Source organism: Monodelphis domestica, chromosome 2 (genome assembly GCF_027887165.1).
Source record: "Monodelphis domestica isolate mMonDom1 chromosome 2, mMonDom1.pri, whole genome shotgun sequence".
NCBI lineage: Eukaryota > Metazoa > Chordata > Mammalia > Didelphimorphia > Didelphidae > Monodelphis > Monodelphis domestica.
Genome location: NC_077228.1, coordinates 520393110 through 520465198, shown reverse-complemented (window position 1 = coordinate 520465198; position 72089 = coordinate 520393110). Strand labels below are relative to the sequence as shown.

The 72089-nt window shown below is 40.6% G+C and overlaps 1 pseudogene; it reads right to left on the bottom strand.

The window, feature by feature from the left end:
• Nucleotides 1–29550: 29550 nt before the first annotated feature.
• On the bottom strand, nucleotides 29551–33928 carry LOC100014008 (junctophilin-1-like; annotated as a pseudogene).
• Nucleotides 33929–72089: the final 38161 nt, after the last annotated feature.

The following is a 72089-nucleotide window of genomic DNA, read 5'->3' as shown; positions in this document are numbered from 1 at the left end:
TTCCAAGTATCTCTATTGTTATTGATCAGGAAATAGCTAAATCAGATCTTCTAAAGAATGGTCTAATTAGGGTGGAGGAGTTTTGAAATTCACACCTATCAGAAATGTCAACCCATTTCTATAAAGCATCTCCAAATAGGTAGAACATTGGTTTAGGCCCTGTTGAGGTTTTTCAGACAGAAATCCCTGATGGTCATCTGCTAGCTCACAGTCTGGTTAGGGACTCATACATAGGAAGAGAGAAATCACAAAATGGGGCCCCCAAATAAGTAATAGAGGCAGGATGTGTGGGGAGTGTTATGCTATACTGAGTCAAATAAATATTGCCCCAACTATAGGCTATGTCCCTAATAGGAGCTCTTTTTAAAGAAAAAAAGGATTTGTATACATACTAAAAAATCACTTTCCCAAAGGACCACAAAAATATATTTATTCTAAAAGTGTTTTAAAATTTTTTTAATATTCTGAGTCAAATAAAAAACTTTCTTCCATTTCTCTTTCTTTTCCTTCCTTCCTTCCTTCCTTCCTTCCTTCCTTCCTTCCTTCCTTCCTTCCTTCCTTCCTTCCTTCCTTCCTTCCTTCCTTCCTTCCTTCCTTCCTTCCTTCCTTCCTTCCTTCCTTCCTTCCTTCCTTCCTTCCTTCCTTCCTTCCTCTCTCTGTCTCTGTCTCTCTCCTTTCTTTCTTCCTTCTTCTTTGTGACATTTGTTATTTTGTTCTCTTATGTGGCATGGTTATAGCCTACAAGGAGATTTTGTGCCAGCTAGATCTGGGGAAAGTGCAGCTTGTGCTTGAACTAATTCAGAATCTACTCAGCAGATGTGAAATAAAATTTAAATCCCATAAAAATAATCGCCGAGCTCTCTGTTCTCTCCTCCCCCAAGCACCTCTCTCCATATTCTTTGTGGTTTGGGCTCTAGTTCTTGTTGGTGTGACATTCTTGTTCTAAAAACAGCCGGATAACACCTCAGGCAGATTTACAACCTGATGACACTGACTTTGCTATGAATCTATCCAACTTCCACTCTTCCAGAAGCCTGGGGTCCTCCATGGCCAAAACTTTCCTCATAAAAGGAGAAGACAAGGCCAGAAACTTTGGTGATGACAGGCTCAGCTCAGGAGGAGCCAGGAGTATCCTAAACCCTCATCTAGGTATCATCTGGGTTTCTGAGCTCCTCCACCTTGGCTTTCTACCATCTGGGCTTCCTGGATTGCCAGTTTGTGCAGGCTCCTGTTATCTCTGAAGTCCAACCTCTGACTGATGGGTAAAATGTTCCATTCCCCAGCTTCCCCTGTTCCAGCAGCATCATAAAAACTAATTGGGTTGGCTCCTCCATATGCTGATTTTTGGAGAGCTTTTTCCAAATTACCAGATGAAATCCAGGAAATGTCTCCTTGGGATTTTGGCCTGTCTTGGGACTGTCAGCATGTTTTCAGTTGGTTGGACAGGCCTTCTTTGTGCTCTGTGATGATCAATTCCTCCATAGAGGTTTTGCCTGCAAGGGAGGGCAGACCCCGAGCTATAGATGTATTAGGTGGCTACCTCCATATATGGCCATCTATGCCTCATATATTTTAGGGGCCAGAAAGATACAATCTACTCATTCAATGCTTTCCCTGCCCTGCCATCTGCCTTGGCCCTTTCCTTATTTCTCTCACTGTTACAGAATCATGGAATGTCAGGCCTGGAAAGAATCTAAAGTTATAAATCAAGTATAGATTAAGAGCTGGAAGGACCCTTAGAGCCATCTAGTCCAAAACTGTCATTTTCAGATGAAAAACTGAGGCCCAGACAGGTTTAATGATTTTCCCAGAGCTAAACAGGGGTGAAGAAGAAAAACAAAGGATTTGAATTTAGGTTCTTTGATTCCAAGTCCAGGACGTCTTCCATTGTGGCATGAGGTCTCTTTCATCAACAAACATTCTTCAAGGGCTTACTCCACAAAAATGAACCAGTCCCTGCCCTCATGGAGTTTGCCTTCTATTGACTCAGCTTCCTCATTGCCCATAGAATTGTAGAGGAAGAGCAGTTGAAACCACTTTATTGCTGCTCAGAAGAGATGGAGCATAGAGGCTAAGAGAGGCAGGGGGCCCCATTGCCCCTGGCCCAGGACAGTGCACAAGATGGAGAATCACGAGAGTTGGTTTTCACATTCTGGTTGAAGGTGCAGAGCCCCTCAGTGCTCAAACCTTTACTCTGAGTTTTAGACAGAGAGATGGCAGGGGCCAAGAGGAGCCTTTCCTGCCATCTCTAAGAGCTATAGACAGGACCAAGGTGTGAGGAATGAGGGGCCAAAACTTAGAGAATTTAACTCTAATTATGTTATTCTGGCAAGAGTTGGGGGGTGGTAGAGTAATGCTCAGTTTGAGGGTTTAGGAGCTCTGGGAAACATGCCTGAAGAAGGCAGGGAAAGCGAGAGTCCATCATTTCACAGAAATCAAAGACTAGAGATAGAAGGACTTGCCCAAGGTCATGTAACTGCTTCATGGGTACAGTCAAGACTAATACTCGGGCATCCTGTTTCTGAATTTTGGGGTTCTTCTGAATTAGAAAAGAAGTGGGCGGCATCATGTCTGTGCCTCTCTAATTAAAAATGTAACTTCGTGTTAATTAGCCTTCTCCCATTAACATATAGAGATGAACTCAACAGTGGAGCTAGTTAATAGATGTACCCCTTAGACAAGTGGGTATCTGGTAGTGAGGGATGGTTAATGAAATAGTACAACAGTCAAGGCCAGTATAGGGGAACTTCAGCTATAGAACGGGTAATGAAGGGTTGATCTAGCCATTGCCTGCCCCCAACAAACAGATGCCTTGGCTGCCCTGTTCTTTTGCATTCTACTTTCTCTGCAGTGGCTTGAATGCATGATACACTGGGGAAAGGATTACACTTGATGAGGTAGATGTAGAAGGGGGACCCTAATCTGAACCCCATAAGTGATTCCATAAAGGCACTCTTCCCTCTTCACCCAGAATAGACTCCCAAAATATCTCTCGTCCAAGGGATGTTGGTTTGCTTCAAATTAGAAATCACACTCTGCTTACTACTTCTGTTTATCACCTTGAATTGGCTAAGGAATAGAAATAAAAGAGCAGACTCATGTTACCAGGATTGTGATTTCCTGGGAGAAGAAATCATTTCTTGGCCCCTTCATTAAAGGCTGGACACCTCTTCTGCTTTTGTCCAGATAGTCCTTCCTGAAACTTTCTATCACCATGACTAATATGAAGTGGAAGAATGGTCAGTGGTCATTAATTTATCTTATATAACAATGGGAATAAATAGAAAAGATGGGGAAGAATGGAAGATGCAGGGGGAAAGCAACAGTTTTGAGTGCACTTTGAATGGGAGCAGCCAGTTGCCATTGGAATTGGGCTTTTCTAATTTAACTTTTTCTGTTCACAGAGAAGAGTTGAGATGTAAAAACTCTGGAGATTGGGGCGACTAATGGCAGGTGCCTTCAGAACCACAAGGGAAGGAAATTATCTAGAATTTCCAACTCTTTTGAGCAGCAATAAAGTGGTATTAACTGCTCTTCCTCTAGAATTCTATGTGCAGTGAGGAAGTTGATCCAATAGAATGTAAACTCCTTGAGGGCAGGGATTGTTTCATTTTTGTCTTCATATTTTTGGTGGCTGAGTGTCTAGGGTGGGCCATTTTACCTAGATTTTAACCACTTTCCTGGTCATAGTTGCTCTTGGGTTCACATCTATTTTATCATTGACTAGGGTAGTTGCCACTGTGCCAGGAGTGGTCACTTCTTTTGGAGTCATTGAGAAGCACTGGTGGCATGTCTTTGGCAGTGCTTGCACCACGATCTGAGAGACACACAGAATACAAATTAGACACATCCAGCAAAGTCAGCTTCAGGAATGGTGCCCCTTGGAATGGAGAGAAGCACAAGCTAGGGATCCTACAAAGGCATCAACTCTTGGAGAGCAGCAGAGTTATATCTAAGGGGAACTACATGAAGATGCCAAGAAGATAGAAAAGGACTCTTAGTAAGTAGGAGTTATGAGTTAACTTTTTACTCTCTATCTATATGTCTCATACTAATTTACTCTACATTTAAGCCCACTCCTTGCAGGGACCTTGTATACACAAGAAAAGACTGTGTCTCTGGTTGAGGGGTATTTTTTTGGGAAACATTGTTATATTTCCTTAGTAAATACTTTTTTCTTTAAATTTTTATTTAGTCAATTTAGAACATTCATTCCTTGGTTACAAGAATTGTATTCTATTCCTCCCTCCCTTATCCCCACCCTTCCTGTAGTCCATGTGCAATTCCATTGGGTATTACATGTGTCCTTGATCAAAACCTATTTCTGTTTTGTTGGTGTTTGCATCAGGATGTTCATTTAGAGTCTACATCCCCAACCATATCCCCTCAAATCCATGTAATCAAGCATTTGTTTTTCTTCTATGTTTCTGCTTCCACAGATTTTCCTCTGAATGTGGATAGTATTTTTTCTCATAGTTCCCTCCAAGTTGTTCAGGAACACTGCATTGCCACTAATGGAGAAGTTCATTAAATTCAATTGTGCCACAGTGTATCTGCCTCTGTGTACAATGTTCTCCTGGTTCTGCTCCTCTCACTCTGCATCACTTCCTGGAGGTTGTTCCAGTTCACATGGAATCCCTCCACTTTATTATTCCTTTGAGTACAATAGTATTCCATCACCAACAGATACCACAATTTGTTCAGCCATTCCCCAATTGAAGGGCATCCCCTCATTTTCCAATTTTTTGCCACCACAAAGAGCGTAGCTATGAATATTCTTGTACATGTATTTTTCCTTATTATCTCTTTGGGGTACAAACCCAGCAGTGCTATGGCCAGATCAAAGGGCAGGCAGTCTTTTAGTGCCCTTTGGGCATAGTTTCAGATTTCCCTCCAGAATGGTTGGATCAATTCACAACTCCACCAGCAATGAATTAATGTCCCGACTTTGCCACACCCCCTCCAGCATTCATTACTTTCCTTTGCTGTCATGTTAGCCAATCTGCTAGGTGTGAGGTGATACCTCAGAGTTGTTTAGATTTGCATCTTTCTGATTATAAGAGATGTAGAACACTTTTTCATGTGCTTATTAATAATATTGATTTCTTTAACTGAAAATTGACTATTCATGTCCCTTGCCCATTTATCAATTGGAGTATGGCTTGATTTTTTGTATAATTGGTTTAGCTCTTTATAAATCTGAGTAATTAGATCTTTGTCAGAGATTTTTGTTATGAAGATTGTTTCCCAATTTGTTGCTTCCCTTCTAATGTTGGTTACATTGGTTTTGTTTGTAAAAAAACCTTTTTAATTTGATGTAATCAAAATTATTTATTTTACATTTTGTGGCTCTTTCTAAGTCTTGTTTGGTTTTAAAATCTTTACTTTCCCAAAGGTCTGACATGTATACTATAATAATGAATAGAATTTTTGAGAGTTACAAATAACATTTTCCCCATATATTAATATATATATGTATGTATATAATTTGATCTAATTGTAGCCCTTAAAGAAGAGAGTTTGAATAAAAAAAACATTTTCCCCTTTTCCCTCTCTTTCTTATTTACCTTTGCATGTTTCCCTTGATCTTTGTATTTGGATATCAAACTTTCAACTTAGTTCTGGTCTTTTCTTTACAAATACTTGAAAATCTTCTATTTTGTTAAATGCCCATACTTTCCCCTGGAAGTATATAGTCAGTTTTGATGGATAGGTGATCCTGGATTGAAGACCCAATTCTCTTGCCTTTCTGAATACCATGTTCCAGGCCTTGCGGTCCTTTTGTGTGGAAGTTGCCAGGTCTTGTGTGATCCTGATTAGTCCTCCTTGGTATCTGAATTGTCTCTTTTTGGCTTCTTGTAGAATTTTCTCCTTAGCTTGAAAGCTCTGGAATTTGGCAATTACATTCCTGGGGGTTGTCTTTTGAGGATTTAGTGTAGAGGGTGTTCTATGAACTCTTTCGATGTCTATTTTGTCCCCTTGTTCAAGAACATCAGGGCAGTTTTCTTGGATGATTTCTTGTAGTATGATGTCAAGATTTCTGTTTATTTCTGGCTTTTCAGGTAGATCAATAATTTTCAAATTGTCTTGTTGTGACCTGTTTTCCTGATGTCACCTTGTCGGTGAGATATTTTATGTTTTCTTCTATTTTGTCAGTCTTTTGACTTTGCTTTATTAGTTCTTGCTGTTTTGCAAGATCATTGTCTTCCGGTTGTCTAATTTTTGTCTTTAAGGACTGATTTTCAACTATAATCTTTTGATTTTTTCTTTTCAGTTTGGTCTGTCCTGCTTTTCGTGACTTCCAGCTGTTTCTCCAATTGGGAGTTCTTATCCTTCAGACTGTTATTTTCTTTTTTAACTATTTCCCATTTTTTTTTTGCCAGAAGGCTTCCATATTTTTGATAAGCTCCAATTTAAATTCTTCAAGAGCTTGTGGACAATTTCCATTTTAGGGGGGAAGGTTTTGGATTTATTTGAGTTTCCTCCTGTATTTTCTCTGTAGCCTGGGTTTTTCCTCTGTAAAAATTTTCCAGGGTTAATGCCTTTTTCGGTGGAGGGAGGTTGCAGCTCCTGGGAGCAATTTGCCATCACTGTGGAGGTTTTCCCTTCCCTTTTTAGTCAGATATCTGAATGAAATGGGCAGCCTCTCTATGTATGGAGTTAAGGAGCAAGGATTTTGCCTGAGGCAAGCTCTTGAATCTCTGCAGCCTCCACTGTTTGCTGCCCTTCTCTGTGCTACCTTCCTGGAAGCACCCATGATCTGCGCTCTCCAGCCCACCGGGGTTTCAGGTGTAGTTGCTCTCAGGGGTATGTCTTTGGTGGTCTTAGTCAGATCCCAAGGACCTAGAGGTGCCCTGCACTCATTCTCTGATTCTGGCACGTGCCGGCTCTGACTCTGGTGTGGGGGAGGGTAGATCAGCTCAACCCCCTTATAGTGTGGAAATGCCCAAATCCCACCTACCTTCAATGCTGCGCCCTACTGTAGAGTCCTTTTGTTCTTATGAATTTGGTTTTTTTTTTTTATCTTTTGAGGTAGTCTATATCAGTGGGTACTGAGGAGAGAAAGCATCCCACATCTAGACTGCTGCCATGCTTACCAGGAAGTCAGTAAATACTTTCTTAAAAATTCATCCTGGCTGATAATCAATGATAAGCACACTGGGAGAGGGTTCAGGAGTTACAGAACCAAGGCAACAATGAATACTCTGATCCCCACTGCCTAAAGGCCAGATATATTACATTTTGCCCCTCCCTCAGTGTTCTCCATGCCTTTAAGGGGGTTTGATATGTTTAACCCCTTTGCAATTGACTTTTGACCCCACCAATAGCATTATCCCAATTTTAGGAATCTCTTGCACCCCAGTTATATTTTTATTATTTTTCATTTTTTAAAACTCTTACCTTTTGTCTTAGAATCAATACAAATATCAGTTCTAGGGCCAAAGAGTGGTAAGGGCTAGGCAGCTGAAGTTGTGATTTGCCCAGGGTCACACATCTAGGAAGTATCTGAGATCACATTTGAACCTAGATCCTCCTGACTCCAGGCCTGGCTCTCTTTTCTCTGAGCCACCTACCTGTTCTGAGATTATTTTTTACAGAGGGATGTTTATTTCAAAGGTATATTATAAAGACATTTTATTTTTTTATCAATTACATGTAACAACAAATTTCTACATCAGTTTTCTGAAGTTATATGACCCAAATTGTCACCCTCCCTCCCTTCCCCCCTTCTAGAGCTGGCAAGAAATTAGTATAAGGTATAGCAAGAGCAAACATATAAACATCACCCTTCCACAACTAGTCAGGCAGAATCCCTCCCCCACCCCCCTCTCTCCTTACCTTCTATCTTAGAACTGATGCTGGGACTTCCGGTTAAGATGGCGGCTTAGAGAAAGCTCAAGTTCAGATCTCCGGAAAAACCTTCCCGACCGATCTCAAACTATAAGCTCCTAAGGCGCCGAAATTCAAAACGATCAACAGCACAGACCCTGGGAACCCTCCTCCTGGACCTGGACCCGGTTCAAAAGGTACGGCTCCCCTCAAAAGCCAGAACCCGAGATCCCTCGGACCTCAGGGGTAGGAGCGCAGAGTCCAAGGCTCCCGGAAGCCGCAGCCCTGCCGGCTGGGCTCAGAGAGCAGAACCCTCAGGGCCTTCTACAGTCCCGGTGAAAGTTACTGCCTGGGGCTTCCGCTGCAGAGAGCTGGTCGAAACAACAGCAACCCGCAGGGCGGGCAAGACAGCCTCACGGGCTGGATCCTGCTATCCAAGTCTCAGTGAAAGTCCTTGCTCTCGGAGCTTGGGTTAGCTGCAGCCCATCCCCCCGCAGGCCAACGAAACAGCCTCACGGCCAGCGATTCTGAAGGCAACTTCCTGAAAGCAACGTGGTCCGACCCTTCCATTCCAGTTCCAGTGAGGCATATTCAGTTTAACCCAGGGAAAGTCATAGAACCATCTGCCCAGGACTAAAGCCTCTGAACACCAGACAGAGACAAGAAAAGCCAATCCTCCACATTCAGAGATGGAAAACTCCACAGAAGCACAGAAGCCCCAAAATACCAAGAAAAATAAGAAGAAAGGGGTGACTTTGGACACATTCTATGGAGCCAAAATACAAAATACAGAGCAGATAGAAGAAAATATAAAAGAAAATGCTCCAAAACCTTCCAAAGGAAATGGAAACTCTCCACAAACCTATGAAGAATTTGAATCAGAAATGACCAAAAAGATGGAAGCCTTCTGGGAGGAAAAGTTGGAAATAATGCAAAAGAAATTCACGCATCTACAAAACCAGTTTGACCAAACTGTAAAAGAAAACCAGGCTTTAAAGGCCAGAATCAGGCAGCTGGAAGACAACGATCGTGTAAAAGAGCAAGAATCAATAAAGCAAAGCCAAAATACCAAGAAATTAGAAGAGAACATAAAATATCTCACCGACAAGGTGATAGATCTGGAAAATAGGGGGAGAAGGGATAATTTAAGAATAATTGGACTCCCAGAAAAGCCAGAAATAAACACCAAACTGGACATGGTGATACAAGATATAATCAAAGAAAATTGCCCAGAGATTCTAGAGCAAGGGGGCAATACAGCCACTGACAGAGCTCACAGAACACCTTCTACACTAAACCCCCAAAAGACAACTCCCAGGAATGTAATTGCCAAATTCCAAAGCTATCAAACAAAAGAAAAAATCCTACAGGAAGCCAGAAAAAGACAATTTAGATATAAAGGAATGCCAATCAGGGTCACACAAGACCTTGCAAGTTCTACTCTGAATGATCGTAAGGCATGGAACATGATCTTCAGAAAGGCAAGAGAGCTGGGTCTCCAACCAAGAATCAGCTACCCAGCAAAACTGACTATATACTTCCAAGGGAAAGTATGGGCATTCAACAAAATAGAAGACTTCCAACTTTTTGCAAAGAAAAGACCAGAGCTCTGTGGAAAGTTTGATACCGAAAATCAAAGAGCAAGGAATACCTGAAAAGGTAAATATTCAGGAAAGGGGAAAATGTTATCTTCTTCTTTTACTCAAACTCTCTTCTATAAGGACTACATTTATATCAACCTATGTATACTAATATGTGGGGAAAATGTAATGTATAAATAGGGGGTAAAGAAAGACCAAATAGAATAATCATTCTCACACAAAGATTCATATGGGAAGGGGAGGGGAAGAAAACTCCTATAAGAAGGAGAGGAAGAGAGGGGGGGGGGATTTACTTAAACCTCAATCTCAGGGAAATCAACTCTGAGAGGGAAAAACATCCAGATCCATTGGGATCTTGAATTCTATCTTACCCAACAAGGGTAAGGAGAAGGGAAAACCAAGGGGGGTAGGGGGAGAGGGAGAACAAAAAGGGAGGGAAAGAGAGGGGGGAAGGGGAGGGAACAAAAAGGGAGGGACTAAAAAGGGAAACATCAAGGGAGGGGACAAGGGGGACCGTTTCAAAGTAAATCACTGGACTAAAAGGTAGAGCCGAAGAAGAATAGGTTAGAATTAGGGAAGGCAATCAAAATGCCAGGGAGTCCACAAATGACAATCATAACTTTGAACGTGAATGGGATGAACTCACCCATAAAACGTAGACGAATAGCAGAATGGATTAGAATCCAAAACCCTACCATATGTTGTCTTCAAGAAACACACATGAGGCGGGTTGACACCCACAAGGTCAGAATTAAAGGATGGAGTAAGACCTTCTGGGATTCAACTGATAGAAAGAAGGCAGGAGTGGTAATCATGATATCCGATAAAGCCAATGCAAAAATAGACCTGATCAAAAGGGATAGGGAAGGTAATTATATTTTGTTAAAAGGGACTATAGACAATGAGGAAATATCATTAATCAATATGTATGCACCAAATAATATAGCACCCAAATTTCTAATGGAGAAACTAGGAGAATTGAAGGAAGAAATAGACAATAAAACCATACTAGTGGGAGACTTAAACCAACCATTATCAAATTTAGATAAATCAAATCAAAAAATAAATAAGAAAGAGGTAAAAGAAGTGAATGAAATCTTAGAAAAATTAGAATTAATAGACATATGGAGAAAAATAAATAGGGATAAAGAGGAATACACCTTCTTCTCAGCACCACATGGCACATTCACAAAAATTGACCATACATTAGGTCACAGAAACATAGCACACAAATGCAGAAAAGCAGAAATAATGAATGCAGCCTTCTCAGATCACAAGGCAATAAAAATAATGATTAGTAATGGTACATGGAAAACCAAATCTAAAACCAATTGGAAATTAAACAATATGATACTCCAAAACTGTTTAGTTAAAGAAGAAATCATAGAAACAATTAATAATTTCATCGAGGAAAATGACAATGGCGAAACATCCTTTCAAACCTTTTGGGATGCAGCCAAAGCAGTAATCAGAGGTAAATTCATATCCCTGAATGCTTATATTAACAAACAAGGGAGAGCAGAGATCAATCAATTGGAAATGCAAATGAAAAAACTGGAAAGCGATCAAATTAAAAACCCCCAACAGAAAACCAAATTAGAAATCCTAAAAATTAAGGGAGAAATTAATAAAATCGAAAGTGATAGAACTATTGATTTAATAAATGAGACAAGAAGCTGGTACTTTGAAAAAACAAACAAAATAGACAAGGTACTGGTCAATCTAATTAAAAAAAGGAAGGAAGAAAAGCAAATTCACAGCATTAAAGATGAAAAGGGGGACAGCACCTCTGATGAAGAGGAAATTAAGGCAATCATTAGAAATTACTTTGCCCAATTATATGGCAATAAATACACCAATTTAGGAGAAATGGATGAATATATACAAAAATACAAACTGCCTAGACTAACAGAAGAGGAAATAGAATTCCTAAATAATCCCATATCAGAAATTGAAATCCAACAAGCCATCAAAGAACTTCCTAAGAAAAAATCCCCAGGGCCTGATGGATTCACCTGTGAATTCTATCAAACATTCAGAGAACAGTTAATCCCAATACTACACAAACTATTTGACATAATAAGCAAAGAGGGAGTTCTACCAAACTCCTTTTACGACACAAACATGGTACTGATTCCAAAACCAGGCAGGTCAAAAACAGAGAAAGAAAACTATAGGCCAATCTCCCTAATGAATATAGATGCAAAAATCTTAAATAGGATACTAGCAAAAAGACTCCAGCAAGTGATCAGAAGGATCATTCACCATGATCAAGTAGGATTCATACCAGGGATGCAGGGCTGGTTCAACATTAGGAAAACCATCCACATAATTGACCACATCAACAAGCAAACTAGCAAGAACCACATGATTATCTCAATAGATGCAGAAAAAGCCTTTGATAAAATACAACACCCATTCCTATTAAAAACACTAGAAAGCATAGGAATAGAAGGGTCATTCCTAAAAATAATAAACAGTATATATCTAAAACCAACAGCTAATATCATCTGCAATGGGGATAAACTAGATGCATTCCCAATAAGATCAGGAGTGAAACAAGGATGCCCATTATCACCTCTACTATTTGACATTGTACTAGAAACACTAGCAGTATCAATTAGAGAAGATAAAGGAATTGAAGGCATCAAAATAGGCAAGGAGGAGACCAAGTTATCACTCTTTGCGGATGACATGATGGTCTACTTAAAGAATCCTAGAGATTCAACCAAAAAGCTAATTGAAATAATCAACAACTTTAGCAAAGTTGCAGGATACAAAATAAACCCACATAAATCATCAGCTTTTCTGTATATCTCCAACACAGCTCAGCAGCAAGAACTAGAAAGAGAAATCCCATTCAAAATCACCTTAGACAAAATAAAATACCTAGGAATCTATCTCCCAAGACAAACACAGGAACTATATGAACACAACTACAAAACACTCGCCACACAACTAAAACTAGACTTGAACAAATGGAAAAACATTAACTGCTCATGGATAGGACGAGCCAATATAATAAAAATGACCATCCTACCCAAACTTATTTATCTATTTAGTGCCATACCCATTGAACTACCAAAATACTTCTTCACTGATTTAGAAAAAACTATAACAAAGTTCATTTGGAAGAACAAAAGATCAAGGATATCCAGGGAAATAATGAAAAAAAACACACATGATGGGGGCCTTGCAGTCCCTGACCTAAAACTATATTACAAAGCAGCAGTCATCAAAACAATTTGGTACTGGCTAAGAAATAGAAAGGAAGATCAGTGGAATAGACTGGGGGAAAGCGACCTCAGCAAGACAGTATACGATAAACCCAAAGATCCCAGCTTTTGGGACAAAAATCCACTATTCGATAAAAACTGCTGGGAAAATTGGAAGACAGTGTGGGAGAGACTAGGAATAGATCAACACCTCACACCCTACACCAAGATAAATTCAAAATGGGTGAGTGACTTAAACATAAAGAAGGAAACCATAAGTAAATTGGGTAAACATAGAATAGTATACATGTCAGACCTTTGGGAGGGGAAAGGCTTTAAAACCAAGCAAGATATAGAAAGAATCACAAAATGTAAAATAAATAATTTTGACTACATCAAACTAAAAAGCTTTTGTACAAACAAAACCAATGTAACTAAAATCAGAAAGGAAACAACAAATTGGGAAAAAATCTTCATAGAAACCTCTGACAAAGGTTTAATTACTCATATTTATAATGAGCTAAATCAATTGTACAAAAAATCAAGCCATTCTCCAATTGATAAATGGGCAAGGGAAATGGATAGGCAGTTCTCAGATAAAGAAATCAAAACTATTAACAAGCACATGAAGAAGTGTTCTACATCTCTTATAATCAGAGAGATGCAAATCAAAACAACTCTGAGGTATCACCTCACACCTAGCAGATTGGCTAACATAACAGCAAAGGAAAGTAATGAATGCTGGAGGGGATGTGGCAAAATAGGGACATTAATTCATTGCTGGTGGAGCTGTGAAATGATCCAACCATTCTGGAGGGCAATTTGGAACTATGCCCAAAGAGCGACAAAAGAATATCTACCCTTTGACCCAGCCATAGCACTGCTGGGTCTGTACCCCAAAGAGATAATGGACACAAAGACTTGTACAAAAATATTCATAGCTGCGCTCTTTGTGGTGGCCCAAAACTGGAAAACGAGGGGATGCCCATCAATTGGGGAATGGCTGAACAAACTGTGGTATATGTTGGTGATGGAGTACTATTGTGCTAAAAGGAATAATAAAGTGGAGGAGTTCCATGGAGACTGGAACAACCTCCAGGAAGTGATGCAGAGCGAGAGGAGCAGAACCAGGAGAACATTGTACACAGAGACTAATACACTGTGGTATAATCGAACGTAATGGACTTCTCCATTAGGGGCGGTGTAATGTCCCTGAACAACTTGCAGGGATCCAGGAGAAAAAACACCATTCATAAGCAAAGGATAAACTATGGGAGTGGAAACACCGAGAAAAAGCAACTGCCTGAATACAGAGGTTGAGGGGACATGATAGAGGATGGACTCTAAATGAACACTCTAATGCAAATGTTATCAACAAAGCAATGGGTTCAAATCAAGAAAACATCTAATGCCCAGTGGACTTACGTGTTGGCTATGGGGGGTGGGGGGGGGAGGAAAAGAAAATGATCTATGTCTTTAACGAATAATGCTTGGAAATGATCAAATAAAATATATTTAAAAAAAAAAAAAAGAACTGATGCTGGGTATTTTTTCCTATACAGAAGAGTGGTAAGAGCTAGGCAATGGGGTTTAAGTGACTTGTCCAAGGTCACACAGCTAGGAAGTGTCTGAGGCCAGATTTTAACCCAGGACCTCCTGTCTCTGGGTCTGGCTCTCAATCTACTGAGCCACCTAGTTGCCCACTAATTGCCTCTTATAGCATATCAATTTATGAGGAAATGAGATAATTGGGTACAGAGTTTAAATGGATTTCTGTATAGCATAGTCCTACAAGTTCCAAGTCCCAAACCCTCCTTAGGCTTCAATATTGGGCACCCAAGGTTCTTAGACCCTTCTTGTTGGGCTGGTAGCAAAATCTTTTCTGGAATCCTGCCTCCACATCGCCATGACTTGAGTTCTATATGTGAAGTCTCCATTGCTTGCACCTGGAGCTAGAAAGGACAAATAAAACAGACTGAAACCCCAAATCCATTTTTCAGGACCACAGGGCTTGAAAAGGCAGAGGAAGTCTCTGATGCCCCCAGTTTAGTTCATGGAGTGTGGATTAGGGGAGAACAGGATCTCTCCTTCCACTTGCAATGCTACTAGAAATGGAGAGACGATCTCAGTTTGGTTGTTTTAAAGATGCAGTCTGCTCTGGCTATGTAGCCAGTGGAAAAACACTGCTTTCATCCATTTTCCCTCTGGGAGAATGAAAAACATGTTCTCCCAGAAGCAGGTCTCTGCCCTCTCCCATATGGGCGCCTCCATCTTAGGTGATCTGGATATAAGTAAAGCCTCATTGCACTAACAATGTCCGTCCCCTCAAGATTGCCTCTAGAGCCCAGAGGACAGTAGAAGAATCACTCTCTGGGGACCTGCCAATGAAATAGGAATTGGGTAAGTGACCTTCAAGGCCCTGTAGAGCAGGAATGAGGTAATGCAATTTCCCTCTTTCTTTTGAGAGGTGGAGGCATTGTGGGCATGACCCCAGAAATGATGCTTCAGTCTTCCTTTCATCATGCTGACAGTAATGAGCATGAAGAGGTCAGGTGGGCATGTTCTTTCCCAGTAGCATTTCTATCTCTAGGATGTCAGAGTCCAGATGAAGGAATCAGAAAAGCAAAATGGGAAAATCTGAGCAAAGGGGAAAACCTCTCTCTCCCTTTCTCCACTCCACACCGTACTTCTGACTGTGTTTGTTTGTGGCAACTTAATTCTACTTTCCCAATAGTTGACCAGTTTAACACTTTCATGAAGGAAATAGAACACAGTACTGACAGGGGAAAATGCAGAGGCAAAAATGGATCCTGTAGAGATGCTATGTGTTGACTTATTGAATCATCAAAGTCCACCTTGTGGTTTATTGTTTTGTTTATTGTTTGGGACAGTTTATCTTTTAAGTTCTTCACTCCCTCCAGTCTGTAGTGGCACCGGGGATATAGTTTTAAACTAGTTTTTTTTGTGTTTTTTTAAACAAAAAGAATTAACTCTTTCTTTAGCCATAGCCAAGAATACTGCTTTCCCCCATGTGGTTATATAACTCTGTAAATCATTCCCTCCCTCTCTCCTTCCCTTCATCCCTCCCTTCCTTCCTCTTCCCTTCCTGCATTCCTTTGTTCCTTTGTTCTTTTATTCATTTGTTCCTTTCTTCCTCTTCCCTTCCTTCCTTCCTTCTTTCCATCTATCCCTCCCTCTTTACTTTCATAAATGGAAGATGGCATGCTTTGATCTGCAGCTAGATTCCAACAATTCCTTCTTTGGCTATGGATAGCATTTTTCATCAATTGGAGGTTTGGGGAATTTGCTTTGCCAATAATGGTCTAGTTCTACAGCTAATTCTGTTACTGTCAACACTGTTCTTGTTCTGCTCATTTCATTTTGCATCAGTTCACATGCCTTTCAAGGTTTTTCTGAGCTCATGCTGTTCATCATTTCTTATGGTGACGGTATTGTCTGTGATAGATGCAGTCTTTTAGATAATATGATCAGTGTCAATGGGGAGAAGGTAGGGCCAGGAAGGAGAGGGACAAAGAACCTTTTCCCTTACAAGAGTAATTCTCTTTCAGGGACTTAGCTCAAACTAGACCTCTTCACTTCTGAACTTGGAGTTCTCTACAACGACATCACATATTGCTGTTGGACTGAGCTCACTGCTGGACTAATTGCTCATTTTATATGTAGTCTAAGAGATCTAGTTAGATATTCTTTTAAAACCCCCTACCTTCTGTTTTAGAATTGATACTAAATATAGGTTCCAAGGCAAAAGAGTGGTAAGGTCTAGTAAACTGGGTTAAGTGACCTATCCACGATCACACAGCTAGGAAGTATCTGAGTCCACTGTCTAGATTTTGTAATCTAAACACAAATTGTTTCCTATGAAACTTTAAATTGATTAGGGCTTGTCCATATACTGTGATGAGGTTAAAGAAAAAATTTTAATACTCCATTTATTCTATAAATTGACTAATTGCTTAATTGGGGGTAGAGATGGGATTCCATCATTCTGCATGTATTAATTTTCTTTGGACACAGCCGACACTTTTTAACCAGCATCCCAATAACCCTTCTTCCTTTTCATCTCCCGGATTCCCAGATGAACAAACCACATCTACTTAAAACAGTTAAACGGGGCAGCTGGGTAGCTCAGTGGACGGAGAGCCAGGCCTATAGACAGGAGATCCTAGGTTCAAATCTGGCCTCAGACACTTCCTAGTTGTGTGACCCTGGGCAAGTCATTTGACCCCATTGCCTAGCTCTTACCACTCTTCTGCCTTGGAATCAATATACAGTATTGATTCTAAGACTGAAGGTAAGGGTTTAAAAAAAAAGAAAAAAACAGTTAAACAAAACTGACTAAGAGATGTGTGACTAAGGATAAGCGGAAGGGAATAAACATTTAAATAGAACCTACTACATGTCAGGAGATTTAAGTGGAAAAGTTGATGCACAGAGACAGTCCCACTCTCTCGGCGTTGGAAGCCTGGATCCAGTGGCATGAAGTCGTTACACCTGGAGACTTCCTCAGCTGCATTGGATGGCCGTGTTGTCTTTTGTGCTCCAACATGCCCTAAGCACTCCACAGTGCTTTGCTGAGTCGCCCTCTCAGCCCTTGAACCTTCTTATTGGTTTTTTCCATCTGTTTGGCCGAAGCAGTCTTCACATGCTGGGTGAGCAAAGCCCTAGTTCACCAGGGGTTGGTGACACCCCGATGGCTACCCTCACAAGGTTTGGCCGGCCTGTCGAAGCCGTTGCCCGGGGTGTAGCCGCTGCCACATGCTAGCAGCTACTGTGAGCCACAAGTGAGAGCTGGGTGTCAGGTGGGGGTCAGAGGCTGGAGAGCTGCCCTAGGAGGGCACGATAAGCTCTCCATACCAGAGATACTAACCCTCCCTGAACACTCCATACACCCCAGAATCCACAGTGTTGGCCTGGCTATCAAGATCAGTTTGCTCAAACAGCTGCCAGACTTGCCTGTGGGCATCAGCGAGAGGCTCATGAAGATCCGTTTACCTCAGCAAAGACCGGTATGCCACAATCATCAGCGCATATGCCCCAACACTGACCAGCACAGAGGAGACCATCGAGCAGTTCTACTCAGACCTGAGTGCCGTCCTGCACTCAGTGCCCACCAATGACAAGCTGATACTACTGGGAGACTTCAACGCCCGCATTGGCCAGGACCATGAAAGATGGAAATGAGTGCTCGGCAAACATGGCGTGGGCAAAATGAACAACAATGGCCTACTGCTACTCAGCAAATGCTCAGAATTCGCACTCACCATCATGAACACTGTGTTCAGAATGGCGAACAAATATAAAACAACGTGGATGCACCCATGATCAAAACAGTGGCATCTCCTTGACTACATCATTGTATACCGGTGAGACATCCAAGATGTACAGATCACCAGAGCCATGAGAGGAGCTGAATGCTGGACAGACCACTGATTGGTTAGAGCGACTCTTCAAATGCGCATTGCGCCTCGCCATCCAAAACGCGCCCAGACAGTTCACGCATCTTACAACGTGAGTCGTCTTAGAGATCCATCTTATTTGCAAACATTCCAGTCCTGCCTGGATGACAAGCTGTCTGCCAAGGGACCACTCACTGGAAGCTCAACCGAGAAATGGAACCAGTTCAGAGATGCAGTGAAGGAAACATCAAAGGCAGTCCTAGGTCCCAAACAACGCAACCACCAGGACTGGTTCGATGAGAACAACACTGCTATTGAAAACCTATTGAGCAAAAAGAACAAAGCCTTTATGGAGTGGCAAAATAACCTAAACTCTGCTCCTAAAAAGAACAGATTCAAGTCTCTCCAAGCCACGGCTCAGTGTGAGATCAGGAAAATGCAAGACTGATGGTGGGGAAAAAAGGCAGAAAAAATCCAGGGTTTTGCTGATATGAAAAACTACAAACAATTTTTCAGGGACGCATTGTGGGTGATCCTCAGCAAGCTCTGTTGCCCAGCAAAATTCGTCAAACTGATCCAGCTCTTTCATGTTGACATGACAGGGGAAGTCCTATCTGATGGAGAGACTTCTGATCACTTCAACATCTCCAACGGCATGAAACAAGGCTGTGTCCTTGCTCCGGTGCTATTCAACCTATACTTCACCCAAGTATTACGACATGCTGTGATGGATCTAGACCTGGGCATCTACATCAAATACCGACTGGATGGCTCACTATTCGACCTTCGCTGCCTGACTGCAAAAACAAAGACAACAGAGAGACTCATCCTGGAAGCTCTCTTTGCAGATGACTGTGCTCTCATGGCCCACCAAGAAAATCATCTCCAAACCATTGTGGACAGGTTCTCTACTGCAACAAAACTGTTTGGCCTGACTATCAGCCTCAGCAAAACAGAGGTGCTGTTCCAACCTGCACTAGGGAGGCCAACAAACCAGCCATGCATTACAATTGATGGCACGCAGCTTTCTAACGTCAACACTTTCAAGTACCTGGGCAGCACCATCGCCAACGACGGGTCCCTAGACCACAAGATTAATGCCAGGATCCAAAAGGCCAGCCAGGCACTCGGGCGGCTGCGCTCTAAAGTCCTCTAACACACCGGTGTAAGCACTGCGACGAAGCTCAAAGTGTACAACGCAGTGGTCCTCAGCTCGCTCCTGTACAGTTGTGAGACATGGACACTGTACCGGAAGCACATGAAACAGCTGGAGCTATTCCACCAACGCTCCCTGTGGTCAATCATGAGGATCCGATGGCAGGACCAAATCACCAACCAGGAAGTCCTCGACAGAGCCAACTCCACCAGCATCGAAGTCCTGGTCCTCAAAACCCAGCTACGATGGTCTGGACACGTCATCCGCATGGACCCACAGCGAATACCAAGATAGGTATTCTATGGTGAACTGTCAGCTGGACTCAGGAAACAAGGCCAACCAAAGAAAAGATTCAAGGATCAGCTAAAGTCCAACTTGAAGTGGGCTGGCATGACACCAAAGCAATTAGAACTCGCTGCCTCTGTCAGAAGCAGCTGGTGAACCCACATTAACCATGCTGCCACCACCTTTGAAGATGAGCGACGTTGACGTCTTGCTGCTGCGTGTGAACGCCAACACCAGGCCACAACCGCACTTCCCGTAACAACTGGTGTCCCATGCCCCATGTGCCACAGACTCTGTGCCTCAGCCTTTGGACTCCAAAGCCACATGAGGGTACACCGTAGATGAAACTGCACAAAGACAATTGTCATTCTTGGTCATGGAGAGACTACTTCTACTACATGTCAGGCATTTCCCAAATATCATCTCATTTGATCCTCACAACTCTGTGAGGTAGATGCTATTGTTATCATTTTACAGTTTACGAAACTGAGGTAAAAGTAAGTGATTTGCCCCAGGTCACACAGTTAGTAAGCATCTTTGGATCCATTTCTGACATTTTCAGACTAATTGGTCAATTTTCTATAATAATAATAATAATTAGCCTGATTCTAGATGTTTTTAACATCTGCTGTATACTTTTTTGAAGCATGGGAAGGCAAAGCTACCTTCATTAGCCTCCCTCCTCCCTCACAAATGTTTCCTTATGGTCTTGCCTTCTTGCTTTTCTATTTAATTTCCAATATGATTTTATCTAGTTCAGTCAAAGATGACCCATGACTGACATCCTTACTGTTAATGGAGCAGAGACCAAGCAGCCACAGGACTTGTCAGATGAGACCCTTCCAAGGAGCCAAATCATACCAGGGGTTCTGCCTTGAAGGGAAGGGAGACGGGGAGGAAGAGGAGAGGAGATTTGAATCTGACAAGGAAGAATCTGAATACCGTGAGCCACTCAAAAAATTTTTCAAAAAAGAGGGAGTGCAATTATAGAAGGCCTCACACTGCAAGGTCAGGGATCAAGGAGGATCCAAAGAGAGAGAATCAAGGAATCTAGTCACAATGTATGACAGTCACTAGATAGAAGCTCCAGTGGGGTTTAGGAATAGGGATTCTGGTATTGTGGAGGAGGGGTAATTTGCACAATATCTCCTCAACTGAGGGCTGTCTTATATGAGGAGCTTTTTTATGTGTCTCCTGCTCACCCTGAGTGCTCAATAATCCTTTCTATTAGCAACAGTAGGGCCTGGATTAATAATGAATTATATCGATAAATTAATTTGGGGAATGTTGTTATTTCTAGCCTGTCAGAGTTTCTTAACCAGGGACCTATGAACTTAATTAAAAAAAATTTTTTTGAATAGGGGCAGCTAGGTGGTTCAGTGGATAGAGAGCAAATTATGGAGAAGGGAGGTCCTGGGCTCAGATTTGGCCTTAGATACTTCTTAGCTGTATGACCCTGGGCAAGTCACTTAACCCCAGACGCCCACCCCTTACCGTTCTTCTGCTTACTTAGTATCATACTTTGTATCAAGTTAAAGATAGAAGGTAAAGGCTTTGAAGATATTTTTGATCAATATACTTGAGTATATAGGTTTCTTATATAAACCTGTGTGTTTTATTATTTAATTAAAAACCATTCTGAAAAGACTGGCTCCATAGGTTTCACTAGACTACCAAAGAGATGTAACAACAAAACAAAAAGCAAAGAATCTCTGATCTAAGTTGTTGATAGTGAGGAACAAATTCCTCAGTCACTATATAGTAAACAGTTTGTGTGCCAGGTGCTGTCCTAGGTGCTGGAGGCATAAGTCAAAACCAAACCAATCCCGATTCTCAAGGAGCCGGGTTCTAGTAGGTGACACAACACACACACACACATATAAATCTACGTAAGGTGAATATATACAAAATAAATATATAATACATATAAATACAAAATATATACAATAATATAAAATACAAAATATATATGATATGTATAAAATTACAAAATAAATACATGATCTCTCTATAAATACACAACATAGAAAAATTATATACAAAAGAAATATAAAACAAGCTAAGTTTGGGAGGAACACTACAAGCAGTAAGAGATATCAGGAAAAGCCTCGTGGAGAAGTGGTACTTGAACTGAATCTTGCAGGAAAGCAGCAATTTAAATCTTCTCTGATTTCTGACTATCAGAAGCATTGTGACATAATTCATAGATTCAGAGTCAAGTTTTAAATCCTGAGTCTGATATTTGTTAGTTATGAGATCCTGGAAAATAACTAAATCTTTCTGAGTTTTAGTTTTCTCAGCTGCAAAATGGGCATGATGATAACGCTTTTAGTATCTAGCTTGGTGAGGCAGAGGTATTTGTGTTTGTGTTTGTGTGTGTGTGTCTATGTGCTGTGGGTCTCAAATAGACAATAAACTTTAAACACTTTGTTAATTCTAAAGCCCTAGAATAATTAAAGTCATATGCTTATGCATATAGGTTTATTTCCCAAGTATCTAATAATTTTGTGGTAGTTGTAAAAAGGATTTCTTTTTAAATAATTTTTCCATGGGTCTTTATTGGTTTTATTTAAGAATATGAATTTGACTTGTATCTTGCAGACAGGGAAACATTAAAGATGACTTTGAGGTTTGACAACCTAGATGACTGGAAGGTCAATCATGTTCTCAATACAAAGAAGGAAATCTGGAGGAGAGATGCACTTAGAAAGAAAGATGATGAGTTCTATTTTGGACATGTTGAGTTTGAGAAGCCTGTAGGGCATAGGGATGGAGAAATTCAATTGGCAGCTAGTGGCATGGGCCTAGGGTTCAGGAAAGAAATGAGGACTGAATCTGGAGATCTGGGAGTTGATAATTGAATACGCAGGAGACAATGAAATCACCAAGAGAATATAAGTACTTCATTTGAGATTGTGCTAGTTAAGTTTTAAATGTGAGTAATTTATGTCTTTGCAAATAATCATCCTTCATATAAATTCTCTAATTTATTTGCAGAAAGCTATGTGTAATACTCTATGATGATATTCTCAATTTATTTTGATATTTATGGTGACCTATCTGATCTATTTAATGTCTAATTCTGATCATTTATATTTTCTTTCTGATTAAAAAAAGTTTGTTTATAAACAATTCTATTGGGACAGCTGGGTGGCTTAGTGGATAGAGAGCCAGACCTGGAGATAGGAGATCCTGGGTTCAAATGTATGTATTGAATAAGAGACATCCCTCTTAATTCCAGTGCCTCCTCTCTATTATTTTTATAATCTTGCTTTGTATAAATTTGTTTGTATCTTGTTTGGTCTATTAGACTGTAAGCTCCTTGAGGGAAGGGACTATCTTTTGCCTCTTTTTGAATTCCCAGTGCTAAGTACAATGCTTAGCACATAGAAAGTGAGTGATAAATATATATTGATTAATTGATTGATTCCATAAGGTCACAGAAGGAGTATGTCCTGGGGTTGGGATTTGAATCCAGACCCTCTGACTTTAAATTCATTACTTTTCCTGGTTACCACACCAGGCTGCTTTCCTTGGGCAGTTGGCCTCTTATAAGTAAAAAATGGGTTGAAGTATGAATGATGGGAATTTTTCATGCAGAAAAAAAATCATAGATTATTTCTGTTTTCTATTTTTGTAAGAGTTCTGTGTAAACTTGCAAAGAATGTGCTTTCTGAAATTTCTCCATTCAAGTCTCTCTACATACTCATAATTTTCAGGATATTCAATAGACTGTTCATAAGGGAGCAGCTAAGTGGCTTGGTGGATTAAAAGCCAGGCCTGGAGATGTGAGGTCCTGGGTTCAAATCTGGCCTCAGACTTCCTGGCTGTGTGACTCTGGGCAAGTCACTTAACCCCCATTGCCTACCTCTTACTGCTTTTCTACCTTGGAACCAATATGCAGTATTGATTCTAAGATGGAAAGTAAGGGTTTAAAAAAACCAAACAATTCATGGTTGTGATTTATTTGTTCATTACAAAATCTGGATTTGCCATATTTTGATAAAGGAGTATTAAAGTCTCTTGTTGATTATTACTAAAATTTCAATCTATTCCTGCTTATAATGCTAGTAACTTTCTTTTGATATATTTAACTGCTGCATTATTTATTGTACACACATTTAATCATGGTCAAATGTTCATCATTCTTTTGGATATAATAGAATATGCTTCATTTAATCAAATTATTTACTAAATCCTGTCTTTTCTACCTCCACCTCTCTTGATCCTTCTCTCTATCTACACAGTTGCCACTCTAGTTCAGGTCCTCCTTCTTTCTCACCTGGATCTTGTCATAGACGTCTAATTGGTCTTCTTTTCTCAAGTCTCTCACTTTTCTAATCCATCCTCCACAAATCTACTAAAATGATCTTCCTAAAACGTAGGTCTAACTATGGCCCTCACCTACTCAACAAATCTCAGTGGCTCCCTACTACTCTAGGATGAAATATAAACTCCATTTGACTTTTAAAATATTTTGCAACTGGCTCTCACTTGGCCATCAAATATCACTGTGCATGAATTCCCTTCTTGTACTCTATGGTACAATCAGATTGGTCTTCTTACCATTACTCATACATGGCACTTCAATTTCTGTCTTTGTGTTTTTCCCCTGATGTATCCTGATGTCTGAGGCATACTCTCTCCTCCCCTTTACCTCATAAAATCCTTAATCTTGAAAACTTAGCTCAAGTGCTCCTTTCTACATGAGGCATTTCCTTATGCTTTCAGTTGCTAGCATCCCTGTTATTACTTTTATTTTGTAGTTATTTTTTGTAAACCTACATATGAATAGGTTGTTTCCCCTGAAAGAATGGGAACTTCTGGAGGGCAAAAACTGTTTTGCTTTTATATTGATATCCCCAGTGGCTAGCACAGTGCCTGGCACACAGAAGGTGCTTAATAAATGATCACTAATTCATTGACATTTAATAATTGGAAATCTCTTACTAAGACTATTTAAAAAACCCCAATTCTACTTGAATTGCTCTTAGCCTTCTTTTATTTTTTAATTGAAAAATTTTATTTAATTAATTAAGACTATTTTTCCATGGTTACATGATTCATGTGCTTTCCCTCCTCTCTTCCCCCCTTCCCAGCTGACACACAATTCTACTGGGTTTTACATGTATCATTGATCAAAACCTTTTATGTTGATAATTTTAGCCTTCTTTTATAAGTACATTGTAGGTGCTAAATAGGGCAGCTAGGTGGTACAAGGGCATATGCATATGGGGTGTTCATGGAGGACTAACACCTCTGGGGTGAAGGCTTGCCATACTCTTTTCAGGGCTGCTCATCCACTTATGGCATCCACCTCCCACCCAACTCTCACCTGTGTCTCCAAGAAGCTGTAGCATGTGCATTGGCCATGCTGTAGTAAATCATCTAGGCAGATGGGCTAAACCAGGTTGAGAGTAACTGACAGATTTCAAACCTGTTGGTGAGTGAGGAGGATGTCTACCTCAAGCAAATGAAGACTTCTGGTGGAAGGGGCAAATGAAAACAATTTTTTCCAACAGTCATAAAGGCAGCTGAAGCATGTTTTGTGGATATCCTAGAGCTTGGTCAGGCATCAATGATGCCAAGGTTATCCACTGCATCTTGGGACATTGCCAGTCATCCTGACTTTTGTCTTCCCCCTGGACTTCCAAGACTCTGGAAGAGAGTTTAAGGCTGAAGACTTTGGCAACTTTGTCTGCTTAAGTCCAACTTACAAGCAAGTCAAAACATCACTCTCATGGTACCACTGGTCCTCCTCAAAAATGAAGGAGGAATAACAACAATATTAAACCAATAATAGATACTTAATAAATGATTGCTAATTCATTGACATTTAATAAGTGGTTCATATTTAAATTTTTTTTCTACTAGAATTATTGTATTTGGATAATGGGGTATTAAAGTCCCTTACAAGAACTACCATTTTAAAAGATCCAGGTCTCCTTGAATTGTTGGCAGCCTTCTTTTATTAAATACATACTATGTGTTTAATAGGGCAGCTATTAAAGGGATCTGCCTTTCTATGTTTTTCTCTACACACTATTATTTACTAACATGATTGAAATGGGAAAAGGGAATCCAGCTACAGAACTGATGGATAGCCCCTGGTATAACTACTATAGCCTCTAAGGTGTGTATAGCCTGATCTACCAGCCAAGCATATAACCAAAATGCCTTTCATGGCAAAGCCTTTGGCGGGTGTCCTCTGGTTTACACACCTTTTTAGCATCCACAGATAGATTTCATAACAATTCCAAAGGCTGAACATTATACATTTTGTCTAGTCATAGTAGATCAACTGACCAGATGGCCGGAAGCATTTCCTGCGACCCGAGCCACAGTGGCTTTTGTTGCTAAGGTGCTTTTAAAAGAAATTATTCCTCACTTTGGCCTGCCAGCACATATTGATTCAGATAGAGGAAGCCATTTTACTGATTCTGTCTTAAATCAGATATATTCTTGCTTGGGGATAACTCCCAAATTCCATGTACCATATTATCCCCAGAGCTCAGGCCAAGTTGAAAGAATGAACAGAGAACTTAAAACTATGATTGGCAAATTATGCACTGAGGCACATTTAAAATGGCCTGAAATTCTCCCTCTGGCCCTATTTTATCTTAGAAGCAGGCCTAGAGGAGACCTACACATCTCACCATTTGAGATGCTTTTTGGACATCCACCTATACAGGCTAAACCTTTCTCCCCTGCATATACATCACTATTAGGGGGAGATACTACTATTGCTTCCTATATACACAAATTATAGCACAAACTGTGTGAACTCCATGAATCTGGAGCTGCAGTACAAGCCGGACCACTAGACTTTTCACTTCATGACCTGAACCCAGGAGACAAAGGGTATATTAAGAATTTCCAGTGTACTGGAGCAACTCAGCCTTCCTGGAAAGGGCCATTCCAAATATTGTTAACTACTCCAACATCTATACAGTTTGGAGAGAAGGACTCTTGGATTCATTGCTCACATGTGAAGAGAGTATCTTCTGTTGAGACTGATTGACTGTATCCTATCACATACATTGGAGATAATAATCCATTGTCAAGTGGATGCTGGTTTTTTTGAGAACACATTGAATTCATGATTTTTTTCTCTTTTCCTCCTTATTTTATTATTGCTTTTCTTTTATTTTGATTAGAATATTTTATTATTTTCCCTTTTTTCTCATTTCTTGTACTAAAGGTACATATAATTAATATCATTTTTTCTGCAGTAATATGTTATATATATGTACATATATATGTATATATATATATTTGTTATAATATCAATGCATACCCAAAAGCTTTAAACTGTGGGAACCTGCCATTTATTGATAAATTGTTATGGGACTGTGATTAATGTTTCTGTCTGATTCTAGGAAATGGGATAAAAACAAGGAGCACAGATTGATGCACTTCTAAGCCAATACAAAAGGACTTGAAAAACTAGTGTGAGACTTGAGGTTGCGATGCTTGACATATGTTAAGTCATAAGACTTCCTTGTATCTACATTCTTTGTGAAGTACTCAGATAAGTACCAAAGTTTGACTATCATCCTGGCTCCCCATATCCCTGAGAATGACAAAAAATCAGACCAGGGAATGACGCTTCCCTATCAAAATAAAAGTCTAGTTCCTTTTCTTCTTATAGTATGGCAACTTCCTATAGTCTTGGCTGCAAATGTGTACATGAAATATTACTGCATTCTGTCCTACAGACTTGTGGGATAGAAATTACTTTAAATTGGACCTGTACAAGGGCCTATTATGAATTTATTCTTGCTTACTCAACATTTTATATACATAGATTTTGATATTTTGATTCTGATTTTGAAGTTTTCTTTCTACCAAATGTTTAACTTTCTTCCATTTTTTTCTTTATATTTTGGGGGTTTTTTTGTTTTGCTTTTCTCTTCTTTTGATAATTGACTCATACAACCCCATAACTCAACCATGCATCCTGAGCTAAACTGGATGTTTTTTAACACCCACTTCAGGGGGGATTGTATTTTAATAAAAATCCAAGATTTTGAATTTTGTTTGAGAAAAGATCTTCAAGGAAGAAGCTTGCTAACTCCTAAATCCAGAGAATGAACTGTTGCAGAAAGATGCCAGAAAACCTACACTACTGTGAATCTTAAAATTTCTCAGACTTGTGAATCTTAAAAATTCTCAGACTCTACCTTAGAACATTGGTTAGGACCATTCCCTATTTTAAAACAATGAAGGGACTTTGGTCAGGAATGTAGGTGGGAACTCTAACATTTACTCCACCCATACTTAGGCATACTTTAGGGGAAGATAAAGTTGTAAACTCCTAATTGAACAATGAAAAGTCCCCAACCCATACTTAAAGTGAAGCAAGAATCCTTAAGCTAGATCTATTTTTAGATCTAATACAAAGGGGTGCTAAGTACCTATGAAGATCAAATTAATCAGGCAACTTGCAAAGGACAAGATTAGTCTACTCAGGTTTGAATTACTCAAAAGTTTTAGTTTACTCAGGTGTGAATTAAGAATGGTCAGTCCTTTGGAAAACGTCTACTGTGATTGGTTGATGTGAAAACTTAGGGGAGGTGACATAGGAGAAAATTCTCTTTAAAAGGAGGTCAGAAGGCCTCTGAAAGGTAATTCAGCTTTGGAGCTGAATTGGAGGCTGGTCTCTCTCTCAGTGGCTGAAATAAGTGCAGCTTTGGTAGCTGAGTTGGAGCTCGGACTAGTTGGAGTAGCTGGGTCTCTCTGAACACTAGAATCTTGCTTGGGACAAATCTTGTGGTGAGTGGATTAAAGACTGACTGGTCTCTCTTAAAGCTCAGGCTTAGACCAATGGCCTAGGCCCCTTTTCCTATTATTTCCTCTTACTCTCTCTCCCTTTCCTTAATTCCTTATTTGTATTAGTTAAAATCTCCATAAAAACCCAGCTGACTTAGGTATTTCATATTTGGGAAATTTTCCCATGGTGACCACTTTATTTTTAATATAAAATCAAGACACAAAAATTATCTTTACAGTTTTGGCAATTCAAAGTCTTGAAATCATATTTTCGTGGTCACAGTTTAACCAACCGCTCTTTTGTCTGTAACACTACATCAAGAAGATCAAGAATGAACTTTGGATGTGATTGATTGAACTGAAGTTTGATTGAACATTTATTGTAAATGTACACTTTTATGCCAAAGGGAACTGCCCCTAATTTGGCTTTTTGCCAATGCGCCTAGCAAAACATTGGTTTTGCTTTCTCTCTTTTCTATTCTTCCCTAACTATTGCAATTTCCTCTTAGAAATTGAATATTGTATACATTTGTATTTAGAAGTGCTTTAGGACTACAAGATGATTATGTTAAATGCTCAATGGGGAGACTTGTCTCCCAATGATCATCAGGGGGGGATTGTGAAGATTTGAGTTAGCTATCTCCTGATTGTAACAATGAAGACACTCTCCTTAACAGAATCAGGAATGTCTTGTAGTACTTTACATTGCTGCACCCTACTTAGTCTAACAAGGTCAGGAATGTCTGCACCCATACTTAAGGATTAAGTATGTAGAAGGATGGCCTTTGAAAGACATGTACAGAAACAGGTGGTAGACCCCTGGGCTGTCCTAAGTCAAGCTAAGCTACCATTGGTACAGATAAGACGCAGGAAAGTGACGTAAAACCATCTACATAGGGAGCGTCACTTCCTCTCTTTGGTCTCTTTCCCTGGAGAGGTGGATCTGACTGATCACTTCCTGTGAGCAGGCCTGGATGCCAGTTTGATTCTGGAACTCGAGCCTGGAGGGGCTCCCACAGACAGCTTCCTTGAGATGGTATTGTGGTAAGTGATAAGACTGATTCCCTTTTCCCTTGGTACTCAGGGGAGGCCCCTTGGCCAAGGCCTTTGACTGCTGCCTGGCTCAGTCTGAGCTGGAGCAGTTTAAATTAACTCTTTCCTCTCTCTCTCTCTCTCTCTCTCTCTCTCTCTCTCTCTCTCTCTCTCTCTCTCTCTCTCTCTCTCTCTCTCTCTCTCTCTCTCTTCTCCTTAATTCCTTTCCTCTATATTAATTAAAATCACCATAATTTCCAGCTGACTTTGGTATTTTCTTATTTGGGATATCCTATGGCATAATAACTAAATATAGTTTAGGTCACAACTATAAAATTATTCTTACAATGTAGACCTGGAGCCCATCTATAACATATATTAAAGACTTGTCTGGGAACACAGAGAATTGAACTTGAACCCAGATCTTCCTGACTAACCCTCTAGCCAATAGGCTATGATACTGTTTTCTTTTAGAGGTGAGGAAACTGAAGACTAAAGGGGTCCTATATGTGCATATTTGTGTAAGGATGCTGATTAGCTCTGGTAACAAAGGAGTACCTAGGAGCATTGTCTGAGACCCAATTTTTATACCATTGAAATCTGGATTCTATCTTTGCTATTCCTCTGAAAAGTGTTCTCTTTGGAGGCAGCTAGATGGCTCAGGGGGATTGAGAGCCAGGCCTGCAGATGGGAGCTCCAGGGTTCACATCTGATTTCAAGACATTTCCTAGCCCTGTGACCTTGAGCAAGTCTCTTAACCCCCATTGCCTTGCCCTTACTACTCTTCTGCCTTAAGAACTCATACATACTTTTGATTCTAAGATGGAAGGTAAGGATTAAAAAGAAGTTCTTCCTCCAGAGTGATGGCTTTTTTAATGCCAAATCTATGGCTTTCTTTCTGCTCTCACTATCTTTGATTAATCTTATGCATTTGACACAGTTATCACTCTCCTTCTCGATGCCTTCTCCCCTAATTGATTTCATGATACGGTTTTCCTATATATCTTTTCTTACCATTCTAACTAGTCCTTTGCTGACTCCTGATCATTTCCTACATGGAGGTGTAGAAATGGAGGTGGGAGGAGGAGGAGGTTCTTTCATGGGTTCTATTTTCTTTCTAGCTGAGCCCATTAACTTCCAGTTGTTTAAATTATCACATTTATACATACTATCCTTAAATCTTTACCTTCCCTGGCAAGGTTTTCCCATAGATAAATATCTGTCTTTACAACTGCCTGCTGGATATTTCTACTCCACGAATTGATGGCACTGAAAACTCAATATACCCTGAACTCAACTCCTGATCTCTTCTTTAAAGCTTGCCCTTCCTTCAACTTCTATATTTCTGTTGATATCATCTCTTAGTCATGCATCCCAGGAACCTCACAGTTATCTTTAATTCCTCCTTCTCTCATTTGGTCTCCAGGTCCAAAAAATTACCAAATTCCATTGATCCTCTCTACCCTGTACCTCTCACAATCACCTGTTTCTTCATGCTACCACTGAAATGATCCTAGTTCAGGCCTTCATCTCTTTTCTACTGTATCACTGTAAATAATTCTCCTAATTGATCCCCAAACTATCCTTCACATTACTTAGTGCAGAATCTTTCTCATGCATCTTCCTCATGATTAATCACATCAGTCCTCTAGTTAAAAATCTTTCAGTAGCTTCCCATTGCCTAGAGAATAAAATATAAACTGATCCTAGAACATATAGCCATCTAAAACGGACTTTCAACCTATCTTTTCAATACTGCCTTTCTTCATGTACTTGACTTTTCAGGACAACCAGCCAAGTCTCAGGCACTATTTCCATCTTGCTTCCTTTTACCTCTCACATTTTTCACACTGTCCTTTTGAATGGATCCCTTATCAACCCTGAATTTCTCTTTTTTTCAAGGTTAAACCTAGACAATACTTCCTTCTTGGAACTTTCCCTGGGGACCTCATGGAAAAGTCATAGTTTCCCCCTTAAATTTTTCTCAAAGCATATTGCTATTTTGTACTTAACAGACTCTCTAGTATCCAAGTCTTTAGTGCACATGCCTTTTACTCCCTACTAGATTTAAGTCTCTTGAAAGCAGCTTCTGTACCATCTCTATCTTTTCCTCTTTCAAGCCTATGACAGCGTTTTTGAACAGCAGGTATTAATAGCAGTCATTAAAGAACAGCTATAACTTCTTCTTAGTAATTAAAACATTGCTTCCAGTACTGGAAAACAAGAGAGGTAAAAAATGTGGGTAGGCAACTATTAGTTTTCTGAGTTATCTTAATTTGACTGGAAAATGAATATTGGAAGACCTCTGAGTTGAAAGTCCTTGGTTTCGAAACAATATGCTGAACTTTAGAAACAATTCTGTGCACATTTATACCTTGGTTTAAGTAATTCAATAATCTCTTGGCTAATAAACATTTCACATTGCTAGTGGAAAGGAAAATCCCCTAAGAGAATGTATTAGGTCAGAGGAAGAGATTTCCTGTAAAACTCACTGAATTATCTTCTTTTTCCAAAGAAGAATATGAATCATTTGCTGGATTCTTTCGTGTGGCAAGTTCATACTTCTTCACTTTTGGTTCAGGTTTGCTTTCTTTGGCAACTAGTTTTGTCATGGATTTAGGGGGACTTGACTTCTGATGTGGTTGCTTGGGTACCAGTGCCAAAGAAGACTGGTTCACACTTCCATCTTCCTCCTTGTCCTCATTGTCGTCTTTGTCTTCTTCTTTATGCTACCACTGAAATGATCCTAGTTCAGGCCTTCACCTCTTTTCTACTGTATCACTGTAAATAATTCATGCAATGGTGCATTCAGTTTCACATAATAGCCATGATACTGTGAATGCAACTCCCCATTACCAGAATGGAAGGAGGTATTTTGTTGGCCAGAGTATTTGGACTGAGGCAATACCGTTACCTCCTCCTTTAGGGGTACCTTTGAAAGTAGGGACTTGTTGACAACTGCTGTTACATGCTCATCATCAATACTCTTGTTTTCTTGATTGAGTCTTGCCCCTGAGCTAGGGTTTTGCTTTTTCATGGGGGAGGAAGGCTGAGGAGAGTGGTTTGATTTTAAACTTGGCTCAGGAGATCTGGGGGGAGTTGTGCCTTTCCTAGAAAAATGAGGAGATTCCTTTGGTGAAGGTGGCTTTTCTGGGACTTTTCTTCTGGATTTTCTTTAGTTTCTATGCCTTCCTAAAATCTCTGTTTGATATAGTCAGGACCTGGTTGATAGAAATTTGGTGAAAGCTCTCTTACAACAGCCCTTGCAATGTCACATTCTTGGTGGGCAGAAAGGGCAGCCTGATCAGCAGCATCTGCTGTAGCTCTTGCATGTGCAGTCCTTGAAGTGGCTATTTCCACTTTTGTTCTTGCCATAGCAGCTGCCTTTGTGCACCCTCTATGGCTCGGTCCACCTTCTCCCAAGTTTTTTTGGTTTCTTATTAGTATAAGCTGCTTCCTTATAAGACGGACCAGAGTTATTTTTATATTTTCCCTCCTCTTTTGAGCCATCAGGAAACACTCTACATCCATATCCATGCCTCTTGTTATTGAGCCAGAATTCTCCTTTATATTTCATTCCATTTGAGCGCTCACTAATGCCCAAACCACTGCAGTTGTCAGTCTTCCATTCTCCCATGTAAGCTTCTGTTGTGGTCTTCCATTGGATAATAATCACAATCACCATCCCCAAAACGAATTGTTGAGTTGAGTTGGCATCACCAGAGCCAATTCTGCTCATAGCTGCATCGCCGCGGGCAGAGCTACGCTTACCCGAGTTGGATGATTCGGATTCCGATTTTCTAAGTTTCATACTACCAAGGGGGGATCCTCTTCTAAATAAGCCTCCTTTTTTCTTACTAGTCATTAATTCAGCATCAGTGTGGAAATTGAGGACAAACCCAGCTCTTCTTCGAGCTGGACTATCAGAGGTAAGTAATGCCCTGGAGTACGCTGCCATTGCTCTGTTCACTGCGCAGAGAAGCCAGAGATGTTCGAAGGGGTGAGCGGATCCCAGTAGCCATGCCGTAGGGCACGCTTCAGCGAACCCCGCATCCATGCCGCATCCCTCCAGTCCATTGGGGAAGTCCGCTTCCCCTGCGCCCAGTAGCCCTGGCACGTGTTGCCGCTGGGCCAGGTGTGGCCACCTACAACCTCGAAGCCGTGGGACCACCCAGGAGCCCAAGCACTCCCCCTGCCCCTTGGGTCCCGTGCAGATTCCGTGTCCGTGCGCCTTGCCCTCCTCCCAGCCGCCATCGTCGAATTCGAACTTTCCGCCCGTCATTCAGGGGGCTGCCCAGGCGGACACCGAGGGCACGGGGCACTGCAGGGTGTACGGCGAGCCGACAACCCCGCCCCGGGCAGCTCGCGCCTCTTCAGTCCCCAGTCCGACGCTGCCCCCGTCCACCCTAGTCTTCCTTCGTTTCCCCGGCACCGCCACTTCCTCTTCCTCCTCCCCTTCCCAAGTCACCTCCTCAGCCAGCGTTCAGCCCGAGAGGACAGCCGAGCCTCAAGCATGGACCTTCAACGGCTCTCCGCCCACGTGAACCAGGCAGCGCCCCAGGTCCAGGCCCTTCGGCGTCCCACTCCTCAGTCCGCTTCTACTTCCAGCCCCGACCCCACCCCCTCCCGTGGCTGGAGTGGTCCAACTGGCTCCTGCTGCCAGCCTTTGCGCTCACCTCTTCTGTTGCCTCAGTGGGAACGAGGGTGTGTCTGGTGTGGTCACGAGTAAGAATTGGTGTTTGTGCTTGTCCTAATCCGCTGCCATTACCTTCGGTTATTTTTCTTGTCAACTTTAACCAGTTTCCTGAAGTGGTCCCCGAAGTATGCATATTCTTGGATATTTATATGTATACATACACAATTTTTTTCATTAATCATACTAGAAACTATTTGACCTAACAGACATGAACTTGACAGTATTTTATCCTAAAACATAATCTATTGCTTTTCTTTAAAAACAAAACAAAACAACCCCCCAAACAAATGTATAGAACTGAGGTGGAGTTGGGGATAGGTAGGTGGTTCGGTAGATTGAGAGCCAGACTCAGAAACAAGAGGTCCAGAATTCAAATCTGACCTCAGACACTTCCTAGCTGTGTGACCCTGTGCAAGTCACTTAACCCTCATTGCCTAGCCCTTACCGCTCTTCTGCCTTAGGATTGGCGCATAGTATTGATTTTAAGATGGTAGGTAAGGGCTTTAAATTAAAAAAAACAACAACTTATAGAATGTTGTATAAACTTGAATATTGATGATTACAGGCTTATAGTATATATATATATATATGTATATATATATATATATACATATATATATATATATATTTAAACCCTTGCCTACCATCTTAGAATCAATAATATGTATTGGTTCCAAGGAAGAAAAGCAGAAAGGTCTAGGCTATGTGGGTTAAATGCCTTATCCAGGGTCACATAGCTAGGAAGTGTCTGAAGCTATGATATTGTTTTAAGTGAATATATATTCCACTTTTATTCTGGAGTTCTTGGAAATAAAGATCCATTTGTTTGATTTTTTGTTGTGGTTTAATTGTTGTTTTTGTTTTTTTAAAAGCATTAATATTCTTCTGATGTTGTCCTATGTCTGAATTATAGAATCACAGCCTTTGAAGAGTTTAGTTTAGGATCACTCAGAAGTCAAAGTGGGGGGGGGTATAAGGTGGGTTGTGCAGGCTGTCACATTTTATTGATGAAGATTTGTGCTGGAGAAATAGTTCAAAGAATGGCAGAGAAATATATGACTGGAGAAGAAAGTGGGATGCTTGTGGGGTGAGAGTGAGGGATTACTAGTAGACAGTCTGCCTGCTCCATTGGTATCCACATGCTATCAAGCCATGTCAGGAAAACTATAGAAAGATCCATATCACAGTGGATGGACCCCCTTCATGGGCTTATGAAAGGACATCAGTAAAAATTGCAAAGGATGAGATGTGGATGACTTATGATCTGTAAGGTCAGAGATAACAGTCATATCAATGAAATTACAAATGCATTGAAACATCATTAAATATTTTAATGTAAGTATATCCTAATAGGGAATTTGGGGAGAAGTAATTTATTTTATTCTTTTTCAAAGCTTGAATAATTACTTGAGATATTGAACTTTAATAATCATAACTTATAGATTTAAATTTTGGGTTTATCCATGATTGGTCCTAGAACTCTTTTCCAATTTTTTTGAATGTTACCTAGTCTGGACCACTCTGGGAAATTTTCTATAATTATTTCACTGATAAGATATAGCTTCTATTCTTTCTTTAACTCCTCCCTTCCCCTATTTTTTATATTTTCTGGAATCCTAATATGTTTAAGGTTTAATCTTCCTGATTTATCTGCCAAGCTTGCTTTTTTAAAAATCCTGTATTGAAACCACTGAAATATATATTTTAAAATTTTATGGTGAATTGTGCTTATTTGCTGACTCCACTCTTGATGATCTGAGCCCATCTACATTTAGTCTGCTTTTTGTTACTTCAGTTAATATTATAATTTCTTCAAAATTGCTTTGTATCTTTGTAAGTTATTTATCTTGTCCTTTGGTATTTTCTTTTTTGGATGAATTGGCAAATATTCCTTTAATTACTTTAGGGTGTTTATTGTTCAGTTAACTGTCTCTTTTTGCATATAGGCAGTAGAAATAGGACCTTTGATTCTACTGATATTAGAGAATTCCTAGAAAAGGAAAACTTTTCTACTAAAGTGACTCAGCATTCTCTGGGTTCTCTCTCCCAACTTCCATTTACATTGGCAACTAATGGTGCCTTTCCATAGGATCTAGGGTTAACCCTGAGGGATTAACCCTTCAATATTTTCACTTTAGTATAACTTAGTTGCTATTAATTAGCCAGAATTCATTAGCTTTTACAAAGGTACATTTACTAAGCAGGGACAGTTGTTACAAAACATCCCCTTTAAAGTGGGAGACACATTCTTTCCTCTCTCCCTCTCTGTCTCTCTGTCTCTGTGTCTCTCTGTCTCTGTTTCTCTGTCTCTATCTGTCTGTCTGTCTGTCTGTCTGTCTGTCTGTCTCTCACACACACACATGATTTGGGGGGGGAAGGGATTAAAATTTGAAATTTGTAGATACTGAAGCATTTATATAGAAAACACATAGTTTTTCTGCTAAAAGTACTATATTTTATGAGGTTTATTAAAGATTAAGAAAATAAGAAAATACAAAATAAGAAAGCACATGCAACCTACATTTTGCCTGCCTGGTAGAGAGCCGCATGTGCCCAGAAGCAGAAGCCCAGCAAGCACAGGTGGTACAGTTAGTTTAAATAGCCATTGTGTTCTCTCACTCAGGTGAGAACTCAGGGAGATTATAGGGCAATCTGGGAACTAGCAAGAACTTCTGGGGATTGAAGTCTGGGGTTCAAATCTCCATTTTTACATTTCACCGTTTGATCCTATTGTGAAAAGATTTTCCCCAAAAGGAACATGAAAACATAATCAATTTAAAGATTACAATAATTTGAGGATAAGAGGAAAAAAGAACAAAACCAATAACTGCTAGACGCATTGACAAAAGCCAGTTAGGGGGCAGTCCCCTTTTGCATGAAAGTATAGATACAAATAAATGTACAATCAACCACACCCTAAGTTCAATCTTGATCTTCTCGTGCAGCTTGTGGTCTGGAGGCATCTTCATGGTGTCTTCTCCAAACAGTTCAGTTTCTGGATTCAGAGAGATATCATCTTTCTTAACCTAAAATTCTTCCTAAAAGGAATTTAAACTTTGCAATTTAAAATAATAATAATATTTTTACATTTCCCCGTGAAGAGGGGGATTGAAAAACACAGGATCACTTAGGGATGCATGGCTGAGTTATGAGGTATATGAATCAATTGGCAAGAGAAATTAAAAAGACATCAGAAAAATCCAAATGAAAAAGAAAATTTTTGGATGAAAATATAGACTATCAAAGTCTTATGTGTAAAAATTCCAAGTAAAGGAAAAGTAAATCTATAACAGGACCTTGAATCAGGGTCCAATTAAAATGATCTAAGCAATGATACATTTACCCAGTCAGTAGCTAGGACTACAGAAAGTTTGCGACACTATGAAAGACAGAAAAGGGACTAGATTATAGGAGCCAAGTTTGGAGCAAAGTTTGGGATACTCGTCTAAGTATTTTCACAAAGAGTGAGTGTGGATACAAGGAAGGCCTACGTCTTAACGTATGTTAAGAGTTGCAACCTTGAGTCTTCACACTAGGTTCAAGTCCTTTGTATTGGCTTAGAAGTGCATCAATCCATCCTGGATTGGTTTATCTTTGGCCCTGTGCAATGGCTCTTTTGTATATCTTGTCCTGGAATCAGACAGACTCATTAAGCAAAGACCCATAATTTTGTTTAAACAATTAGTGGCATCATTTTTATAGTCTCAAGCTTTTGGGGCATGCATTAGCAAATGTATGTTAAACTTATATTACTGCAAAATCAAAAAGTTAAAGAAAATTTTAATACTGATGACATGTGCTTCAAATATAAAAAGGAGAAAAAAAAGATAAAAAAACTGAAATACTATATTGCACATGCAAGAAAAATATAATAATAAAAGAATTTTAAAATTAAAAAAATTTAGCTTATAATCATTAGCACACTGTCAGCTAAGAAAATATAGAATACAGGGCTTTCACACCAAAAATGAGATCCATTTCCTCTTCATATTTGGCCATGATCCACTGTGAGTACAAGCAAATGAATTTTACAAGGTAACTTTTTTTTTTACAGTAGTACAAACATGTAGGTATCCCCAAAATTCTCAATAGTCCAGTTAATTACAATAACAAACAAACACACTATCATTTTTTACACATGAGTTGCTGTATGGCATTTTTAAAAGCCTATGAACTGATGGATATTTGTCACATTTTTTACAAACATAGCAAATCTTTCAACCTTGGTAAACATATTTTCAAAAAAAGTAAAACTTATTTTGGGTCTAGAACATCATCAAGAAATCTAGATATCATTGCAAAAAATGTGGCAGAGGAGTCTAGGAAAAAACCAAACCTTTGTAAAGTGAGCTGAAGAGTATAAATGAGAGATGTTCCCCATTTTTTATTTGGGAGGCTTTTTAGGGGTACAATGCCCTGGGATTAACTTCTCAACTTCCATTCACATTTTTATAAATGCAGGATTTGGGATTATAATTGTATTTCACTTCAGCTACTAAAATGGGCCTTACCTCATGTTAGGGGCAAGCAAAATGATCAGAGATTGTTAAGAAAAAAATTCTAAAAACCATGTCTAAAGAATCCTTAAAATCAAGTTGAGATATTTAGCTCATTAAATTTTCCAAAGGTTGTTGTAGCAATTTTCTGATGGAGTTCATCTATCCTCTATGTGACAATTTACAAAGTCAAAAATAGAAAAGCTGTTTTTATATGGGCTTACTCAATAATGTTTGCTCAGTATGGTTATAGGGGAAAAGCAACAGAATTTAACAGTAGTTAAAACCCAGTACATCAAAATGATTCAATGTAATAGAATAGTATTGAATGCAGTAATGTATGAACTTAAAATCACAAAGTTAAACCTTAAAAGAATCAGTAAAATGCAATAGAATACAGAGATTTTTATAAAACATTGGAGTCTGAAATGCCTTAAAAATATAACCTCCAGTCTCTTTAAAGTTCCATGGATTTTTATCCATTTAGATGCCTATTGTCAGAAGGCAGAAGATTGGTAATGGTTAGGCAATGGGGGTTAAATGACCTGCCCAGGGCCACACTGCCAGGAAGTGTCTGAGGCCAGATTTTTACCAAGGACCTCCTGTCTCTAGGCCTGGCTCTCAATCCACTAAGTCACTGAGTTGCCTCCTCATAGTGAGGCATCTCAAATTTGGCTAAAGAGTTGCAGGGAGCTGAATTTTTCCTCTGGCACTCAGGGGAAATAAATAAATAAAGTAAATTTAAAGTAAATTTAAAGTAAAATGAAGTAAATAAAAGAATCAATGCAGTCAAAAGATATCCTTTTAAAGTAGCCATGCTTTAAGTTCCTGTTTGGAAAAGTCCCTTCCTTCTCTTCTTTCTCCCCCTCTTCTATCCCCTGCCCCCAGTCCACGTGGAGGCTAATTGTAGCCTAAGGAAAAATCACCCCCATTTTTTACCAGCTGGTGGAAGTGAGTCTTGGGCCTGGGGAGATGAGCGATCTGCTCTGAGGCTAGGGTTGTTGGGCTGGGATCAGCTGGGCCAGGTGAGCAAGAGAGAGACCAGGAGCATGAGCCAGAGCCTGAGCGGGCAGCCGGGGTGGGCAGGGCTGGGACCAGGTGAGTGATCTGAATCAAACAGGTCCAGATTACAGGCAAAAGTAGCCGGGCCAGAAGGGCTGGGACCAGGTGAGTGATATTGAATCAAGAAATTCTGAAGCAGATGGCTGCTGGTAGGAGCTGATCAAGATGGTTTTCTAAAAAAGTATATTGGAGAAACGTGGCTTAGCAATCATTATCTAGGCTAAAAATGTTGAGAAGTTCTTGTCCCTTCGTGGTCACCAAAAACTGTAACATTTAAATTTAGTTTTTCTGCTAAAAGTATTATATTTTTATGAGGTTTATTAAAGATTAAGAAAATAAGAAAATACAAAATAAGAAAGCACATGCAACCTACATTTTGCCTGCCTGGTAGAGAACTGCATGTGCCAGGGGCAGCTGGGTAGCTCAGTGGATTGAGAGCCAGGCCTAGAGATAGGAGGTCCTGGGTTCAAATCTAGCCTCAGACACTTCCAAGCTGTGTGACCCTGGGCAAGTCACTTGACCACCATTGCCTAGCCCTTACCACTCTTCTGCATTGGAGCCAATACAGAGTATTGACTCCAAGCAGGAAGGTAAGGGTTAAAAAAAAAAAAAAAGAACTGCATGTGCCCAGAAGCAGAAGCCTAGTGAGTGTAGGCAGTACAGTTAGTTTAAATAGCTGAGTGAGGACTCAGGGAGATTATAGGGCAATCTGGGAACTAGCAAGGACTTCTAGGGATTGAAGTCTGGGGTTCAAATCTCCATTTTTACAGTTTGTCCCTTCCTTCTCCAGCTCATTTTACAGATGGGGAAATTTAGAAAAAGAAGGTTAAGTGACTTGCCCAGGGCCACATAGCTACCAAGTGTTGGAGGCCATATTTGAGTTTTTCTGACTTTGGGTCATCTAGCAAAATAGATGGATGAATTATAACTTTGTTTAGTTGTCTCAACTCTCTGGATGGTATACTGCTGATCTGACTGAAGCAGATTGCTTCTCAAGCTTCTCTTTATACTCAGCCACGGCTGCCTACAGCTCTGGTACTCCAGTGGTTGGTGGGATCTCTGATGATTTGGATAGATCTCCCTGTCTCATGGGTCATCTGGGTGTGCCCATCTCAGAATACTCATCCAACTGCGATTAGGAAAGAATAAACACAAAAGACAAAAGAATCAGGGATATTATGAATTTGTGGACACATGTTGTCTGTAGGTGACCTGGGACTGGCTGCCCCATGTCCATCCAGCAGTTCTCAGCAATCTTTCTCACTCAAATCCTAAACCTACCCTAAAGTCACCAGGCAAGCAAGAAGAAAAGAAATACCAAGGGAGGGGTACATTGATTTCTTTGTATGCCATCTCAATTTCTGGATTCATCACTGGTCTTTCTGGCTCTTCAGACATCATTCCATTCCTCATAATCCCTCAGTCATTCATGACTGGAAACTAGATCTCCAAAGTATTGGGATGGCAGCAGGCAGAGAATATGGCTTTACATAATCTACCAGGAAGAACAAATCTGTGCATGCCTCATTGGCCAGTTCTACATTACAACCTTCCTCCCATAAAACAATTTTGCTGGCCTAAGCAAATCACTAGTGTGTATTTTGATCTCATTGCCCACATTCTCCAATATAGAACAGTTCTCTGGGGGTACTAGGAAGGCTTAAGTTTTGGCCTTTCATTTGCTTTCTCAATGTCTTAGAGGAAAGAGTCTCAAAAAATGGCACAGAATTTGCAGAATCCCACCTGTCCTGGTGGAAATCACAATTCCCCCAAATGGAGTTATTTAGATTCAATAAAGAACATTTCAGAAAGTTTACTAGGGATTATTACTTGCTCAGTATTTAATAAAGGCCTGTCTTGGTGCTTTCAAAGGCCGTCCCAAACCCAAAGGCAATAAAGAAAAGGAAAATAAAAATCAAGCCTTCTATTGTGGAAGGAAATCTTGTTCCTTTCTGAGCTTGGTTCTTCCCCACCCAACCCCAGAAACTCATTTGGAACCAGTTTACATGATTCCCAGTATGAAAGGAGAGCTAGGTTCTCTCCCTAGGGATTTAGGCTCTGGGGTCCCTTGGAAGTCACCTCTTTACCCTAAGATGGGAAACCAGATTCCCTGGGTGAAAACTTCCATAATATCCTCAGTGCATGGGATTATCCATCTGGGACCTTGGCCATCTTTCTATAGAGGACAACTAAAATTTCTCCAGGAACCCCTGTATTACGAGTGAGTCCCTTGGATGTCCAGTGAAATTTCCTCTGAATCTCTATATGAAATGGTACCCAAGATTGTCCCCAATGGATCCCTTCAATTGTAAGGAGTGCTACACCTGTAATTGATCTAAGATGATCTTAGTGAACTAAGATATTGTCTAAAGACAGGTTGAAATACCATATTTGGGTATAGTATTTATTGAAATGGCAAATACAGTTGTGATAATTTTTAAAAACCTCTGCTTTTTTCAGGCCTCTCTGAGATAGTATTCTCCATGAGATCATGAGATTCATTTGCAGAAAGCAGAATCTGTTCTGGAGATGCTTCCTTCTCCTACTTGATGGCCTTCTTCCATTTTAGAAAACTTACCAAACCTTGAATCAGAAGACCTTGGGTTCAAGTCTGGCCTCAGATACTTCTTAACTGGGTGATCCTGGGCAAGTCACTTAACCCAGCTCTTACTGCAATTCTGCCTTGGAACCAAGACATGATATTGATTCTAAGACAGAAGATGAGAGTTAAAAAAAAAACAAAACACAACAAAAACAACCCCCATTGCACCATACTTGCTTTTCTATTTGATTTTCTGGTCAGTCCCTAGCATCTGGCTGGCTACCTGTGATGCAAGATAAGGGAACCGATTAGAAGGTCTGGAGTAAAGAACTGACCCTCCAATCTTCCTGTAAAATCCAGGACCCTTACTGCCTCAGGAGCTACTTTGTTGTGGACATGATGACTCCATGTGTCCCGCACATCAGCTAGGAAGTGTTACAGAAAAGCGCAGGACCTACGGTTGCCAAATCCAAAGGCATTTTCTCCATTTGACCATTACTAGTAGTATTCTTCTTTCTCTCAGGACCTGAAGACCTGGTTCTCTCAGAACCACGTATGGTTCTGGTCATTTCCTGTTTGCCCCTGAGCCTCATGCTTTAACCCCTAGGTATTCTACTTGAAACATTAGGACTACCCATGTGGAAGTTAGAATTTGTGATTGGCAGGGATGGCCTGGAATAATTATAAAAAGATGGTACTTGGTCAGTTCTAGTTCAGCTTATCCACTAGGACTATTATGATGGGAAATAAAGGAAGAGCTCAGCCAGAAGTCAGGAAGACTCATTTTTCTCAATTCAAACTTGTCAGATATTTCCCAGCTGTATGATCCTGGCAGATGAGTCACTTAACCCTCTTTGCCTCAGTTTCTACATCTCTAAAATGATCTGGAGAAAAAAATGGCAAACCATTCCAGGTTCTGACCCAAATGGAGTCACAATGAGTTAGACAGTTCTGAAAAGCAGGAATATTATTTCTTTCTTCTCCTAGATTGCAGATTATATGTTTGTTGTTTTTATTTGATACAGTTATTATTTATAGTATAAAGTTTTGTTTGATTATGTTTTACCCTTTTTAGTACTATGATTTATGTGTTTATGTGTATGTATCTGGAAAGGCAGATTGTTCTAGATTTCAGATAATACTCCTGTCCCCCTTTCTTGCCCCCATCCCTATACCTTTTGGGGTCCCCATTGATGTAGTTAGAAGTGATAGTTATAGAAATGATGGTGTGGAATGTATCTTATCCTATCCTAGTAGGAGATTGAGGTTTTCGAGTTGCTGGTGGTCCCTGAAAGCCTTTGATCCATTGGTGAGCTGTTGATGCAGCTGTTTCTAGGGGCTATTTTTATCAGGTCCTTGTCAACTCCCCTGGTTGCCTTTGTCCACATTTTACTTGATTAGGGACAGCTAAAGCCATCAGAGACTCTCATGAGGGCTAGTTCCAAATAGCAACATTGAATTTCTCTTTGCTTTTATCTACTGACTGTGGGCAGGTCCACTGTGGTAGAGAGATCAGTATACTTGGGTTTTGAACAAGTAGTTTATTCCTACACAGAAATGGAATCTTAAACATGGAAGAATTACAGCACACAGATTTACAGAATTAACAGGTTTAACTGGATTCAGGAACTCTTAACTAGAGTTTCAACTAAACATGGAAGATTATAGCACAGGTTTACAGAATTAACAGGTTCAGCAGGATTCAGGAGCTTAATTTATAGCTATAAATATGGAAGAATTATAGCACAAATTTACAGAATTAACAGGTTTCTCAGAATTCAGGAACTAAACCTATAAAGTTACAACTAGACAGAAGAATTACATCACATATTTACAGAATTAGTAGGAATCAATAACTTAACATATAATTCTGATTATAATAAGTTTAGAGGCTAACATTTTAGCCTCACCAGAACATAAACAGGTTTTGCAATACTGTATTTAGTTTTTTTTTAATATTTCACCTCAGCATTGCACTGTCCAACCGCTCCCACCATTTCTTTGCTGGTAACATGGACCAGACTTGGGTCAATTCTTTTGTCGGTGACTATTCTGATTGATACAAAAACTCTTACCATCATTCATCAACTGCTTTGGGAGCATTACATCTTGGAATTAGATGTTCTGGAATTCACAAAATCATTGCCAGTGCTGTACATGTGCCCATTGGATATTAGTTCTATTAAAATTGGGAAAGAACAAACACAATAAAGGTAGGGATGACTGGAAATACTAATTCTACCAAGGTCAGGAAGGAACAGACACGATAAAGGTAGGGGCGGTCATGAACTGGCCGCATGGAGGCCAGGTGGGAGATGGGGCAATTGCCCTTTCCCCCACCCAACTCTGGGGACCCAGCTGGAATCAGTTTACATGATTCACAGTGGGAAAGGAAGAAAGCTCTTGATAATCCTGTGTCTGCTGAGCAGTTCTAGCTCAGCGGAGAATTAAAGACATCTTTAATCAATCAAACGTTTATTAAACATTTACTATGTGCCAAGCACTGTGCCAAGTGCTGGAGATAATAAGAAAAAGAAAAAATTGTCCCTGTGGGAGACCATATATATATGTATATACATACAAAAATCAAAACAAACAAGATAGATAAAGAGAAGATAGCCTTGTAGAGTGCAAGCCCCTCACACATAGCAGGCTCCTAAAGACTGACTAGAAATACATCTCATATTTGCTTTTTTCCTCTTTTATGTACTAGTCAGTTCCTAGCATAGGGGAAAGACAAAGAACAAACATGGTTGACAGGAAACAGGCTAAAAATATGTGCTCATGCCTCGTACAAGCCTAGCATCTTAGAGTGGGAAGAGATCTCAAGTCAATCGAGTCCAACCTGTTCTCCTCTATAATTCAGCTCAGATATCCAAGGAGGGGGAACCCACTAACTCCAGAGGCAGTCTATTTTAGTTTGGGACCGCATTAACTTGTTAGGAAGGTTTGCTTTTATTCCTTCTTCCTGTCTTAAATTGACCTCTTCATGGCTTCCTTCCATCTCTCCTGGTTCTTCTCACTCATAAATATGACCACACCCTCTCTCATTGCCCCATACTTCTCAACCAAAACCAAAAGGTTCCAAGGATGATCCAACCATAGGACTATGGTTGGACCATGAGCCTCTTGTTTGAAGACCAGCCTGGGTAAAATTAGCAACTCATCATTAGCTGGGTCCTAGGAAGAAGAATGTTTTGACTACCACATTTCTTTGAGTTTCGTTTTTACCAGCTTGTTAGACACAAAATGGAAAGATTGGAATAGTGAATAAAATTCCCAGGTTCATATCATTCTTAACAGTATCTCTCCTATTCCCTCTTTCCTTTTTTTTCTCTATCCTCTCTTCAACTCTGAGTTGCAATCTCCAGAATGAATTACATTCAACTTATTTGAACCCAACCCACCTAAACACAAACAATAAGCAAATAAGCTTTCAATGAACCCCAGTTTCACTTGTATATTTTGTTTTCCCTTTCCTTGGCTCCAATCCAGCTGCCATCTTGAACTCTTTTTCCTTAAGGGAGTTTCATCTGGGGTTTGTAATAAAGATATCCCCCACAATGAAGTACCATTAGCAGCAAATCCTAAGGAGCTTTGGTGGTGCCCTCCCCATCCCCTACCATGAGAAGCCTCTCTCTCTCTCCCTGGATAGAATGGATGTTGTCTATGCTTTGCTGGACCAAGGACTGCCACAATGACAATGGGAGTGAAGTTTTCCCAATGAGGATATCCCCAAGACCCAGAGCTAAGGTCTCTTCCACATTCTATAGCCTCCTGGATGTCCAATTGTCATGGGCAATGCTTGGAAAGGAAAAAGGAAAGACAGAGGCAGAGACAGAAAAAGAGACAGACTACTTTGGGCAAACACTTAATTGCTTTGGGCCTCAGTTTCCTCATCTGTAAAATGAGGGGGTCAGGCTAGATGGCCTGTAAGGTCCCTTCCAGCTCTAAATATATGAACTCTGCTTACAGGTTTTCTGCACATGGGCAGAGCAGGGAGGGGGGGCGGTAAGAAAACACCCTCAGCTCCTTGAGGGTAGGGCATGCTTCATTTTTATCTTTGCGTCCCTAAAGGAGGGCACATGTTAGGCACTTGATAGATACTTGCTGGATTAAATTAAATGGGAAGGGAAAGGAGATGGGAAGAATAACACACAGAGGGAACCAGAGTTATTGAGGAAAGACAAAAAAAGGGAAGCCTAATCCTTCAGAGAAGAGAAAGCAAAGTAGATAATGAGCCTAAAAGCCTTCAGAAAGGCGCCCCCCCCCCCCCAGCAGGGGGAAGATCCCTTCCTGTGGTCCAACATGCTAGTCTGTAGCCCTTAGGTGAGGGAAGTCATGAAGAGAGAAGAAGGGAGCCACATCCCAAGGTCAGGGGAGTAGGCTGCCAAGTCACTGGTACAGATGAAGCTTCCATCAGACAAGCTGAAGGTCTGGATCTGAAATCCTGGGGAGTTTCCAAGCAGGGGGAGGGGGAGGGCTCCCAAGGTGAACTCCCTCTCACAGACTGGCAGGGAGGAGGTGCTGGGAGCCCCACCTGTCAGGTAAGGAAGAAGCCAGGTGAGCAGCCCATCTGGGTTTCAAGTCTATCCATTGTGGCCCAGAGAGAATGTGAGCCTGGGCAGAAGGGATGGGCCAGATTAAGCCCCAGGATCAGGAAGAGTCCAGAAGCTTCTGTAGCTTATCCCAGGGGGCCCAGAGAGTCATTCCAGCTGGAGCTGGCCAAATTGGTGCTCGGAAGGTAGTGGGATGACAGGTCACAGGAAAGTGCCAGAACCAGGACAGGATGCAGGGATCTTAGCTCAGTGGCGGTGGCCTAGCTGGCCAGGCTTCTGCTTGTCCCTCCCGTTCCCAGTCACTACAGACCCATGGGGACCACCCTGGAAGGGGACTGACTCATCCTGGGCTTTGTGCAGCAGTAAGCAAGGCCGCACATCGTGACGCAGATCGGGAGTACTTGGGGTGGGGGAGGGAAGAGGAAAGAGGAAAGGTGGCGGCGGGAGGGATGGAAGGATGGAGAAGGAGAAGGGTGGGAGAGTGCCAGGTTGGAGCTGGTCAGGTCGAGCCGGGCTGGGGTGACAGGGCAGCTCAGGGAGGGGGTGACCATCAATCAGCCTGGGCCAGGGCGGGGAGAGGGCGCCACCCAACCTCTCCATCCCATCCAGTGAGAGGTCTAGGAGGCAGCCTCTGCGGGCGGCCCCCAGGAGGTGAGGGCGCCCTGCGGGTGGGGATGGGGTGGGCAAGCTCTGTCCAGCACCTGGCTATAGGTGCGGAAATCCTCGGGGGCGCAGCTTCCTTTGCGGGGCAGCAGCAGCAGCGGCAGTAGCGGGGTCCGGTCGGTTCGGGGTCCTTCTTCGGGGGAGGTCACAGCTGGAGGCAGGCGGGGACCTGCCTGGCCTACGTCTCCAGCCAGGGTTGCAGCAGGGGCGGCAGCGGCGGCGGCAGGTCTAGGGGAAGATGCGGCTGGTCTTCCAGGGTCAGAATGCTCTGCAGGTTCTGGGAGGACGTGAGAGACCCCGGGGGCCGAGTCATCCCCTCCAGCGGGGCCGGCCGCTAGAGGCTGCGGCCTCAGCGGCCGGCCCGCTCCGGTTCCAGCTCTGGCTCTCGCTCCCCTGGCTGAGGCTGTGGGACTGCGGCAGAGGAGGGAGGCGCTAAAAGGTGCCGCCCGAGCTTGGGCAGCCCGCAGTCTCGGAGGGAGCAGGCGCCGTCACCATGGAGACGGAGCAGGGCTCTGCAAAGTGATGCTCTCCTCGTGTAATTGACCGGAGCTACCCAGTCTGGCGGGCCTCAATCAGCTCAGATGGTCAGCTCGCCCTGGGAACTGGGACCAAGGGGAGAGGAGGCCTGGCATAGGGCAGAGGCTTAATAAGTGCCCAACAATTGCCTTGGAGCCATAGTGGAGAAACTGTTGTAGGGGCTGGGAATGTTTGTTCTAGAAAAGAAGTGACTGGGCTGGATCTTTCCTCTCTCCCTCCCTCCCTCCCTCCCTCCTTCCTTCCTTCCTTCCTTCCTTCCTTCCTTCCTTCCTTCCTTCCTTCCTTCCTTCCTTCCTTCCTTCCTTCCTTCCTTCCTTCCTTCCTTCCTTCCTTCCTTCCTTCCTTCCTTCCTTCCTTCCTTCCTTCCTTCCTTCCTTCCTTCCTCTATTTCTTCCTGTTCTTAACTTCTTTCATTTCATAGATACTGAGGAAACCTAGAGACTCCTTAGAATCTTATTATTTAAATGTATAAAGTCATCAAATCAACAGGCATTCAGGTTCTACCCCCCACCCCAATCCACACATCCTACATTAAGAACCCTACCTTAACAATGCAGATTAGCAATTTATAGTTTTAGAGAATTGCCTAGGCCATTGAAAAGTCAGGTAACTTGCCAAAAGGCCACACAGAGAGTTTCAATTAGAAGTGAGACTCGAGCCCAATGGCCTCAAGTCCTAGGTCATACTGCTTCTCACCAGTTTTCTTTAAACATTTGAAGGCCTCATCCACTAAAGTTTTACTCTGAGACTTCAATTTGGTGTGGAATTGGCATAATTGAATTTGTGAAGGTTATGCTTTGTGGTCCTACTGAATTGGAAAGATTTATTGTCCTGGTGCTCTTGTCTGTCATTGTGGACCAAGCTACATTGAATAAAGAAATCTTACCCTGGGTTGGACACAACCTCTAAGTTTAAGGTTTATAGTTTACTCAGACATAGGTAGATTGAGATTGATGTCTATGGAAGGCATCCACCATGAGGAAGTTCTAGACCCTTGACAGAACTCATGCCATAGAATTTCATTTCATGAAAAGTTGCAGCAATGATAATGATATCATTTAACTAAGTACAAACCAGACTATATCAGAAGAATATTATATTATATTCTAATAAACAATCAACATTTAACCATTATTAATGTGTGCAACAAATAATTCAGCATTTAAATCCATTAAAGGAAGACTAACAGTAGTTCAAGAAGAATTAAATCTTTTTAAATGGTAGCTCTAGGAAAGGAATCAATACCCTATTATCAGAATATGATAAATCTAGTAGAAAAAAATCTCAATTATGAATCATTTATTCAATATCAATGAATCAACAATCATTTATTAAGCACCTTGTGATTCAGTCATTTGACTCCTATCCAAAACTTCATGACCCCATTTTGGAGTTTCTTGGCAAAAATACTAGAGCAGTTTGCCATTTCCTTCTCCGGTTCATTTTACAAATGTGGAAACTGAGGCAAACAGAATTAAGTCACTTGACCAGGGTCATATAACTAGTAGATATCTAAGGCCAGATTTGAGGAAAAGGAATCTTCCTGACTTCAGTACAGGTACTCTATCCACTGTGCCACCTAGATTCCCTAAATACTATGTATTTAATAAAAGAAGGCTGCAAGCAAGTCAAGGAGAACCACTGGGAAGACATAATAGGGAAGCAGATTTCAGCCTGGTATAGGCAAGCCTTAAAGCTAACTAAAGAGGAAACAGGTTGTTTTAAGAGATTGGGCAGCAGTTGTAAGAGATTGGAATCCTTTGAACAGAATCCAGAGACCAACTGGCCAGGATTATTGAAAGAACTGGATAGGTGGGTGGAAGAGGGAAGATGAAATATATATGGTTCTGGATTGTTCTATTCTCCAAAACCTCTAAAAAAACTAGGAATAAGAACAAATTAATCGAAAAGGAAAGTTTCATAAAAAATAGCTGCAAAATGTATCAGTATCTGTGAGACAATCTAGTAAGGAGCTCTCAAGGTTACATCCATCCAATTAGGAGTCAATTTTTAAAGAATTAAAGAATGGAAAGGTAGTTTTTTCTTTGAAGGAACTAAAGGTCTACAATCTCAAGGGAAGTAATGGGGTCAAAATGAGAATGAAGAAGTAGTAATGCTATCAGACCTCAAATTATACTATATATACTTGTCTTTTGTCTTAGATTGATATCAGTATTGGTTCCAAGGCAGATAAGTGGTAAGGGCCAGGTAATGGGGGTTAAGTGACTTGCCCAGGGGCACCCAGCTAGAAAGTGTCTGAGGTCAGATTTGAACCCAGTTCCTCTTGATTTCAGGCCTGGCATTTTTCTACTCACTGTATTACCGAGCTGCTCTTGGGGCAGTTTACTTTTAAAAGAAGTTTAACCTGAAGTCAACATTCTATTCATGAAACTGTTCTGTTTTGTCTGTTTCCCTCTGTATTTCCTTCTATTACTTTCTTTGGATTTTTGAAAGGTGCTTCAATGATCCTCTTTTATTTATTTTCTTCTTGTTTTTCTCCTTTTTTTTGCAACAAAATTGACAGCTTCCTACTTCCTTCTTCCATTTAAAAAAAGGGGGAAAGCAGAATATTTATAATAAATAAACATTGTAAAGCAAAGCAAATGCATACATTCCATCTTCCACAATGCATGTCTTATTCTATACCTTAGGTCTACTACCCCTTTGCTAGGCTGTGGGTAGCTTGCTTGATCACTGGTCCTGTGAGGCCATCATTAGTCACTGTGCTGTTCAGTTCTCAAGTCTTTCCAATCTATTCCCTTCAGAGTGTGGTTTCAGTATGAATTGTTCTCTCTATTTGACTGCCTTCATCTTGTATCCATCCTTTCATATGTCTTCCCAGGTTTCTTTGAATGGTTTCTTTCCTCATGTCTTATGGTACAATCATATTCTATTCCATTCATATAACATAATTTGCTAGGCTATTCCCTAATTGATGGGCAACAACATCTTTTGTTTCCAATTCTTTGATAAGGCAAAAAATATATATTTTGCACCTATAGGTGTCTTTTCCCTTTGTCTTCCATTTCTTTGGCATAATCTTATTATTGGGTAAAAGAATCTGCACAGTTTAATGACCTTAAAGGCAGAGTTCCAAATTGCTTACCAGAATGGCTGGACCAATAATTCACAAATAGTACATTAATGTTCTTTTCCTTCAGCTCCTCCAACACTTGTCATTTTACATTTTTTTCACCTTTGCTAATTTGATAGGTGTGAGGTAGGACCTGAGAGTTTTCTTAATTCTTATTTCTTTATTACTGATTTGGAACATTTTTTACTTATGGCTGATTGCTAACAGATTGACTTTCTGCTTTTGGGAATGGCTTATTCATATCCTTTGTCCATTTTTTTTTCTTGGAGAAACATCTGTCATTGTTTTATATTTAAGTCAGTTTCTTAAACACCTTAGATATCAGCTGTTTTTTGGATAAACTTGACGCCAAGATTTTGTTCCTAGTTTGCCGTTTTCCATACAATTTTAACTTCACTGATTTTCCTTGTGCAAAACATTTTCAATTTTATGTAATCAAAATTGTCCATTTTTCTGTGTTCTTTTCTCTCTCTTGACTGACTGGTCATGAACTCTTACTCTACTCATTGTTGTGATAGATTATTTTTCTTCCTTGATCCACTAATTTGTTTATGATGTGGCTACAGATTAAACTATAAAACCATAATCACTGAAATAATTGGTGATTTAGAAAATAGAAAAATAGGTTATAGGAATAGAGTGGATTAAAGAAGCTAGAGGAATACTTAAAGTCAACTTTCTAAAAATTCAGAAGAATTTTTACAAGTGAGAAGGAATCCCAGAAATGAGCTAGTCTGACCTGTATGTGAAGAGAATACCCTCCATAACAAGCCTGAGAAATGGATGCTTGAGGACTTCCAGAGGGGAGCTCAGAGAGGGAATGTAATAAGATTCTGGTAGCCACCACTGCCTTCCATTCCCAGGATCATATGTTTTCCAGTTCAATTCACAAAATATATAGAAAATGTCTGTTCTCTTCCAGGAATTGCATTAGGAGCTAGAGAAAAAGAAAGGAAGGAAGGAAGGAAGGAAGGAAGGAAGGAAGGAAGGAAGGAAAAGAGGAGAGAGAGAGAGAGAGAGAGAGAGAGAGAGAGAGAGAGAGAGAGAGAGAGAGAGAGAGAGAGAGAAGAAAGGAAGGAAGGAAGCCAGAAAGAAAGAAAGAAAGAAGAAAGGAAGGAGGAAAGGAAGAGGAAGGAAGAAAAAACAAAGAAGGAAAAGAGGAAGAAAAGAAGTAAGGAAGAAAGAAAAATCCAAAGAAAGAAGGAAGAGAGTGAGGAAGAAGGGGTGAAAGAATTCTTTCTTATATTGTATTCCTTAAAAAGGAAAAGAAAGAAAGAAAAGGAATATAAGAGAGGAAGGAAATAAGAAAAGAAGGAAGAAAGAAATGAACAAAGGAAGAAAACAAAGGAAGCATATAAGAAAGGAAGCAAGAGAAATAATGAAAGGAAGGAAAGAAGAAAGGAAGATAGAGTCCTAGTCATTAAAGAGCTTACATTTTATATGGAAACTTGTATGATTGGGAGTTTGCATTGCCCTGGACTGGTAACATGACTAGATATTTGAGTTCCAGGAGTCTCCATTTTCTTTATAAAATTATTTTATCTATCAGAGATGGAACTGGAAGGAACTTTAGAGACTACTTAGGCCATATTTTACAAGTGTAGAAACACTGACCCAGAGGAGCTAAATGACTTTTTTAATGGTTTTATTTGAAAAAAATATTTAATTAATTAATTTAGAATATTTTTCCATGGTGACATGATTCATGTTCTTTCCCTCCCCTCCCTTCACCCCCTCCCATAGCCAAGGCTCAATTCTACTGGGTTTTACATGTGTAATTGATCAAGACCTATTTCCATATTATTAATATTTGTGCTAGGGTGTTCATTTAGAATCTACATCCCCAATCACATCCCCATCGACCCATGTGATCAAGCAGTTGTTTTTCTTCTGTGTTTCTACTCCCACAGTTCTTTCTCTGAATGCTAAATGACTTTTTGATGGTCAAACTGGTAGTAAATGTCTGAGGTGAGATTTGAACCCAGGTTGTCTGACTCCAGGGCTATTGTTCTTACCACTAATTTTACCTAAATTTCAGAAACACTAATCAAAACTAAAACGATGGCTTGTAGTCATCCTTTCCAAAATAATAAGCCAAAATGTAGTTTTCCTCCTTTGGCTTCTACTTTTTTCTCTATAAAATGAACTCACCACATTGTTTTCCATCTCTAAATCTATAATTAAATGAAACAATGAATCTCAGAGCTTATTATAACCAGGAAGACTCTACAAGTATTCCCCATTATTAATATTCATTCTGACTTTTTTCCCTCTGGTTGTTCCCACTTCCTCTCTACCCAGAGTCACCTTAGGCTGAACATCTCAACCAGAACCCATCTTAAACTTGCAGTGAACCCCATCACCTCCAGCCCTAGCCCCGAGTTCCCTGGTGTCCTGAGTGAGCAGAGCTGAAATCTGTTCACTCCACACCTACTGCTGAGGTCTTTTTATATTTTTCCCCCTTGATAGCAAAAATACACAGGTGAGCTCCCTCACAGAAGGATTTTTATATGCTCCAGATGTATTTTTAACACAGTCACAGCTTGAGGACTCGTGGTGTTGATTTGTCCTTTAAGAATATCCTTTCTTAAACTTTTTTCTTCATTAATTTGCTCTATTCCAAGGAGGTTCATAGATTGACTGCTGGGGCTTTCACAAGACGTCTTTCCAGATTCAACTCAATTCAATTCAATTTAAATGTCTTAAGGCCTTACTGAATTATAGAAGGAACCTTTATCTAAGGGAAGAAGAAGGGAGCTTTCCTCTCACTTTCCTGGCACTGCTGTATGCTGGGAGTGAATGATATAAGCATACAGCCTTGCATAACACATTACTAAATATATGGACTGTCCAAACTCAAACAGGACCTAGAATTGTGGACTGAAAGGAGTCTTTGAGGTCCTCTACTTCAATCCCTACCTAGGACAGATCCAGAAACTGAGGACTAGAGGTTAAACAATTTGTCTAAGGCCACACAGGAACAATGCTAATACAGCCAGCATTTTTATGTAAGATGCTTAAAAATATGCAAAATTGGGGCAACTGGTGGCTTAGTAGATAGAGTGCAGAGACTGGAGGTCCTGGGTTCAAATCTAACTTCAGAAACTTTCTAGCTGTGCGAGTCACTTAATACCCATTGCCCAGCCTTTACCACTCTTCTTTCTTGGAACTAGTACAGAGTATTGATTTTAAGACAAAAGGTAAGGATAAAAAAAAAATAAAGTACACAAAGTGCTTTACATTCATGGTCTCTTTTGATTCTCATCACAGACCGGCAGTGAGGGGATCATATTATCATCTCCATTGTATAGATGAAGAAACTGAAATGAAATGATTTTCCCAGGGTCATTCAGCTAGTATCTAAAGTAGGATTTCAGTTCAGGTTTTCCTGAATTTTGAGTCCAGCATTTATGTTCACAATAACACCTAGAATTGTGATTTGAACTGAGGTCCTTATCTCCAAATTCAGCAGTCTTCTCATGGTACTATTGTGCCTTCTCCCTAATTTTCAAATGGTGGGAAATGAAGTTGATCAAAGGGAAGTGACTGACCCACAGTCACACAGCTAGTAAAGAGCAGAGCCAGGATTTGAACTCATGTCTCTTGACACAAAGAGAAAGGTTCTTTCCACTAAATTTCCCACATCTCCTGCTCCAAGTGAGGTGAGCCCTTCAAACACCTCAAGATTAGTAATGCCTTTATCATCCAGTGACATTTTCAATAATGAAGATGGATTGTAATCTGACCTCAGAGTTAGGAAGACCCAAGTTCAAGTTTTACTTCTTTTTAATTTATTTTTTGGTTAGACTTATCTAGTTCTGAAAGGGAAGGTTGAAATCCCCCACTAGTATAGTTTTGTCATCTATTTCCTCAAGTTTTACTTCTAATTCATTCTTTCCAGGTCCTCCTGGGCAACTTATTGAACTATTCTAAGTCCCCAAGTAATTCTCTAAGACTGTAAGTTACAGAACAGTTGCTGCCCAACATCGGCAATTATGATTATAGTTAACATTTATATAAAACTTTATGGCTTACAAAGCCCTTTATATATAGTATCTCATTTCAGCCTCAAACAACCCTGGGAGGCAGGTGCTATTGTTGACCCCTTTTTACAGAGGAGGAAATTGAGTCACAGGGCAGTTAAGTGACTTGTTTAATGACCTCACTATTAATTATCTATGAAAGAATTTGAACTCAGATCTTTCTGACTCCCAATTTGTTACTCTATCTACTATATCATCTAGTCATCTTACTAGGAGCTCCCTACAGAGATGAAATCACAGATGTAGTTTCTATCATTCATTGATCATGGTATAATCCTGGCCAAATCACTTCTTATCTCCAGACCTCAGTTTCCTTCTCTGTCAAATATGAGGGTTGAATTAGATAAGTGGTTCTCAAACTTTTTAGTTTCAGGTTCCCAATACATTCTTAAAAATCCCAATGACCCCAAAGAACTTTTATTTATATGGATTATATCTATCAATATTTTCCACATTAGAAATTAAAACATTTTAATATTATTATGAAAATTATTTTGATCTTGTGAGCTCCCTGAAAATGGATCTCTGGTCTGGGGGTTCCCTAGACAATGCTTTAATTTAATTTATTTATTTTAAATAAATTCTTACCTACTATTTTTAAAATTTATTTTGCAAAAATCCTTACCTTCCATCTCAGAATCAATACTCTATTGGTTCTAAGGCAGAAGAGTGGCTCAGGCTGGGCAACTGGGGTTAAGTGACTTGCCCAGGGCCACACAGGTAGGAAGTGTCTGAGGACAGATTTGAACTCAGGCCCTCCTGATTCAGACCTGAGGCTCTATCCAGTCCACTACCTTCCTGCCCTATCCATGCTGACTTTCAAGTTAGCAGTCCAAGGTTCAAGTATGACCTAACATTTACATTTATGTGACCTCATACAGATCACATCATCTGAGTGAGCCTCAGTTTCCCTATTTGTAAGGCGAGTTGATTGGACAAGACGGCCTGTAAGATCTGCTTGTTCTAAATGTATGCTCCCAAGGAATGCATTTATTATAATCTCAGCATATTAAAACCCTGGAGAGCTTCCATAATTTCTAGTACGTCTGTGTCAATATTTTATCAGGGTGAAACTGCTTACCTTGTCTTGAGCATGATCTTGGCACTGAGTTTTGAAATGAAGGGGAAAAAAAAGAAACCCAAACCCTGGAAGCTGACATCATTCTTTGCAGGCCTGGAGCTCTGTGTATTAGTGTTTCTTAGAATAGCTTGAATAGTGTTTTAAAAATGGGATGGGAGTTTGTCCTTCAGCTCTGGCTCTTCTGATTTTTCCTTCCGTGTCTCATTCCTCAAACAAACCACCAATTCTCCATCCCTATCCCTAACCCCTTTAGGAACAGAAGTGGAGCTTTTTCTTCTCAATAGCTGAATTCATCCAGCATATATGAATCAAACACCTGCTATATTCTAGGGGCTGTGGTGGTTTCTGGAGAGATGAAAGCAATCATGAACAGTCCCTGTCTTCAGGGGACTTATCTTCTATCCATCCATCCATCCATCCATCCATCCATCCATCCATCCATCCATCCAACCATCCATCTATCCATCCATCCATCCAACCATCCATCCATCCATCCATCCATCCATCCATCCATCCATCCATCCAACCATCCATCCATCTATCTACCTGTCCATCCATCCATCCATCCATCCATCCATCCATCCATCCAACCATCCATCCATCTATCTACCTGTCCATCCATCCATCCATCCATCCATCCAACCATCCAGCTATCTATCCATCCATCTGTCCATCTACCCATCCATCAACAAACATTTATTATAAATCTTCCATATGTCAGGCATTGTGTTGGGCATTGGGTATATAAAGTCAGTAGTGAAAAAGTTCCTGCCCACAAAAGGCTTACACTCTATTGGGAGGAGTGATGGGGATTCAAGATATATGCAGATAAGAAGGTTCCAAATTATTTTTTAAGGGGGAGAGCCTAACAACTCGGGCAATCAGGAGAGGCTTCCCAGAGAAGGAAGCACCTTACTGAGCTCCTGATGGAAGCTGGGAATTCTAAGTGATAGGTAAGGAGGGAGAGAATTCTAGGGATGGGGGACAACCTGTGCAAAGCCTTTGGGTCAGGAGCGGGAAGACTTGGCCTTCCTTCTAGTGTACTTAGAAATCCATTTCATGGAGGCAGCTAGGTGGTTCAGTGAACTGAGAGCCTGACTGAGAGATGGGAAGTCCTGGCTTCAAATCAGGCCTCTGACACTTCTGTCTGTGTGATGCTGGGCAAGTTACTTCACCCTGTTTGCCTCAGTTTCCTCATTTGTCCAAATGAGCTGAAGAAGGAAATGGCAAACCCCTCTAGTATCTCTGCCAAGAAAACCCTAAGTGGGGTCACAAAGAGTCAGACACGACTGAAACAGCTGAACCTCAAATTATGTATGACAGTTATCTCTGTAAATATCTTCTCCCTCTCTGAGATTTTAAACTCAGAGGCAAGGGACCACATTTTTTCTAAACTTTGTCCACGTGTCTCCCTTAATGCCTATCACAGAGTGCCGAAATATACAAAAATGGCTACAATAGCACAAATGGGAAAAGCAGACAAAACCGTACAAACTGAACGCTGTGTAATCAGAAAATGATCTAGCTTGTTCCCAGAGAACTGATGAGTAAATGCAACTCCCCATTTCTTTGCAGAAGAGAGTGTCAGACTGGGTTAGAATTTGCTGAAATCTCTCTTTTGTTTTCCTTCCCTTTTCTTTTAAAAAAATTCTTAGTTCAGCAGACCAAATGTTGGAAATAGAGTCAGGAATACCTGAATTCAAACCCTTTCTCACACATTTATTTTAAGATTATGCTGGGCAAACCTCTGCCTTTCAGCCTCAGTTTTCTCATCTATAAAATGGGTTTTTTTAAAAATAAGATTTGAAGGTTGTTGTGAGGATCAAATGAGATCACATATATAAAGCACTATATAAATGCTAATATTATTGTTATTATTACTGTAATAATTGTAAATGCTAATGTTATTATTTTTATTATTTTAAGAGCTGATTCTGAGTAGGGGAAGAGGGAAGACAGACTCTGGAACTGTAAGTAGTATAAAGACAAAAGATAGAAATAAAAACAAAAAATATGATGAATTCAAGTGTGCAGTAACGCAAGTTCCGTTTTTACCATCTATATACAATAACCAGAAATTGTGAGAAATTCAAGTTATACATTTACATATATTCGCACAGATAAAAATCAGTTTTATGGAAAAAAGGTTGAATTAAGCACATAAAAAAGATTCTATCCCGTTCCTAAAATCCTTACCTTCTGTCTTAGTATCAATTCTAAGACAGATGAGTGGTAAGGGCTAGGTAATCTGGGTTAAATGACTTACCCAGGATCATACAGTGAGGAAGTATTATAGGCCAAATTTGAACTCAGATCCTTCTGATTTCAGGTATGGGGCTTTATCCACTGTGCTACCCAGTTGCTCCAAAATAGATTTTTTTAAAACTCTTACCTTTCATCTTAGAATCAATACTGTGTATTAGTTCTAAGGCAGAAGAATGGCAAGGGCTAGGCAATGGGGGTTAAGTGACTTGCCCAGGGTCACTCAGCTAGGAAGAGTTTGAGGCCAGATTTGAATCCAGGACTTCCTATCTGTAGGGCTCTCCATCCCCTAAGCCACCTCACTGTCCTCCAAAATAAGATTCTTAAAAAAAAAAAGCACCAATTGTCATTTTTGTTGTCCAACTACTTGTTTCTTACTCTTTTTGACTTAGCTACTCTTCCTCCCCCCAAAACCCCAAACCCAACTCTTGGGGTGTATGTACTCAGCCTGAAGCCCAGCTTGCTTTGGTGTGTGATGGTCCCTGTAACTGACATCTCTGACATTTACTACCCATCACTGCCAAGCTGGGCCTTGGTCCCCTCCACTGAAAAATGAATGAGGAGCTCTATTCCATCTGGAGATCTAAGCTTCTGCAGCCTCTGAATGGAAGACAACCGTGTTGTGGCTTCAGGCCAGGTCTTCCTGCTCAAGGACATTCTGCTTTTCATTTGGAGGAGTTTCTAATCTTGTATCGGCCATCCTGAGCGCCCCAGTGGGTTCCTCCCGAGAGCTTCTTCCCTGGATAGCTCTGGAATGGGAGACATGACCATTCAGCACAAACCTCAGCTTGGTTTTCATGGTCCAGCAATCCCTGGGTAATTGGGAGAATTTGGCAGGGAAGGAGAGGGCCTGGGGGGACAGAGAAGCTCCCAGTGACCTTTCTGGGATGCTCAGAGCCAACAAGGGCTCGGTAGGTCGGTGTCAGCTGGCTGGCAGGCTGGTGGGCTCACCAAGGGAGAATCAGTGCAGAGCCTTGATAACAGCCTGGGTGATAGCAGAATGGCAATGCCTGGCTGAGCTCAGAGCATGCATCAACAGCCCTGAACTTGGAGCTGCAGATGGGCCAGAGATTCTACTCCCAGGGTTCGACTAGAGAAAAAAAATAGTCCAGAGAAATCGTGAGCTCTTGGCTTCTGGGTAGGCAAGAACAGACTCAATAAGAAAGGACCTTGAAGATTATCTGGACCAGTAACCTCATTTTACAGAAGGGGAAACTGAGGCCCATGGAAGGGGATTGTTTTGTCCAAGGTGGAGGAAGTAGCAAATACATGTTTTCCAAGTCTAGTCATCTTCTAAGGTGAGTGGTCCTTCTGAATCTATTTGAATTGCTAGAGAGCCAATCATTCCATTGGCCTCCATTGGTTGGGAAGTTTTCCCTTACATCAAGTCAAATATCTTTCATTTGGTAACTCTCCTCTTGCTTTTTTTTTTTTTTGGTAACTCTTACTTTCTGCCTTAGTAACAACTCTAAGACAGAAAGGTAAGGTCTAGGTAATTGGGGTTAAATGATTTGCCCAGAGTCACCCAGCTAGGAAGTATCTGAGGTCAGATTTGAACCCAGGTCCTCCCAACTCCAAACCTGGATTTCTATCCAGTGGTTCTTCTAGTTGCCTCCTATTTTTTAAGTGATCTGTCCAGGTTCTCAGGGTTTGTAAGTATCAAAGTCTGAATTTGAACCCAGATCTTCTAAGTTCTGTATCAGCAACACTGCTTCTACCTTGAGTTAAGATCATGGCAAAATGAAGTGCCATGAAGGATCAGGCCATGAGATCACAGATTTGGAATTGGAAGGAAGGCAATCAAATTCAACTTCATTATTTTGTAGATGAGGAAACTGAGGCAAACAGAGGTTAAGTGACTTGCCCAGAGTTTTATGTGTCTAAGGTGGGATGTGAACTTGGGTCTTCCAGAGGAATTGCAGAGGAACAACTGACAAGATTCTAATAACTTATTTTTATCATCTGCCAAATCTCTCCCACCTCTCTGCAACTTTAGGTAATGGAAGTATCATTATCCCTATTTATTGATGAGAACATTAAGGCTCATAGAGTTTGAATCATTTTCCCAAGGTCTAAGAGCTTGGACTTAAATTGAGGTCTTCTGATCTCAAATTCAGTGACATACCAATATACCACCCTTCCAACGGGGGTACCTCAACTTCTCCAAAGCCATCAAAATGTGATTGTGCTCTTTAGTTATTATATCAAGCAACTGGGGGAAGATATTTAAAGCCCTTCACAACTGGGCACCAAACTAGTTCTACAGACTTATTTCACATCACTCTCCTCCAAGCAGTTGATGCTCCCCAAGACCTTCCTACTTCTTGTTCCTGGTAGAGACATTTTCTCTCCTTCCTTCGAATCATTGCACAGCCTCTCTTTAACTGCCAGGTGTGCCCTCCTTTCTCCACCTCTTGGAATCTCTAGCTCCATTCAAGGCTCAGCCCCAATTCCATCCATAGCTGAGACTTTTCCTGATTTCCCAATTCTTAGGACCCCCTATCCTCTTCCACTTACTTATTATTTACTCTTTTGTTGTTTAAACCCTTATCGTCCATATTAGATTCAATACTGTGTATTAGTTCCAAGTTAGAAAAATGGTAAGGGCTAGGGAATTGGGGTTAGGTGACTTGCCCAGGGTCACACAGCTAGGAAATGTCTGAGGCCAGATTTGAACCCAGGACCACCTGTCTCTAGGCCCAGCTCTCAACCCACCAAACCATTTAGCTGTCCTTTGTCTTTACTCTTTATATAATGTTCATATTTTGCATTTAGTCCTCCATGAATGTAGAGGTGGTTAGGAGTTGTAATGGAGACTTAGATCTGGGAGGACTTGAGTCTGGGTCCTGCCTGTGACACTGACAATACAGATATTTGGGGGCAGCTGAATGGCTCAGTGGATTGAGAACCATGCCTGGAGACCGGACTGGGTTCAAATCTGGCCTCAGATACTTCTTAGCTTTGTGACCCTGGGCAAGTCAATTAACCTCTATTGCCAAGCCCTTACCCTTCCCTCATGGAGCTTATAACTCAGTAATGGAATGTGATGTACACAGAGAAAGCTATCATATTAATATATGCAATAGCAACAACAATAGCTCAATCCACTGAGCCACCTAGCTTCCTCACCCCTATATTTCTTGGGGTGTCCTTCTCCTCTTTGTGGTTCAGTGGTTGCTAGTCAGGGTTGACTCTCAGCTATTCACAGAGGTTGTCCTCCTTCTTGCCTGTCAGTTGGCCTGACCTAAATTGGGTGCACTAGGTCTTACTGGGTGAGAAACTCTGCTATAAGATGCTTTGTATAGGACTCAGTGGTCACCTTCCCTAGAAGCCAGTCCTGACCTCCCCGGGTATTATCATCTCCCCATCTTCCTCTTGAAATTGCTTTGCCTTCTTTTCTTACCTGGGTACATTTTGTCTATCCTGACCCCCCCCCCAAAAAAAAAAAACCAAAGCGTTAACGGTCCAGCAAGTCCCACTTCCAAATGAAAACTACACCAGATAAAGACGTGATTGGGAAATATTTAACAAAATAAATAAAAAGACAACAGGCTCGATGCCATGTTATTCTGTGGTTTTTTAACTCAACATGCTACAGCAGGGATCCTTATACATGGTTTAGTGACCCTGGTTTCTATTGAGTTTGACACCACTGTCCAAAGGGATAGGGATGTTTTCTTTTTTATCTTTGTATCCCCAGGGACTAGCCCAGCGCCTGCCACATTTCATAAAAGTTTGCTGAGCTGAATTGATCTCTCTGGTTTATTTCTGGTATCTTGAAGTCCCCTGACCTCATTTTCCAGGCTGCCTCTCCTTTGGTGGGGCATTCCCTCATATCAAGCGCTTACTGTGGGACTTTCCTTAAAATGGAGCTCCCATCAATGTTATGAGGCTCCTCCGTGCGTGTTCTAAGTGACAAAGACCACATTTTGTTGTTGTTTAGTCATTTTTCCATTGAGGAGGATTCTCCACGATTCCATCTGGGGTTTTCTTGGCAGAGATACTGGAGTGGTTTGCCATTTCTTTCTCCAGCTCAATTTATAGATGAGGACACTGAGGCAACGAGTGAAATGGTTTATCCAAGTTCACACAGCTCCTAAGTATCTGAGGCTAGATTTGAACTCAGGAAGATGCCTTCTCAATTCTAATTCTAGTGCTCTATCTGCGCTATCACCTATTTAGAGCTGGAAGGGAACTTTAGGGATCATTGGGTACAATCCATCCTTTTAAGGAATACAATCTCTTTTTGAATACATCATCAGACCAAGAGAAGTTAAATGACTTGTCTAGAGTTATTCTGCTAATAAATATCTGAGGCAGCACTTGAATCCAGATCTTCCTGCTTCTAGGTCCAATACTTTGCCCACCACACCATAGTTACCTAATTTTCCCATCTCCATCTGAGGAGAGTCTGCCTTGCTTCAATCCCTAGCATCATGAATTATATGCCATGGAATGGGGTTTCCCTCATTCTCTTACCCCCAGAATTATTATTTTTATTTTTATTTTTTATTTTTTTTTAAAACCCTTACCTTCCATCTTGGAGTCAATACTGTGTATTGGCTCCAAGGCAGAAGAGTGGTAAGGGCTAGGCAATGGGGGTCAAGTGACTTGCCCAGGGTTACCCCCAGAATAATTAATAACAACTGAGGGCTTGTTCTAAGCTAGAACAGTTTCAGACTTAGGACTGGGCAGAAAGGAGAATTTAGTTCTCTTTTACCAGAGAGAAGGAACTTACTGGCTCTGAAGTGAGAGTAAGTAGGTTTAATTCTGTCTTTGGTGCTTATTGACTGTGTGGTCTTGGGCAAGTCACAGCCTCCCTGGACCTCAGTTTCTTCATCTGCAAAAGGTGAAGAGTATAGTAGATGACCTCTGTAATTCAGAATGCTATGAGGAAGTCATAGCTAATAACTAACATTTATATATAAACACATATGGTGTAGAAAGTTTGCAAAGCACTTCGTATATGATGTTTGATTTTCACAACAGATGCCATCATTACCTTCATTTTGCAAAATGAGTAAACTGAGACTCAGAGAGAACTTTCCCAGTTTCATACTAGCACTCGAGCTAGAAAGGGTCTCAGGCAAGATTCAAACTCAGGTCTTCCTGACTCCACATTTTGTGCTCTATCCATGGTACTGCCCAGCTCTGAGATATAGTATAGAAGCAGATTTGAAAAGATTTAGAAACTTATTAGATGTGATGGAAGAGAGAATAGGGAGTTAAGAGGGAGGAGTCAAGTTTATCTCCCTCCAATCTTCCATAGCAAGCTCATTTTCGAGCTCTCTGGAAGGGTATTGGTGCCCTTGGATGAAAAGTGAGTTTAGAGGATGGGTGAGTTTGGGGAGGAAGAAGTTGAATTCTGTTTCGGAGAAGGTGAGTTTGAGATGACTAAGGGACACGTGGGAGGAGATGTCCAATGGAAAGCTAAAGACATTGGTCTGATTCTCAGGGAAGAGATGAAGGGCTTATCAGAAAGATTTGAGATCCTCCATTGAGATCCTTGAATTCATGGGAGCTGACCTCACCAAGGCAGCAGCCATGGAGAGAAAGAAGAGAAGAGGGCTAAGGACAAAAGCTTGGGGGAATCCTCACAACTGGGGGACAAGACAAGGATGGTGACTCAGCAGAGGAAGCTGAGAAGGCAGGCTAGCAGGAGGAGAACCAGGGTGAAGCAGATCATGAAAATGGAAAGTGGAAAAGGCAGTCAGCAGTTTTAAAGCTGCTGAGAGTCCCAGAAGGATGAGGACTGAGAAAAGGTCATTGGACTGCACAGTTAAGCGATCATCAGTTAACTTTGGGGAAGGCAGTTTCAGTCCAGGGATGAAGAAGGAAGCCAGATTGCAAGGGTTGAGAAATGAGTGGGAATTGGGGAATGAGGGAGTGTGCAAAGACAGTCCTCTATAGCCCCCTTAATCACCTCCCCCCAGATTTTTGGCTGTAAAAGGGAGAAAAGATATAGGACAAAAATCTGAGGGGATGGATGATAGCATGAAGTGAGGCTTTTAATAATGGGAGACATCAGGCATGTGTGTAGACAGCTCATAAGGAGATCTTGAAGAGGGAAGTAATGAATTAAAAGAGCAAACTTTTGGAAGAAGCAGGAGGGAGGAAACAAGATGAAAGCACAAGTAAAGAGTTAGCCTTTGTACTTCTTCCTAAAGATTGGAACTAAGGGTCTTTTCGACCTGTAATTGTTGAAAGGGAGTTCAGAGAGTGTTCTACCCCCATCGTCTAAAATCTCCATATCTGACCATATTCTCCTGTCCTTCCCACTCTCCTAAAACTATTCTCTGTCCTCATGACACCCTCTTCTAGACCTTTTAGATCTCTCCTTCCTTGAAAATCATGACCCTAATTACCCAGTTCAAGGGCAACTAGGTGGCACAGTGGAACTGGAGTCAGGGAGTCCTCAGTTCAAATCCGGTCTGACATCTAGTAGCTATGTAACTCTGGGCAACTCACTTAACCCTGCTAGCCTCAGTTTTCTCATCTGTCAAATGAGATGGAGAAGAAAATTGCAAACCACACTAGTATCTCTGCCAGGAAAACACCAAATGGGGCCATAAAGAATTGGACACAATTGAGCAACAATGAAAAAGTCACGTAGTTCAACTCTACATTATCGTAGACCACTGGATGTCTTTGTTCATCCTTGAATAGTCCGAAGACCAATTGGCTTACCCAATTTTGAAGTCCTAGCTTGGCCACTGACTAGGTGGGTTGCAAATCATTTGCTTTAAGACTTCCCCTTAATTACTCTCAGCTGTAAAATGAAGTGACTGGATTAAAACTAGAAAGTTCCTTCTGGTTCTCACTGACTATGCATGGTATGGGACTAGACAGTTGGACCATGAATCAGGAGACTCACCTTCCAGCTTCTCCTCTGTCATTTATTAGATAGGTGAACTTGGACATGCCCTGGGGAGATGGATTTCAGTGTCAGAAGGCCTTACTTTGAACTCTGGCTTTCCTGCTTAAAACCTGTGTGTCCTGGAGCAAGTCATTCTTGTCTCCCTCTCACCAAATGGACCTCAGTTTCCTGATCTGTAAAATGAAGGGATTAGACTATCCTATGATGCTAGGATACTTCTCTAGGTTTCCATTTAAGGGGTATTTTATAAGATTGGAGATTTAGAGCCAAAAAGGACATTAAAAGTCATCTGGTCCAAAGTCCTTATTTTACAGATCAGGAAACTGAGACATACAGAATTTTTCTCTTCCTGCTTTAATTTTTTTAGCTTCTTAATTTCCCCCCTTCTTAGTCTAGCAGGATTTTTTGATTTCTTTCAGAACATTTTAAAGTCTCCTTCCCTTCAGATCCAGAGAGGCATCCATGAGTTGCATATCGCAAAACAACATTATAACTGAAAGGGAGTTTAGTGACCATCTAGTCACTCTCCTCATCTTGCAGAGGGAGAAATTGGCCAAGATGAGGTCTCTGGAATTTTGTCTTATCCAAGGTCTCATAGGGAGTAAGTTTATAGGATCAAATTCTAGACTAGAAAGGATTTCAGGGGTCATCTTCATTTTACAGATGAGAAAACTGAGGCTGGAAGGGGTTAAGCAATTCCCTCTTATGATTGATTGTAGAGGTATGGATTTACAACTAGAAGCGATTTGAAAGTCATCTAGTTCAACCTCCTCATTTTACAGATCAGGAAATGGAGATTTTCAGAGGTAAAGTGACTTGTCACTTTGTCCAGCGTCATTGAAGTAATAAATAGGATTTGAATCCAGGATCTGTGTAGTCTGGCTTCTGGAGGGTCTCAGCATCACAAGACTTGCCTTTGTTTCAGTAGGGTGATAAATTTGTTCTCTTTCTTGAGAAAACCAGCAAATATGGGTCTGTCTTGCTTCCTCCTCATTCAGGTCTTTCTGGAAACACTTTGCTTTGTCAATGGAAGTTAAAACTGATCATTTTTCCCCCTTGATGTAGAGGAAGTGAGCAGCCACCACTTACATGATCTTTTTTTCTCTGTTTTAAACCCTTACCTTCTGTCTTAGAATTGATACTAAGTATTGATTTCAACGCAGAATTGTGGTAAGGGTTAGGCAATGGGGGTTAAATGACTTGCCCAGGGTCACATAGCTAGGAAGTGTCTGAGACTAGATTTGAATCCAAGGCTTCCCATTTCTAGGCCTGGCTTTCTCTCCACTGAACCATCTAACTGCTCTAATTCTTGTAGTCTTTAAGTACCTTGCCTCCTCAAAAGCCTCCTAATAGGGACTGCACCTTTGATGCTGAACCAACTCTCGTACCTTTATTTGGGTTCTGTCTATCCCACATATCCATTCCTTTTCTCCTGGTCCTTTGTAAATCATTACATAAATCAGACCACAATGCAAGACAGTCTCCTTTCTCTTTTTCTCTTCCTGCTTTAATTTTTTTAGCTTCTTAATTTCCCCCCTTCTTAGTCTAGCAGGATTTTTTGATTTCTTTCAGAACATTTTAAAGTCTCCTTCCCTTCAGATCCAGAGAGGCATCCATGAGTTGCATACAGCAAAACAACATTATAACTGAAAGGGAGTTTAGTGACCATCTAGTCACTCTCCTCATCTTGCAGACGGAGAAATTGGCCAAGATGAGGTCTCTGGAATTTTGTATTCAATAATCAAGACCAACTATTGACCAGTGAGCACATGGCACTGTCCTAGGTGCTGAGGATGCAGTGATTAAAATCTACCCAGGAGCTTAAATTCAAGGGGCAGGTAGGTGCCAGGTCTGGAGTCAGGAGGACCTGGGTTCAAATCTGCCCTCAGATGCTTCCTAGCTGTGTCACCCTGGACAAGTCACTTAACATTATTGCTTAGTCCTTACTTCTCTTCTGCCTTGGAACTGATAGTATAGATTCTTAGATGGAAGGTTAAAAAACAAAATAACTTAAATTTATAATGCATTTTATCCATACCCAGAGCCTGCCTTACTTTTTTGTGGTGTCAATTGATCAACAAACATTTATTAAACACTTACTGTGTGCCAGGCATTGTGCTGGGTATTAGAGATTCAAAAAATTAAAACAGTCCCCCTTTCCCCAAGAAACTTACAATTGATTTAGTGGCGACAGCACGCACATAAATATATACAAACAATACAAAATAAATGCATAAATACTAGATAACCTTTTTAAAGGGAGGAAAAGCAGTTAGTGTCTATTTTTATTAATATGCTATAAGGTGAGGAGTACATAAGGCATCTTCTAATCCCTAGTGGAGACCACCTCCATCCACCTGAAATCTTTAAACTCCCCTCCAGCCAGGATTCATTCTTCCTTTGAGTTGACAGTCAGTAAATCAGTAAGTAGGGATTTATTAAGCCCTTATTCTGTTCTGGGTCCTGTTCTAGAAGAGGCATTAGTACAATGAGTAGAATTCTGGGTCTAAAGTTCAAAATCTGACCATAGTTCAAATCTGACCACAGATACTTCTAGCTATGTCACCTTAGGCAAATTATTTAACCACTGCTTCAGTTTTCTCAATTATAAAACAGGGATAATAATAGCACTTTAGTGGGTGCTAAATAAACACTCTTTTCCTTCCCATTCCCTAAGAGCTGAAGATACAAAGGAAGGTAAAAAATAAAACAAAACCCCAGCTGTGTGACCTTGGGCAAGTCACTTGACCCCCATTGCCTAGCCCTTACCACTCTTCTGCCTTGGAGCCAAGACACAGTATTGACTCCAAGACGGAAGGTAAGGGTTTAAAAAAAAATAAAACAAAACATTGTTCCTGCCTTCTAGGAGGTCACAGTCTAATAGAGGTAGGCTACATACAAAGCACTATACACATATGAGATAAAGAAAGTGTAAGCAGAAGGTAATGTCGGAAGAAAAGCACTAACATTGCCAGGGGGGGATAGGAGCTTGGAGTTAGGATAAAGACTATTTGGATGGTCCCATGGGATAGTGTGAAGAATGCTGAATTTGGAGTCACAGGTTCCAAGCTCACCTCCTGACTATGCCACTCATCACCCTTGTGACATTGGACAATCATTGTATCTTTCTGGACTTCAGTTTCTCTGACTGTAAAATGAGAGTTTGGGACTACATGCCTTTTAATCAGGCTCATCTGTTTCTAAACTGAAGATATTTTAAAATTTGATATTTTATTTCTCCCTAATTACATGTAATAGCAATGTTTAACTTTTTTTTTTTGAAATTTTGAGCTCTGGATTCTTTCCTTTCTTCCCTCTCCTCTCAGAGATGGCAACTAATCTGATGTAGATTTTACATGTGCACTCATGTAAAACATCTTACCACATTAAATTTTTGTGGAAGAAAACTTAAATGAATAAAGAAAGTGATATATCATATTTTTTGTCTGAGGTCAGATTCCATCAATTCTTTCTCTGAGAACAACTGGCATTTTCCCTCATGAATTCTTTGAGATTGTCTTGGATCATTGTATTGCTGAGAATAGCTAGGTTCATTGTATAATACTGGATGTTACTGTGTATAATGTTCTTCTGGTTCTGCTTATTTCATTCTGCATCAGTTCATGTTAATCTTTCCAGGTTTTTCTGAGATCCTCTTGCTTGTCATTTTCAGGTAGCATAATAGCATTCCATCACATTCATAAGCCAAAACCTAGTCAACCATTCTCCAATTGATGGGTTTTCCTCTCATTTTCTAGGGTTCTGTGATATTTGAATTGTTTCTTTTTGACTGTTTGTAATATTTTCTCCTGGATCTGGGAGTTATGGAATTTGGTTATGATGTTCCTAGGAGTTTGCATTTTGGGATCCCTGTCAGGATGTATTTGATGGATTCTTTCAATTTCTATTTTACCCTTTGGTTTTAGAATATCAGGGGAGTTTTCTTTGATACTTTCTTGAAAGATGATTCAAGGATTTTTTTGGATCATGTCTTTCAGATGGTCCAATAATTCTTAAATTATCTTTACTGGATATGCTTTCCAAGACAGTTGTTTTTCCAATGAGATATTTCACTTTTTCTTCTATTTTTTTCATTCTTTTGATTTTGTTTTACTACTTTTTGATGTTTCATGAAGTCATTAATTTCCACTTGAATAATTTTAAATTTTAAGGAATTACATTATTCAATGAGCTTTTGTACATACTTTCCCATTTTGCCAGTTCTGTGGGATCCTGGGACTATGACCTGCATCTGAGTATGAACAATGAAACAGAGTCCTTCACCCAGAGCCAGAAAAGGGACTTTCTCTGTGTTCTGCTCCCATTCTGGTATAACAGATCCTTCCTGCTAACTTTCTAAGTTGTTTTGGCCTGAAGAATTATTTCACTCTGTCTTGTTTGGGGTTCTGTCACTTCAAAATTTGTTTTGAGGCATTGTATCAAAGTTATTAGGAAGGAAATTTTGTAGAGATTAGATGGGTCCATGCACCTTCTCTGCCATCTTGGCCTAAGCCAGTGGATTTCCAATAATTCATTTTAAGACATACAGATCCAGAGAAGGAAAACTCCTAGTTCAGTCATTGACACATTATGAATTATTTTTGGGTTGGGTTGACTAGATCTATGATTTCACCCCCATAGGAAACTTCCAGTGTAGAAAATCCTTCCAGAAATGCAGATCAACATCTAGTCTGTAATTCATACCTGAGGCACTGAAAGGGAGGCAATACACCCTAGATCATATAGCTAGACTGAGGCAGAGACTTGAACTCAAGTTTTCCTAACTCCCAAACAGGATTTCTAACTATTACTGCTTCTAGAGAATTAACTTATTGGTTTTAAATGGAAAAAAAGTCCCCCACTAAGTCTCAGAGGCACATGGAGGACCACCGAATTAGACCTCATAGGCAAAGAGTTGAGTGCTGGAAGGCATCTCAAAGGCCACATGGTCCATCCTCCTCATTTAAAAAGAAATTTAATTTTATTTCCATCTATCTCCTTCTTCCCCATTGAGAAAGCAAGAAAAACAAAACCCGTTGCAAATGTATGAGGTTGAATAAAAGGAATTCTCAAATGAACTGTCTCTAAAAATAAAGAAAGTTTCAATATGCACTCGGAGTCTATTAGCCTACTATCTGGAGATAAGTGATGAGTCCTTTGGAATTGCTCATTGTGTAGAACAGAGTTCCTAAGGTTTTCAGAGTCGTTTGTCTTTATAATATGATTTTTGTATACATTGTTCTCCTGATTCTGCTCACTTCATTCTGCATCAATTCATACAGGCCTTCCCAGGTTTCTCTGTTTCATCATTGCTTACAGCACAATATTATCCCATCATATTTATACTCCATAACTTGTTCAGTCAATCTCCAATAAATGGGTATCCCTTTAGTTTCCAATTCTTTGTCACAACAAAGAGAGCTGCTATATTTTTGTTCTTATGCCACCTGCCTCATTTATATATTATTGATTGGGAAACTGAGATCCAGGAAGATGAAGAGATTTCTCCAAGGTAACATAGTTAATAAGTATCAGAAGGGGTCTTAGAAGATATGTACTGTACTCCCTCCCCCTCTTTACACTCTCATTTGATAGCCTCTCTGAGGCTGAGAGCTAGGCTAAAATTATGACAGAAGCCAGGTGTTCTAACTCTTAAAAAAAAAGATCATTTTAGGGATGAGAAGACTGAAAACTGGAAAGGGGAAGTTATTAAGAAAGATGATATTTCAGACAGCTGAGTTCCTAGAATTTGAGTGTTTTATTCCAGGACTCAGTCTAATCTTCCTAATTAAATAAACATTCATCACCCACAAACTCCTTAAATAAGTTTTTATCCTCTGACTGTCAGTAGCAAAACTGCCTGTAGCAGAGACCAAGACTGACCTCCTGCTCTCTAGAGATTCAGAGGCAACGACCCTTTAACTGCCAACTGTCCTTTTCTTAACTCCTTCATCTTCTAGGTAATGGAATTTTCAGCTCTGGCACACAGACTCCTGTCAGCTCTGCTCCACTTAGAAATCTTTCTGCTCTCTTGCCTCTTAAAGAGACAGAGGGAGAGCTTAAGAAAATCCCTTTAACAGTAGTAAGGGTCAAATGATATAGTATTTCAAAGCACTTATCACCATCCTTGACACATTAACTTCTTGGTAAATGTTTCCTTCCTTCCTTCCTCCCTTCCTCCCTTCCTTCCTTCCTTCCTTCCTTCCTTCCTTCCTTCCTTCCTTCCTTCCTTCCTTCCAGAGGAGGATTTTATGGTATTGAGAAGTGGAATATGTAGAGGGAGGGAGGAGAGAGCTCAACTGTATTTCTTGGGAGGGTTGAGGGAAAACAGCTTTGTCATGCTCCTAAAGGGCATTGATTGTCCTTTTCTTCCAATCCTTGTTTTCCTTCAAGACCCAGCTCCTAAACTACCTTCTATATGAAGTCTTTCCTGGTTCCCCCCCTCCCCCAATTCTAGTGCCCTCTTTCCCTAGAAACTACCTTGTGTTCATTACATGTATTCTGTATATACACACATGTGCTTGTTGTCTTTTTCATTTGATTGTAAGCTCCTTGATGGAAGGGATTGCTTTATTCTTTGTCTTTGTATTCCCATTGCCTGGTATAATGTACTTAACAAATTCTTATTGATGGATTGAAGCCTCCCCATCTGTCCTCAGATTCCATTGCTTCTCATCATAGGAATTCATAATACTTTTTATTTTAAACCCTGACCTTCCGTCTTGGAGTCAATACTGTGTATTGGCTCCAGCAAGCCAGAAGAGTGGTAAGGGCTAGGCAATGGGGGTCAAGTGACTTGCCCAGGGTCACACAGCTAGGAAGTGGCTGAGGCTGGATTTGAACCTAGGACAGGAATTCATAATTCTTAA